Source organism: Natrix helvetica, assembly GCF_964273705.1.
Source record: "Natrix helvetica genome assembly, chromosome: 4".
Taxonomy (NCBI): Eukaryota; Metazoa; Chordata; class Lepidosauria; order Squamata; family Natricidae; genus Natrix; species Natrix helvetica.
This window is the reverse complement of record NC_138550.1, coordinates 6,702,690-6,774,778: the sequence shown is the minus strand read 5'-3', so window position 1 is coordinate 6,774,778 and position 72,089 is coordinate 6,702,690. Positions and strand designations below refer to the sequence as shown.

The 72,089-nt window shown below is 45.2% G+C and overlaps 1 protein-coding gene across 1 annotated transcript; it reads left to right on the top strand.

Annotated features, from left to right (window-relative positions):
- Positions 1-19,490: 19,490 nt before the first annotated feature.
- On the top strand, positions 19,491-47,419 carry FAM181B (family with sequence similarity 181 member B). The gene is made up of 2 exons (XM_081949978.1): positions 19,491-24,382; positions 47,340-47,419. The coding sequence occupies exon 1, from the start codon at positions 19,547-19,549 to the stop codon at positions 20,621-20,623; it is 1,077 nt and encodes a 358-aa protein (XP_081806104.1). The 5' UTR covers positions 19,491-19,546; the 3' UTR covers positions 20,624-24,382; positions 47,340-47,419.
- The last annotated feature ends 24,670 nt before the right edge of the window (positions 47,420-72,089 follow it).

Below are 72,089 nucleotides of genomic sequence, written 5' to 3'. Positions count from 1 at the left end.
TTTGCAGTATCCTTCCCCTGGAGTGGGGAGGGAATGGAGATTTTGCAGTGTCCTTCCCCTGGAGTGGGGAGGGAATGGAGATTTTGAAGTATCCTTCCCCTGGAATGAGGAGGGAATGGGGATTTTGCAGTATCCTTCCCCTGGAGTGGGAAGGGAATGGGGATTTTACAGTATCCTTCCCCTGGAGTGGGGAGGGAATGGAGATTTTGCAGTATCCTTCCCCTGGAGTGGGGAGGGAATGGGGATTTTTCAGTATACTTCCCCTGGAGTGGGGAGGGAATGGAGATTTTGCAGTATCCTTCCCCTGGAATGAGGAGGGAATGGGGATTTTGCAGTATCCTTCCCCTGGAGTGGGAAGGGAATGGGGATTTTGCAGTATCCTTCCCCTGGAGTGGGAAGGGAATGGGGATATTGCAGTATCCTTCCCCTGGAGTGGGGAGGGATTGGGGATTTTGCTGTATCCTTCCCCTGGAGTGGGGAGGGAATGGGGATTTCGCAGTATCCTTCCCCTGCCTTGGCCACCAAGCCACACCATGCCCACCAAGCCACGCCCACAGAACCGGTAGTAAAAAACCACTTGAATCCCACCACTGCTTCCGGTGTTGTGGGTACTCCATCACTGGAGGTCTTCAAGAAAAGATTGGACCACTCTTTGTCTAAGATGGAGTAAGGATTCCTGCAATGAGAAAAGGGCTGGACTCACTAGAAGACCAATCCTAATGGTTGGAAACTAACCAAGGAGAGAAGCAGCCTGGAACTAAGGAGAAATTTCCTAGCGACGAGAGCAACCAACCAAAGGAACAGCTTGTCTTCAGAGGTACTGAGTGCTCCATCACTGGAGGCTTTCAAAAAGAGATTGGACAACCATTTATCTGAAATGGTATAGGGTCTGCTTGAGCAGGGGGGTTGGAATAGAAGATCTTCCAGGTCTCTTCCAACTCTACTACATTCTATCTCCAAAGTCCCGTGCTTTTTAAAAAAAAATATTTCTATGTTCTCTGTTTGAATGGGAAATCACTTAAAGAAACATAGCTGCAAACATCTGGATTTATACAATACAATAAAATAGCAGAGTTGGAAGGGACCTTGGAGGTCTTCTAATCCAACCCCCTGCCTAGGCAGGAAACCTTATACCGTTTCAGACAAATGGCTATCCAACATCTTCTTCCAGTGTTGGGGCATTCACAACTTCTGGAGGCAAGCTGTTCCACTGATTAATTGTTCTGACTGTCAGAAAGTTTCTCCTCAGTTCTAAGTTGCTTCTCTCCTTGATTAGTTTCCACCCATTGCTTCTTGTTCTACCCTCAGGTGCCTTAGAGAATAGTTTGACTCCCTCTTCTTTGTGGCAACCCCTGAGATATTGGAACACTGCTATCATGTCTCCCCTAGTCCTTCTTTCTCTTAAGCTAAACATACCCAGTTCCTGCAACCGTTCTTCATATGTTTTGGCCTCCAGTCCCCTAATCATCTTTGTTGCTCTTCTCTGCACTCTTTCTAGAGTCTCCACATCTTTTCTACATCGTGGCGACCAAAACTGAAAGCAGGATTCCAAGTGTGGCCTTACCAAGGCATTATAAAGTGGTATTAGCACTTCACGATTTGCGTTGGATCTATCCCTGCTTTTGAATCCTGCTACTTCTCAGCAGGATCTCCTTCTGTGCTGAGGCATTTTGGGCAAAGGATGGGATTTAAATGTTCCTCCAAACAGCAGTGGGTCAAGGAGGGAGGGGGGGAGTAAGTTGCCATCTTTTCTATGGTTGCTTAGTTACTTCCCTCCCCTTCTCCACCAGACTTTTTGGCATGAACCGAGCAACTGGAACTTGGCAACCTGATTCTATCGGTTGCCAACCCTCCAAATTATTTCTTCCTCAGCTCTCCCGGTCCTGCGGGTGCCATGTTTTCGATGCCACCCGAAACAAACTTCTTGCAGCCACATTTCCCAAGGAACGGGCTCTGCTCTTGGGTCTTTTCCTGGTTTCCTTGCCATTTGACGGAAAAAAACGGCAAGAAGGTGGCTTTGGTTTTACAGGAAACCTGTTGCCATGCCTGTGATTTTGGCTGGCTTTCTCCAAACTTCGTCCAAGAGGGAGGCGGTGGCTCAGTGGCTAAGACGCTGAGCTTGTCGATCGGAAAGGTCTGCAGTTTGGCAGTTCGAATCCCCAGCGCTGCGTAACGGAGTGAGCTCCCGTGACTTGTCCCAGTTTCTGCCAACCTAAAAGTTCGAAAGCACATTAAAAATGCAAGTAGAAAAGTAGGAACCACCTTTGTTGGGAAGAGAACAGCGTTCTATGCGCCTTCAGCATTGAGTCATGCCGGCCACATGATCACAGAAATGTCTTTGGACAGTGCTGGCTCTTCGGCTTTGAAATGGAGATGAGCAGCGCCCCCTAGAGCTGGGAAGGACTAAGCACATATGTGCGAAGGGAATCTTTACCTTTACCTCCAAACTAAGAGCTGCAGGCACCAAATATATTAACCCCAAAAGTTGAAGCCCTTGTTTAAAGGTTTATTTGTTTATATTCTGCCTTCATCACTTTTTTTTTTTTACAAATAACTCAAGGTGGGGAACCTATCCAACAGACCTTCCTCCCTTTATTTTCCTCATAACAACAACCCTGTGAGGTGGGTTGAGCTGAAAGAGGGTGACTGGCCAAAAATCACCCGATCCGCTTTCATGGCTAAGGTGGCAATACTACTCTCTGTCGTTTGTTGATTGGCCAAAGTCACCCAGCTGGCTTTCATGGCTAAGGCGGGATTAGAACTCACTGTCTCCTGGTGATTAGCCAAAAGTCACCCAGCCAGCTTTCATTCCTAAGGCAAGACTTGAACTCACAGACTCCTGGTGATTGGTCCCAAGTCACCCAGCCAGCTTTCATGTCTAAGGCAGGACTAGAACTCACCGTCTCCTGGTGATTGGTCCAAAGTCACCCAGCCATCTTTCAGACCTAAGACATGATAGAACTTGCGTTTTTCGGTTTGAAGCCTGGTGCCTTAACCACTAGGCCATACTGTGCTTCACAAAGCACACCGCTTACCCATTGCCTTTGGGGTGCAATTCAAGGTGCTAGATATCACCTTTAAAATCCTGTTTATTTGATGTTGCTGCCTATTCTTTCTGTCTGTACGGTCTAATCAAGCAAAGTGAATGATTGGACTGCCATCTGTCAGAAATGGTGTAGTGTCTCCTGCTTTGGCGGGGTGGGTGGGTTGGACTAGATGACCTACAAGGTCCCTTCCAACTCTGATTGGTTCAAAATTGGAAAAGGAGTCCGGCAAGGCTGCATATTTAACTTATATGCAAAGCACATCATGAGAAAGGCAGGATTAGATGAATCTAAAGGCAGGATTAGATGAATCTAAAATTGGAATTAAGATTGCCGGGAGAAATATCAACAACCTCAGATATGCAGAGGATACCATTCTAATGGCAGAAAGTGAAGAGGAACTAAAGAGCCTCTTGATGTGGATGAAGATGGAGGGCAAAGGTTGGCTTGAAACTCAACATTAAGAAAACTAAGATCATGGCATGTGGCCCTCTCAATTCCTGGCGAATAGTTGGGGAAGAAATGGAGGTAGTGACGGATTTCTGTTTTCCTAGGCTCCAAGGTCACTGCAGATGGGGACTGCAGCCAAGAAATCAAAAGATGCTTGCTCCTGGGGTGGAAAGCTATGGCAAATCTAGACAGCATCCTAAAAAGCAGAGACATCACCCTGCCAACAAAAGTGCATATAGTCAAGGCTACGGTTTTCCCAGTTGCAATGGATGGCTGTGAAAGTTGGACCATAAGGAAGGCCGAGCGCCCATGAATGGAGGCCTTTAAACGATGGTGCTGGAGAAGACTTCGAATCTCTTGAACTGCAAGGCCATCCAACTGGTCAGTTCTAGAGCAGTGGTCCCCAACCCCTGGGTCTCGGACCGGTACTGGTCCGTGGATCAAATGGTACCGGGCCGCCTAAGGAACATTAAATTATTTCCATTTTATTTACTGTGGTGTATTTCTCTCGGGTTTGTTCGACTTTCCATGGACGAGAGGTTAACTGGGAGCTGAGAGACGTCACCTAAAGCGGCACCTATACCGTGCATACACAAAATATTACCCCCAGATGGAACCATCTCGTTGCAAACATACAAGCTCAGGGTTCTCATTGATTTAGCGTTCTAGTGAGTTAAAATGTTAAATCACTTTATATTCATTTTTTGGTGTAACTGTATTTTATTTTGAAGGCATGTTTAAATACAATTAAATTAAAATTATGAAATCAAAACAATCTAAAATATAAACAATCAACGTCCCCCCTCAGCGGGCCACGGTAAAATTATCAAACGTTGACGAGTCCGCGGCGATAAAAACGTTGGGGACCACTGCTAGAGGAGATCAACCCTGACTGCTCTTTAGAAGGCCAGATCCGGAAGGGGAAACTCAAATGCTTTGGCCACTTAATGAGAAGGAAGGCCTCACTGGAGAAGAGCCTCATGCTGGGAACGATGGAGGGCAAGAGAAGAAGGGGAGGACAGAGAATGAGGTGGCTGGATGGAGTCACTGAAGCAGAAGGCATGAGCTTGAATGGACTCCAGAGGATGGTAGAGGACAGGAAGGCCTGGAGGAACATTGTCCATGGGGTCGTGATGGATCAGACACGACTTTGCAACTAACAACAACTCCTGCTTTGGCAGAGAGGTTGGACCAGATAACCTACAAGGTCGCTTCCAACTTGGTTAATCTGTAATTCTGGATGGACTGCAGGTTCCTTCCATCAAACCTTGCCTTCTTATTTGATCCAGCAGACCTCAGTGTGCCTGCTCTTTGAAATGATATTTTCTCCCCCAAATTCCTGTGCCACCCACTTTTATAACCATCCAGAAATTTCTTTTTTAAAAACAACAACAACTGGTTATTCTATCAGGCTTTGGGACAGGATGGTTGAGAAGCCCCTGTTAATTTTGCTTAATTTTCTTCTTCTGGTTGACTGTGTTTCTCTTTCATCCCCCATTGCTTCTTTTCATTTTATCTGGAAACCTCCCAAGCGGTTGGGCGGTTTTGAGATGGGAATAAGTAAATAAATAATTTACTCACAGTTGGATTAGCCCAAGGACTGCGTGGCTTTCATTCCCGGATGGGGTAACTTTTTTCTTTTTTTAAAGGAGAACAACAGAACGTTTGATTTGGGGGGAACTCTAGACGCAGGAGAGGTGGAGAAAGCTAATAAACGAAATAGAAAGATTGGCCCCATTTGCCTCTTTGGATGATTTCTCTCACTCAGCGTAACAACAGAAACAATTTCCAAAGCAACAATGGGTGTGCCTCCTAGTACAATTGCATGCAAATCATTTAAGCAGATCAAAGAAGGTAATTAACCACATGCAAAATAGAGACTTGGGTCTTGTTCTCATTGAACTTTGCCCAACTAATACTAAAAGTTGAAAAATTCTTCTTGCAGGAAATGAATTCTTTGCAGGAGACACAGAAAAAATGAGCAAGGACCACAGTGTTTGCTAGTGTCCTAGGTGCAAAGAAAGATGGGTTATTTCTTTATTTCTAGATTTTTATCCTAACTTTATTACTTGATAAATAACTGAAGGTGGCAAACATACCTAATAAGCCTTCTGTTTTCTCTGTAACAACCCTGGGAGATGAGTTAGGCTGAGTGAGAGTGACTGGCTCAAAGTCATCCGGCCAGCTTTCATGCCTAGCACAGGACTAGAACTCACTGTCTCCTGGCGATTGGCGCAGTCACTCAGTCAGATTTCATGCATAACCCAGGACTAGAACTCACCGTCTCCTGGCGATTGGTGCAATGTTACCCAGCCAGCTTTCATGCCTAACGCAACACCAGAATTCACTGCCTCCTGGCGATTGGCCCAAAGTCTGTAGATGGCTTTTGTGCCAAAGGTGGGACTAGAACTCACAGTCTCATGGTTTTTACCTAGCTTTCCAGTTATTTCCAGCTAAATTAAAATTCAGCCTCAAAAAAATGAGGGAAGGGGAAAAACTATGCATTTGGCGCAAAACATAATACAATTATTGACTGTTGGGATGAAAACAACCACTCCCCAGGCACATATTCTAAGGCACTTGATAAAACATAAAATGAATATAATGGCAGTGTGTGTATGCGTGTGTGTGTGTTCCTGCATAACTCTGGAACGCCTCGAGCAAGTTCAACCAAACTTGGTATACACAGATGACTTACTCTCTGGAAACAAATACTGTGGTGGGTAAGACACTCCTAACACCTCTTGTGGGTGTGTGTTCTGTTAAGATACAGCCTGTTGTGCCTTCAAATGGCTTCTACTGTACTGCCATAAAATGGCTTCTACTGTAGAGCATGTAGTTGCCATGGTAACGGCTTCACAGTACTCCACAAGGGGGCTCCCTCTGGTAAGAGGGAAAATACAACATTAGAAATTACATTTGGTCTTTGGTGATTAATAAGTAGGATTTTGTGGATGCTTTTGGAATGTTTTTTTTAAAATGTTTATTCGTTAACAAATAATATGACAATAGAAATTACATTTGGTCCGGACATTTCCCCCCTATAAATAAAATACCTGGGCAACTCCGGGTTATCAGCTAGTATATATATATATATATATATATATATATATATATAAAACAAAAGTGGCATTTTAATTTAAGCAACCATGAGAAGTGAGGGAGTGGGGCGAAGAGAGGAACATTTTAGGCATTTCCCCAGATCTGTCTCTTAGAAATCATTTCTTGGCAGTCGGGATTTGGCTCCACGGCCTTCCAGAAGCTGCTTCTATTGTTGGTTGAATCCAGAGATAAATAGAGTGAAAAAGGACCGTCTCTCTCTTGCATACAATTCTGCCTTTATCGCTGGAAAAAGCCTCAGCACTGAAATGTCACAATCACACTTATTTTCCCTTTTGTGCTTGGGCACAGATGTTGTGCCAGATACTCTCCGGATTTTTATTTATTTATTTTTTAAAATAAAGCTGGTGTTATCAGTGTTTTCCACTGTATGCCATAGACATGCAAATGTGCTTGGGGCAACTAATGGCCAATCTTGCTGCGTTATTGTTATTATTTTTTATTCGCTCTCACTTCCTTTGAGCGTGGCTGGATGTGAAATTCTCTTCCATCTTCTTTCAATGCCTGCATTGTTTTTTTGTTCTTCATCTTCTTTCTCTCCTTCCTTCTCCTTTTTCCTCCGGTCAGGGTATTTGATTGTGGATTTTAGGAGAAAACCTCCTATACTATCACCTCTTACAATACTAGACAACACAGTATCAGCAGTAGCAGGGAAGTGCGGTCAGGGGAGGCAGAGCCGCACCGCTCTCATCATGAAAATAAAAAAAAAGGGAAAAGGCGCTGAGGAGCCTTCTGCACACGTGGTCGGGAATGGGAGCGCTCCGTGGTCCCCTTCATGTTGACTCAGGAGTCAGGAAGGAGGGGAATGGGACCATGTGTGCAGGAGGCTCCTCTAGCCTCAGCCTCCCTCCTGCGCACGTCCCATTCCCCGCCTTCCTAAGTCAACATGAAGGGGACTGCGGAGCGTGAGCCGCGGTCCCGCAGAGCACGCTCCGTGGTCCCCTTCATGTTGACTTAGGAAGGCGGGGAATGGGACATGCGCAGGAGAGAGGCTGGAGGGATCGGGGAGGAGGGATCGCGCAGCGTGAGCTGAGGTCCCGCGGAGCACGGTCCGTGGTCCCCTTCATGTTGACTTAGGAAGGTGGGGAATGGGACGTGAGCAGGAGGGAGGCTGGAGGGATCGCGGAGAAGGGATCGCGCAGCATGAGCTGAGGTCCTGCGGAGCACGCTCCGTGGTCCCCTTCATGTTGACTTAGGAAGGTGGGGAATGGGACGTGCGCAGGAGGAAGGCTGGAGGGATCGCGGAGGAGGGATCGCGCAGCGTGAGCCGCGGTCCCCTTCATGTTGACTCAGGAGTCAGGAAGGAGGGGAATTCCCCTCCTTCCTGACTCCTGAGTCAACATGAAGGGGACCGCGGCTCACGCTGATGACGTCACCAGCCTCACCAGCCGTAAAGCTCACCGCACGTCACTGAGCAATAGAGTCCTTCAAGTTTCTAGGTTCTATCATATCTCAAGACGTAAAATGGACACCTAACATCAAAAAAAGCACAACAAAGAATGGTCTTTCTGCACCAACTCAGGAAGCTCAAACTGCCCCAAGAGCTGCTGATTCTGTTCTACAGAGGAATTATTGAGTCTCTCATCTGCACCTCCATAACTGTCTGGTTTGGTTCTGCAACCCAACAAGACAGACACAGACTTCAGAGGAGAATTAGAACTGCAGAAAAAACAATGGCTACCAACCTGCCTTCCATTGAGGACCTGTATACTGCACGAGTCGAAAAGAGGGCTGAGAAAATATTTACAGACCCCTCGCATCCTGGACATAAATTGTTTCAACTCCTACCATCAAAACAACACTATAAGGCACTGTACCCCAAGACAACTAGACACAAGAACAGTTTTCCCCCCAAATGCCATCACTCTGCCTAACAACTAATTCCCACAACACTGTCAATAATTTACTAAGACTGTATTATTATTATTATTATTATTATTATTATTATTATTATTATTATTATTATTATTATTATTATTCTCATCTTCCTAGTATCTATCTCTTCCCACTTATGACTATAACCATGTTGCTTATATCTTTCAATTTACATTGTTTTATTTGTTTACTAGTACGATTTAACAGCTTATTAGTAACCTTGACTTTCACTAAGTGTTGTTATCTTTTTATTCTTGATGAATGTATTTTATTCTCCTTATGTACACTGTGAGCATATGCACCAAAGACGAATTCCTTGTGTGTACAATCAGACTTGGCCAATAAAGAATTCTTTTTTTTTTTAATTAACCTTTCCAAAGGCCATACATTTTTCTAAATCAGGAGTGGAAAAAGGAGGCTGCAATGATTGGTAACAGAAGATCAAACACTAAGCCTAATTTAATGCCAAAGAAAATTGAATTCAGTTCAAGAAGCCAAATGAACGGAATATGGAAAGATCCTTTTTGGGCTGCATGTGACACCACTCAAATGTATGTATTTATTTGTTTGCTTGTTTATTAAATTTGTTTGCCACCCATCTCGCCGCAAGACGGCACACCCTTGTTTTCAGAACGATTACAGGTGATCCTCGACTTACGGCCACAGGAAGGTAAGTGAGTCGCGTCCAATTTTACGATCTTGTTTTTGCCATGGTTATTAAACGAATCATGGCAGTTAAGGGAATCATGAGGTCATTAAGCGAATCTGGCTTCCCCCATTAAAATTGCTTGTCAGAAGCTGGCTGGAAAAATGATGATCATTGCAAACCATGATCCCATCACCTGGAATGCTGGTTGCCCAGTTGATCCTCTGACCACGGGGATTGAAATTCCTGAAATTTTTCTTCTTGGATGATTGCAAATCATCAAAGGAGGCTAAAACAAATGAAGAACGGTTGCAGGAACTGGGTATGTCTAGTTTGATGAAAAGAAGGACGAGGGGAGACATGATAGCAGTCTTCCAATATCTCAGGGGTTGCCACAAAGAAGAGGGAGTCAAACTATTCTACAAAGCACCTGAGGGTAGAACAAGAAGCAATGGGTGGAAACTAATCAAGGAGAGAAGCAACTTAGGAGAAATTTCCTGACAGTGAGAACAATTAATCAGTGGAACAGCTTGCCTCCAGAAGTTGTGAATGCTTCAAAACTGGAAGTTTTTAAGAAGAGATTGGACAACCATTTGTCTCAAAGTTGGCTAGGTGGCTTTGGGCCAATCCCCAGGGGACAGTGAGTTCTAGTCCCACGTTAGGCATTAAAGCTAACTGGGTGACTTTGGGCCAATCCCCAGGGGACAGTGAGTTCTAGTCCCACCTAAGGCATGAAATCTGGTTGGGTGACTTTCGGCCAATCACCAGGAGACAGTGAGTTCTAGTCCCGCCTAAGGCATGAAAACTGGCTGGGTAACTTTGAGCCAATCACCAGGAGACTGTGAGTTCTAGTCCCACCTAAGGCCTGAAAACTGGCTGGGTGACTTTCGGCCAATCACCAGGAGACAGTGAGTTCTAGTCCCACCTAAGGCCTGAAAACTGGCTGGGTGACTTTCGGCCAATCACCAGGAGACAGTGAGTTCTAGTCCCACCTAAGGCATGAAAACTGGCTGGGTGACTTTCGGCCAATCACCAGGAGACAGTGAGTTCTAGTCCCACCTAAGGCCTGAAAACTGGCTGGGTGACTTTCGGCCAATCACCAGGAGACAGTGAGTTCTAGTCCCACCTAAGGCCTGAAAACTGGCTGGGTGACTTTTGGCCAATCACCAGGAGACAGTGAGTTCTAGTCCCACCTAAGGCATGAAAACTGGCTGGGTGACTTTCGGCCAATCACCAGGAGACTGTGAGTTCTGCCTGGATCAGCATCTTCTTGGTGTTTCCCACCGCCCCCCTCCCTAAATACGGGATATGACATCAGCCCATCGGGCCCAACCTTTGCTGCATGACTTTGTTCCCTAAAGAAACCCGGGATCTAAAGCAGCTCATTGTCTCCTCCTGAAGAGGCCATTTTTCTGAAGCAACCCCTGATTCCCATTGAACAGCATATCCTTTTCTTTTCCTGCTTGGAGTCCGGCCCGACTGCCCTTTGAAACAAAGGTGGGAAAAGAATCAATGAAGCCGTCCGGGGTCTCTTTTTTAAAACCAAGCCATGTCTGCCTTTCAACCCCGTCTGTTATGTTTGGAAAACTTTGGATTACGGGGGATGCTACCCTTTCTTTAAATGGAGAAAAGGAAAAGGGGGGGGGGCGAGGGGGGAAAGCACAAGATTTAAAGGAAGTGGGACTCTCTAAAAAGAGCCAAAGGCATTAATTAAATATCCCAGTCGTATTTCTCAGGCTATAAGACGCAGCGGGGTATAAGGCGCACCAAGATTTTGAAGAGAAAAACAAGAAAAAAAAATAGGTTTTGGCCTCTGCGCCTCCCACTTTTGCTCTCTCCAGTTCCCCAGGAGCACTCTGAAGGCCATCCAAACCCTCTGCGTGCCCCGTTTTTGCCGAAAATGGACGGGCGGGGCCGCATTTCGGGAGGCCAAAAATGGCCACGTTCAATGTATAAGACGCACCAACATTTTCACCCTCTTTTGGGAGGGGAGAAAGTGCCTCAAATTTTGTTACCACCGGTTCGTCGCATGCGCGCCCACTCATTTTGCAGGCGCATGCGTCCCTTCCACACGTGCTTTGCTCGTGCACATGCCTTCTGGCATGTGCCCGGCCTCAAAAACATGCCTAAATAGGTCGGCATAGAGCTGGGGCGGGTGTGCAGGCCCACCCGCGGTTTTCGCTACTCGTTCGGGCAAACCGGTCCAAAACGACTGAATATCACCTCTGATTTAGGAATCCAAAATGTGGAAACATGACTTCAGGGGTGGCTGGGCAGCCATTTGAGCTTTGGTCATAAGTACCTGGGAGGCACATCAAATGGTTGCTAAGCAACCAGTCACAAATCGAGGCCTACCCGTATATCTCTGGCTGCAACTCAAGGTTTGCTGGTTATCATCTATAAACAACGTGGCTGGATTTTTAGCGTGGCTGTCTACTTCTACTCATCCTGTCATCCTGTGACCTCCAGATCCCACCATCTGATGAGCGTCCTATGGTGGGACCCAGGAAGTGGGTCCTTTTTTTAATTGCAAGGTTGCTCTTTACAACCCCATCATCCCCAAGTTTAGACCTTGCTGCCTTTCTGAAAACCTTTAAAAAAAAAACTTGAGCGTTTCCCCAGCCACGGAGGTCTGGAGGCTAGTTTTGCTGATGATGTGTTGTTGCTTTATTATTGGGTAGTCTGCCCTTACTTGCCATCATAGTTTTTAATATTGTTTATTTTCTTTTTTTTTTTTGAACTTTTAAAAATACCATGTTAGTAGCCCAGTTTTGTTATTGTGATGTGAATAGACATTAACAGTCTATGTCCATCATAGCTCCCTCTCTCTCTCTCTCATTTATCTATCTATCTATCATTCATCTATCTATCTATCTATCTATCTATCTATCTATCTATCTATCTATCATCTATCTATCTATCTATCTATCTATCTACCTACCTACCTACCTACCTACCTACCGAGTCCCTTTCGGGAGAGGGGGCGGTATATAAACGCTAATAATAAATAAATAAATAAATACCTTCCTACTACCTACCTACTTATCATCTCTACCTACCTACCCACCATATCTATCTATCATCTATCTATCTATCTATCTATCTATCTATCTATCTATCTATCTATCTATCTATCTATCTATCATCTATCTATCTATCTATCTATCTATCTATCTATCTATCTATCATCTATCTATCTATCATTTATCCATCCATCCATTCATCCATCCATCATCTATCTATCTATCTATCTATCTATCTATCTATCTATCTATCACCTACCTACATATATCTCTCTCTCTCATCTGTCTATCTATCTGTCGATCTATATATCTATATCTATCATCTACCTACTTATCTACCTATCATCATCTCTACCTACCTACCCATTCTATCTATCTATCTATCTATCTATCTATCTATCTATCTATCTATCTACCTACCTACCTACCTACCTACCTACCACCTACCAACTTATCATCTCTACCTACCTACCCACCATATCTATCTATCTATCTATCTATCTATCTATCTATCTATCTATCTATCTATCTATCTATCATCTATCTATCTATCTATCATCTATCATCACCAACCTACCTACATCTCTCTCTCTCATCTCTCTATCTATCTATCATTTACCTACTATCTACCTATCATCATCTCTACCTACCTACCCATCCTACCTACCTACCTACCTATCTATCTATCTATCTATCTATCTATCTATCTATCATCTATCATTTCTCTCATCTGTCTGTCTGTCTGTCTATCATCTATCTCTCATCTGTCTATCATCTATCTATCTATCTATCTACCTATCATCCCTACCTACCTATCATCTCTACCTATCTACCCACCATATCTATCTATCATCTATCTATCTATCTATCTATCTATCTATCTATCTATCTATCTATCTATCTATCATCTATCTATCATCTATCTATCTATCTATCTATCTATCTATCTATCTATCTATCATCTATCTATCATTATCTATCTACCTATTTATCTATATCTATCATCTACCTACTTATCTACCTATCATCATCTCTACCTACCTACCCATCCTATCTACCTACCTACCCATCCTATCTATGTCTCTATCACCTATCCTATCTATCTTTCACCATCTCTATCTGCCTTCCTACCTACCTACCTACCCACCCATCCATCCTCTATCTGAATAGCTATTAAAACTCTCTTATCATAGTCCTCTTTATCTCCCTCCCTTCCTCTCTCACACATACATCTCATCTCTTTATCTGTCTCTGTCATATCTCTCTCTCTCTCTCTCTCTGCCTGTCAGTCTTTGCCTTAAAGTTTTGCAAACCTTTATCCCTAGAAGACAGCAAGTGGGAAAATTCACAGCCACTCAATTCAAGGTTTGGATGAGTCTCAAAAACTGGGAAACTGATTCATAGAGGAAGCTCTTGGGGTTTTTCCACCTCTCTCTCCCCTTTTCTTTCTCCAGCACTCAAAAGCCTGGAAAAAAATGCTCATAAAATTGTCCTTTGTGCCCATAAAGGAGGTGTGTGCGTGCGGGTGTGTTTTAAACTGTTGCTATGTTGCCTTTTGTTTCCAGCTTGTGTTTTGTGGTTGGGGGCAACCTTCCTTTCCAGGCCTCTTTCAATGAACATTCTCTATTTGGGGCTGCAGATAATTAGATCATTGCTATCATTTTCACTATCCTCTCTTTCTCCCTTACTCCCCAAATCTGGCTGAATTTGCATCAGAATGTGTGGTCTCCCTGTTCCCTTTCACCACCAAAATGCCTGGATTCAAATAAGAGAGAATGAAGTACGTTGCCTTTGTTTTAGGAAAACAAGAGTTGTTCATCTGTGTTGAAACCCTTGCAAATTTCCCGAAATCTCTTTTCTTCCATAACAACAGGATTAAAGGAATTAGCCAGCACGATTGGATCAGGAGCTTAGTACCAAAACAAAGATATTTCTCATTCCCTATGTTATCAAGAACTAGTGTGATTCTATGCCAGTTTGGGGATTTGGTTTTCCAACAGGCCTGTGGAAGGTAAAAGATGTTGGGACTCTGGAAAGAGAGTAGAGAGTAGAGCTAAAGCATACGAAGAACGGTTGCAAGAGTTGGGTTTGTTTAGTCTAGTTGGACTCGGTGTCTAGTTTAGTATGTCTAGTCTAGTGGGATCTAGCTAAGGGACACAGTGGCTCAGGGGCTAAGACGCTGAGCTCGTTGATCAGAAAGGTTGGCAGTTTGGTGGTTTGAATCCCTAGCGCTGCGTAACGGAGTGAGCTCCCGTTACTTGTCCCAGCTTCTGCCGATCTAGCAGTCCGAAAGCACATAAAAATGCAAGTAGAAAAATAGGAACTCCCTTTGGTGGGAAGGGAACAGCGTTCCGTGCGCCTTCGGCGTTGAGTCATGCCGGCCACATGATCATGGAGATGTCTTGGGACAGCATTGGCTCTTCGGCTTTGAAATGGAGATGAGCAGCGCCCCCTAGAGCTGGGAATGACTAAGCACATAGGTGAGAAGGGAACCTTTACCTTTACCTAGTGAAAAGAAGGACTAGGGGTGACACGATAGAAATCTTCCAATATCCAAGGGGCTGCCACAGAGTAGTAATAGAACTTTGACTTATATACCACTTCACAGGGCCTCTTTAAGCAGTTTACAGAGTCAGCCTATTGCCCCCAGCAATCTGGGTCCTCATTTTACCAACCTCGGAAGGATGGAGGGCTGAGTCAACTACCTTGAGCCAGTCAGGATTGAACTCCTGGCAGTGGGCAGAGTTAGCTTGTAATACTGAATTCTAACTACTATGCCACCAAGGCTCCCTTCCTTCCTTCCCTTCCTTCCTTCCCATATGTTTATTTTTATTTTATTTATGTCAAACATTTACAAGACGACAAGTAAAAGTATGAACATGGACATGAATGAAGAAAATGAGTACAAATAAATGGGGGCAGTAGGACAGGTATGGTAGGCATGCTGGTGCGTTTATGCACACCCCCTTTACAGACCTTTTAGGAAAGGGGTGAGGTCCACGGTAGACAGTTTGAGGTTGAAGCTTTGGGGGTTTGAGGATGTAACAACGGAGTCGAGTAGAGCATTCCAGGCATTGACCACTCTGTTGCTGAAGTCATATTTTCTGCAATCGAGTTTGGAGCGGTTTACTTTGAGTTTGCATCAATTGTTTGCCTGTGTATTATTGCGGTTGAAGCTGAAGTAGTTGTTGAGAGGTAAGACATTGTAGCAGACAATTTTGTGTACTATGCTTAGGTCAGACTGTAGGCGGTGCAGTTCCAGGTTGTCCAAGCCCAACATTTTGAGCCTGGTGGCATAAGGGATTCTATTGTGAGCAGAGGAGTGGAGGACTCTTCTCGTGAAATACCTCTGGACTCATTCAATTGTATTAATGTCCAATATACAGTGCGGATTCCAGGCAGACGAACTGTATTCGAGAATTGGTCTGGCAAAGGTTTTGTATGCCCTGGTTAGCAGTGCAATGTTACCGGAGAAACTTCGGAAAAATAAGGTTAACAACTCTTAATGCCTTTTTGGCGAGGCTGTTACAGTGAGCTCTGGCACTTAGATCATTAGAGATGAGTACTCCAAGGTCCTCGACAGAGTGAGGTTTGTCTACAAGATTGTATCCGCCCAGTTTGTATTTGGTCTTCTGATTTTTGTTGCCAATGTGTAAGACAGAGAGCATTTGTTGGTTGAGATTTGCAGTTGCCAATTGTTTGACCATTCTGACACAGTCAAGGTCACTTGGTAGGGCAACAGCGTTGCTGGTGGTGTTGAATAGTTTTACATCATCAGCGAAGAGGACGCAGATGCTTGTAATATGATCGCAAAGGTCGTTTATGTAAAATGTAAAGAGTTTGGGGCCTAAAACGCTGCCTTGGGGGACACTGCTGTTAACTGGTGCAGGGTTTGATAAGGCATTCCCTATTTTGACTACCTGTTGTCTCTTTGACAAGAACGCAGCTATCCACTTATGCCGGCATCCGGAAATGCCGTAAGAGTTTAGTTTGAACGGTAGTTTGTCGTGAACCACTGAATCGAAGGCTTGGCAGAAGTCAATGTAAATTGCGTCTATTGCTTTACCCCGGTCGAGTTATGCAGTCCATATTATTTTTGCAGTGTAGGAGTCACAGATTAAAGGACAATTTTTTTTTTCTTGAAACCAAACTCCTTGTTAGAGACTTAACAAGCAGTTTGTGAAGCCATCTTCTTCTTCCTGGACCATTTTTCCATGACTGACCAAATGATCTGAACTCTCTCAGTCTTCCCTCTTCAGCTGCGTCCGGCCAAAAAGTTACAAGGAAAAAGGGGGACGCAGAGAGTCCCCCCCCCCGAACGCCTCATATTGATGTTGCAAACTTTTGCAGGCGGAGGCCTCCTTTCGGTTTTGTAAAAAACCCTATGCACTACACACACACACACACAAACACACACACACACTCAAACACACACAGAACAACCAAGATCTCCCCCCCTTCCCCTTTTAGGTCACTCAGCCCAAAGTGCCCTTGATTTCCCTTTAATTTAACAGTTCTGTCTCCCTTTTGCAGTTAAATGGTGTGTTCATTATTGAAGGGTCCTCCCTCCTTCCCCCCCCCCACATTGCCCTTTCTTATCCTCCTCTTCCTCCGCCCCCTCCCCCCTGGCTTTCTGAAGGTCTGTGTGGTGCAGTTTAATGAATATTTGGCACAAAGCAGTCTTTCACGCCAGGCGAAGAATAGGCTGGCCTGTTTAGGTCCTGGAAGGCTCTATGTCAAACTCTTTCCATAATGCTTGTCAGGCAGGGAGAGAAATTCCCACTGCTGACTTACTCGAATTGAGGAGCAGATTAAGACGCAAGCAGGAAATGAGATTGTATGTGGGGGTGGGGTGGGGGTGGGGACACCTGTTTGGCCGCTCTCATTTTCCCATTGCTGGAGGGAGAAAGGAAGAAAAGCAACTGGGTCCACTTTGATCAAATTAAAGAGAGAGAGAGAGAGAGAAGAAGGGGGGAGGGATAGAGTGGGGGAAAAAAAAGAAGCGAATACTCTCACTTTGGCCATGCTCCATCCACTGGTCTCTTTCTGTCCATCTTGTTAACTGGGAGGTGGGGATGGGAGTGGGGATGGGGGTGGGGAAACTTTGCAATTCAAGATGGTTCAGATACAGCCAGAATCAACAAGGCAGCCCAGGCAAAGTGGGATATATAGGTACCATAGGTAAATTTCCATAATTGAGAGAGTTGAATAGGTAGGTACGTAGGCAGGCAGAGATAGCAAGCAGATAGACAGACAGACATAGATAGAGGTAGATAGATTTCCATACTTGTAGATAAAGAGATAGGTAGGTAGGTAGGTAGGTAGGTAGGTAGACATAAATATAGATATATAGATACATCTGCATAGTTGGATGGAAGGATGGATGGATGGATAGATATTTCATTATTTGTAGCAATAGATATACCATAGATAGATTTCTGTATTTAGATATAGATAGATAGATAGTAGATAGATAAGATAGATAGATAGTGGATGGACAGACAGATATAGATAGTGACAGATATTTTTTCATATTGTCTGTCTGTCCGTCCATCCATCCATCCATCCATCCATCCATCCATCCATCCATCCATCCATCCAGATATCAATATATGCAATAGATACATCTGCATATTTGGATGGAAGGATGGATAGAGATAGATTTCATTATTTGTAGAGATAAATACGTAGATATAGAGACCAGTAGATCTCTGTGTTTGGATAGATGGAAGATAGACAGACAGACTGACCAATTGATCCCCTATAGTAAACTAAACCACATTTTTGTTCTCTCTTTTGCTTTTTGTACTCTTTCACTTATTCCTGGTCGACCCCCCCCCCCACCTCATGAGGCACCACCAGGAGACCCCAGAGCCCAGAAAAGTGTAAAATCTGTAAAAATTCCTAGAAAATGGCCCTGGGAAAACTTCCTTTCTGAACCCAAACCCACTCAGCCCAAATAAAAACCCTGTCCCGAAGTTCTCAGAAAGTATCAAAAATTGGAAGAAAGTACCATCTCCCTTCTCTACAGACTTCAAATCTCCCCCCCCCTTTCTCTCTCTCTTACACACACACACACAGTCTTACACATATACTCACACACTCTCTTTCACATACTCTCTCTCAAACACACATTCACATTCTCTCTTTCACACACTCTCTCACACACCCACTTTTGTCTCTCACACACACACTCTCCCTCTTACACTCATGTATTCTCTCTCACACACTTTCTCTTACACACAAACTCTCACACACTCTTCTCCCTCTCTCTTTCTCTCTCTGACACACACACAGACTTACACATACACTCACCCACTCTCTTTCACACACTCTCATACTCTTTCTCACACTCACACTCTCTCTCACACACACTCCTCTCCCTTTCTCCCCTTATCTCTCTTTCTCTCTCTCTTACACACAGTCTTACACATACACTCACACACACTCTCTCACATACTCAGGCTCTCTCTCTGACACACACACACACACACACACACTCACACATTCTCTCTCCCTCTTTCTCTCACACACTTTTCTCTCACACACACACTCTCTCACACTTACACATTCTCTCTCACTCTCACACACACACTTCTCTCTCACACACACACTCTCTCACTCACACATTCTCTCTCACTCTCTCACACACACACTTTTCTCTCTCTCACACACACTCTCTCACATTCGCACTCTCTCACACATTCCTCTCTCCCTCCCTCTTTCTCTCTTACACACACAGAGACTTACACATACACTCACACTCTCTCTCTCACACACTCTTTCTCACACCCTCACACCCTCACACACATTCCTCTCTCTTTCTCCCCTTCTCTCTCTCTCTCTCTCTCTCTCTCTCTCTTACACACAGTCTTATACATACTTTCTCACACACATTCTCTCTCACTCTCTCGCACACACTTTTCTCTCTCCACACTCTCTCACAGTCACACATTCTATCACACTCTCTCTCACACACATTTTCTCACTCTCTCACACGCGCACTTTTCTCTCTCTCACACACTCACACATTCTCTCCCTCTCTCTCACACACACTTTGGTGCTCCAGGCCATTCAAGAGTTAACCGCCCCCTCCCCTCTCCGCCCCAGACAAGCCCCTTCCCCTCCCTCGCCTCCTCCTCCTCCTCCTCCCGCCAAGTGAAAGCCGAGGGGTGGGGAGAAAAAAAACCCAGCCGCGCCACCAGCGCTCGCGGCTTCCCCGAGTTCGCGGCGGCGGCGGCAAGAGGCAGGCCCCGGCTCCCAAACTCTCTCCTCCCCGGAGGCCTCGTTGGGAAGAAGATGCTGGGTCCACCCGGCCAGCCGCCTCCTCTCCTCCTCCCTCCTTTTGCCGCCCGAAGCCCGCAGTAAAAGCAAAGAAAAACCCCGCGATGGCCGTGCAGGCGGCGCCTCCCCCGCCTCCCCATCACCCCTTCGTCCCTTTCGGCTTCCCGACGGCGGACTTCGGGGCTCTGGAGAAGAGCTGCTACGGCGACGGGGCGGCGCTGCTGCTGCTGGAAGGCGGCGTCGGGGCGAGCGGCGGAGACGGCGGAGGCGGCATCGTCGGTTGCCCCGAAGCGGCCGATTTCCGCGAAGCCACCCGGGAGCTGTTGAGCTTCATCGATTCGGCGTCGAGCAACATCAAGCTGGCTCTGGACAAGCCGGGCAAATCCAAGCGGAAAGTCAACCATCGGAAGTACCTGCAGAAGCAGATCAAGCGCTGCACCGGCCTCCTCGGGGGCAACGCGGAGGCAGTGGCCGGTTCGGTTCCAGGTTCGATTCCCGGTCCGGCCGCCGCCGCCCCTACGAACAAGCAAGCCTCGGCCTCGACGGCGCCCTCTAGCGGCGGCGGCGGCGCTCCCTCCTGCAAGCCGCCCAAGCGGGAGAGCAAAAGCTTAGCGGCGCTTTTCGACTCCCTTCGCGGAGCCCCGACGGCCGTGGCCACCGCGGCTTCTCCCGCCGGGCCGGCCGGCTGTGCAAGCGGGAAAGAGGCGGGCTCCGCTCCGCCGACGGCTGCGATCGCTTGCAAGAAGGTCCCTTTGCGGAACCGTAACCTGCCCCGCTCCTTCTTCACCGAGCCGGCTCCCAACCGGCCGCCCAACCCCGCCGGCTTGGAAGGAGGAGGTGGAGCGGGGCCCGTCCCGTCGGTGGCCGAAGAGCTCTTCGATCTGCTGGCGGCTCCCGATTACCGAGCCTTGCTGCAGGAATCATCCGAGCCGCCTCCTCCGCCTCCGCCGCCCGTTTTCCCGGCGGAGCTTCCTCTGGAGCCGCCGCTGTACGAGCCGCTGCCGTCGTTGGGGCCCCTGCTCTACGCCGAGACCCCCTTGCGGCCCCTGCCGGCCCTCTACGCCGCCGTCGCTGTTTCGGATCCGACGGCGCCCTTCTTTGCGGATTGCCCGCTGCCTCCTCCGCCGTCGATGCCTTACGATTACGGCTACAGTCGCGGGGCGCCGTACCCCAGCCTTTAGTCCTTGAGGGGCGGGGGAGGAAGAGAGGAGGAAGTGGGGTTTGGGGGGGTATGGGCTGGGACCCCCGATTGTAGGTGTGATGTGGAGGGCGCAAGGACCCTTTTGAAGTGGGCACCCACTCATTGGTAAGACTCCTTGGGGAAGACTGTGGGCAGCCCTTGCCCTGCCTGATGCCCTCTGGAGGTCCCAGCCTCGTCTTCCAGCCTCGCCTCCAGGAATTTGGGGGACCCCCCTGGATATAAGGGGCAAAGTGGGCAAGGCGTGGACTTGGAGGGCGAAAGGACCCCTTGGGAAAAGACTATGGGCAGCCCTTGCCCTGCCTGATGCCCTCTGGAGGTCCCAGCCTCGTCTTCCAGCCTCGCCTCCAGGAATTTGGGGGACCCCCCTGGATATAAGGGGCAAAGTGGGCAAGGTGTGGACTTGGAGGGCGCAAGGACCCCTTGGGAAAAGACTATGGGCAGCCCTTGCCCTGCCTGATGCCCTCTGGAGGTCCCATCCCTGTCTTCCAGGCTCACCACCTCCGATTAAGCAGGTTGAGCTTCTGAGGATCCTGTAAAGTTTTTGACGTCAAAAGAAAGTCAGATGGTGGCATAGGGTTCCCTGCCCAAGCATTGGGCTGGACTAGAAGACCTCCAAGGTCCCTTCCAACTCTATCTATTCTATGGGAGATTGACGGTTGAAGAGTGAGTGGCAGGAGAAGCATTAGTCTCTTTAACAGAAGATCCCAGGAATTTTTATTTGGGGGGGGGGACCCCCGATATAAGAGGCAAAGCAGGCGAGGTGTGGAGGGTGGGTGGAGGGTGAAAGGACCCCCTGGAAGTGGGCAGCACCCACTCATTGGTAGGAAAAGGAAGATTTACTTCGGAAAGACTTTGGGCAGCCTTACCCTGCCCCTGCCTTTGGAGGTCCTGGACTACATCTCCCATCCTCCTCTTCCTCATCTCTGATGACGCCGGCTTGGGTTGAACTTCAGAGGGTCCTGAAAAGTTTTGACATCAAAGGAAAGTTGGATGTTGATGGTTGAAGAGCGACTGGCAGGAGAATCCTTAGTCTGTTAAATTTTTTTTTTGGGGGGGGGCTACCCCCCACCGGGACAGTGTAAAATCTTAAACCGAGACAACTCTGAATTGTAACTTTTTCAAACTCTTATGGGCCAGTTTTGTCCAAGTTGAATAATTATTATTATTTGGGCGGAGAATTGATGTTGGAGAAGGGATTGGGGGATTTGCATACCTAGGTTAGTTTCCAGAACAAAATCATAAAAGAGAAAAGGTGGCCTAGTGGTTAGAATGCAGTATTGCAGGCGAACTATGCCAACTGCCAACAGTTCGATCCTGACCGGCTCAAGGGTTGACTCTGCCTTCCATCCTTCCAAAGATGGAGGACTCAGATAGTAGGGGCAATATACCGGTTATCTTTGACTTACGGCCGCCATTGAGCCCCAAATTTTTGTTGCTAAGTGAAACGATTGTGAAGTGAATTTTACGAACTTTTGTGCCGGAGTTGTGAAGTTAGTAACATGGTTATTAAGTGAATCTAGCTTCCCCATTGACTTCGCTTGTCAGAGGTTCACAAAAGGGGGGGGGGGGTCACATGACCCCGGGACATTGCAACCGTCGTAAAGGTGAATCAGTTGTCCCGAATGTAAATCACACGGGGAATGCCGCAACGGTCATAAGTGTGAGTTGTTTTTTTTCAGGGCTGTTGCAACTTTGAACAGTCGCTAAATGAACTGCCGTAAGTCTAGGACTACTGGTACATAGGGAGTTGGCTTGCTATGAAACAAAATCTAGTTTATAAACAGATTCTTTGTGTTGTGTAAGCAGACCAGGCGACCCGCAATGACAATCTGCAAACTTTAGTTCTCTTTTCAAAGTTGCAAGCAAGAGAATGGGGGGGGGGGGAAATCTGCTTTAAAGGAAGTCCTTGACTTATGACAGTAATCGAGCACGGAAATGGTTGTAAGTTGTACGTTGTGATGATTGCCACACAGCCAACACAACCCCATGACTGGAACTGACTCTATGATCTTTTTCTGTGGAAGGAAATGTCGGTTTTGGGCGAAAACATAAATCATGATTACAGTATATGACTCTGCAAACAGTTGTCAATGGGGGAATGTGGGGACTTCCCAACCAGGTCATAAGTCCCGTTGGCAAACAACTGCTAAGTGGCTGGCCGTAAGTCGAGGACTGTAGGTAGTGCTGGAATTACAACTATTCGCTTAGTGACTCTTCAGAGTCACCACGGCACTGAAAAAGGTGACTTGTGACTGTGTTTCATGTCTACGACCGTTTCGGCATCCCCCCCCAAGTCCAAACGCTTGGCAGCTGGTTCCAATTTATGACGGGTTTGCAGTCGCGCGATCCCCTTTTGCGACCTTCTGACAAGCGAAGTCAACGCCGTGTCACTAACTCAACAGGGAAGTCATAAAATGGGGCAGAACGGTCTTGCTTAGCAATGGAAATGTTGGGCTCCAATTGGGTCATACGTCGAGGACTTCCTGTCCCTTTGTTTCATAAGGTTACATACAACCTACCGTTGCTTAAGCTGTCAGAGAGTGTTACATAGATGTTATGTCATATTATGCCCCTGCCCACAACATTTTACATGACTGTTTACATTGGACTTACTTTTTTTCCCCAATTAATGTTCTGTTTGGTGATAATTCAGTTATATTAACCTCCTGGAAGGCGTACATGATTCTTCTGTATTTTTTCGGGACTCTAAATGTACAAGAAATATTTTTGGGGGGCTTCAAACCCTCTTAATGTATCAGGAATTGAATTCAAAGGCTGTTGCGCTTTATATGACCGCATAGAGGTAGTCCTTGAGAGTGATGCTCTGGCCTCCCAAGCTGTGAGTTCAATCCTAGGTAGAGGCAAATATTTCTCTCTCTGAGCACAATGAGAATACATCTGCTGAATGTAACTCCGCATTGGCAACAGGAAGGGCATCTGGCCAGGAAACACTCAGCTCCATTCGGATGCCCAGATTCCATCCCGATGCAAGGGATTAGGGGGTTATTAAAAGAGGATGATGATACAGGTAGTCCTTGACTTACAGCCATTTGCTGTAGAGACCTTTCAAATTTACAATGGCGCTGAAAAAAGTGACTTACGACTGGTCCTTGCCCTTACGACCATTGACCATTGTGATCATGGAATCTAAATTCCGGAGCTTGGCCACCAGTATCTATTTTTATAATGGTTGCAGTACCCGAGGGTCATCTGATCACTGCCTTCCAACAAGCAAAATCAAAATCAACCAAACTGTGGTTCACTTAACAGCTGCAGTGATTTGCTTAATAACTGTGGCGCAAAAGGTTGCAAAACGGGGCACGACTCCCTTTAGACTTCATTTGCTTAGAGATGAAACTTCCGGTCCTAACTGTGATTGTAAGTCGAAGAATGCCTGTACAGCATGTTAGTTTGCTGCTGGCTTGTGTTTGGCTATGCGCACCTGACGATTCCCAATCAGGATGAAACTGGTCATGTCCTGCTTGCTAATGCTTTATTCATTCATGTACAGCACAGAATTGTGTGCATAACCATGTGTGGATTTTTTCTCATAACCACATTCATAATTTTAGTTTAGTGCGTGCATGCAGAACATAAAATAACAGAGTTGGAAGGGACCTTGAGGGTGTTCTAGTCCAACCCTCTGCTCAAGCAGGAGACCCTATGTCATTTCAGACAAATGGATATCCAACATCTTCTTAAAGAGTGTTGGAGCATTCACAACTTCTGGAGGCAAGCTGTTCCACTGATTAATTGTTCTCACTGTCAGGAAATTTCTCCTCAGTTCTAAGTTGCTTCTCTCCTTGATTAGTTTCCACCCATTGCTCCTTGTTCTGCCCTCTGGTGCTTTGGAGAATAGTTTGACTCCCTCTTCTTTGTGGCAACCCCTGAGATATTGGAACACTGCTATCATGTCACCCTAGTCCTTCTTTTCATTAAACTAGACCAATTCCTGCAACCGTTCTTCGTATGTTTTAGCCTCCAGCTTCCTTAATCATCCTTGTGGCTCTTCTCTGCACTCTTTCCAGAGATCGCATTTTACACAGGTATTACTTAGCACTTCATTGGACGTTATCAATCACTCAAAAGGTGACTCGTGCTTGACATGTTGGCTGGGGAATTCTGGGAGTTGGAAGTCCACGAGGTCTGAAAAGTCGCCAAGGTTAAGCATTCCCTGATCCAACCTGTACTTGAAATGGATGTGGCAGAATTCTGATCTAAGCTACATCTGATCTAAGGAGATCGGAAAATCTGTTGCACATTCAGAGTCCCTCATCTCATTCTTGAGATGCTCATTCTGTAACCAATTTGGAGTTTAGTGCACGAGGTATCAATACAGTCCAAGTTGGTAGTGCAGGATCCCACCTCATTTTGCAAAAAAATAAAATAAAATGTAACTCAGCAGGTTTTTTTTTTGCAAAGTTGGGCTTGGTTATGTCTATGGAGATTCTCAGTCCTCCAGCTCATGGTTGTCCCCAAAGTGCTTTTTAAAAATGTCTTTGTTTTTCTTTGAAGGCGTTTTGCTTCTCATCCCAGAAGCTTCTTCAGCTCTGACTGGATGGTGGGGAACGGAAGTGTTAGAAATGTAAGCTAACAGTTGGGTTAGCAATATATAAACCAGGATGGTACTACTGTAGCTTTAAGTACTGCTGTAATGTGATTGATTGCTGTTACCTCAAGCAACCATAAGAGGGAGCCTCTTGATTGATTGATATTCCTTGCAGACAGCTGGTCATTTGCATCCTTTTTAGAGAATCCTTGAGGCCACTTGGAAGTTTGTCTGCATCCTCGGGGTCACCGGAGTGGTGCAAATGGATGTGGGGCCTTCTTTTGCTGCAGGATGTTTTTTTTCCTGCCATGTCCCTTCACCGTTGAAGAGAGGCGCACCTGTTGAGGATGGCACTGTGTTGTCTGCATTTCAAACCGAAGGACAAATGGTTTGCATATAGTCTGCAAATATTCTGGAAACGCTTTCCTAGTCCCTCACCATTCCAAGGGTGTTGATCCCAAATTCTATAGCTAAAAGTCTGTAGAGATTCTCAGCCATATCCAGGTCACGGTTGTCCCAAAGGTGCTTTTTTCAGGAGGCAACTGGACTTTCTTCTTTTTCTTTGAAGATGTTTCGCTTCTTAGCCAAGAAGCTTCTTCAGCTCTGACTGGATGGTGGGGAACGGAAGGATTTAGACTCCTTGCAGACAGCTGGTCATTTGCATCCTTTTAGAGAATCCTTGAGGCCACTTGGAGGTTTCTCTCTGTCCTTAGGGTCCCCTGAGTGGTGCAAGTGGTTCCTGTAGTCTACAATTTCTTTCCTCTGGATTGGATTGGATTTATTAGATTTATATGCCGCCCTTCTCCCAAGGACTCAGAGCGGCGTACAGCATTATAAAACACATAGTACAAAAGTTAAAAGGAAATTAGAAACAGTCCAAAAAACAAACCCAATTTATATAACACTCACATTTTAAAAATAAGATAAAATTAACAGGCCAGGCCGGCTTGCTGGAAAAGCCAACTTTTTAGGGCGCGTCGGAAGGACCCGTGTCAGGGATTATGCGAAGCTCTGGGGGCAGCTCATTCTGGAAATCCATTCCTACTCCCACCCCATTCCAAGGGTCTTCATCCCAAATTGTATAGCTAAACATCTGTAGAGATTCTCCGTCATCCAGGTCACGGTTGTCCCAAAGGCGCTTTTTTCAGGAAGCAACTGGACTTTCTTGTTTTTCTTTGAAGATGTTTCGCTTCTCAGCCAAGAAGCTTCTTCAGCTCTGACTGGATGGTGGGGAACGGAAGGATTGATACTCCTTGCAGACAGCTGGTCATTTGCATCCTTTTTAGAGAATCCTTGAGGCCACTTGGAGGTTTATCTCTGTCCTCAGGGTCCCCTGAGTAGTGCAAATAGTTCCTGTAGTCTACAATTTCTTTCCTCTGGAAATCCATTCCTACTCCCACCCCATTCCAAGGGTCTTCATCCCAAATTGTATAGCTAAACATCTGTAGAGATTCTCCGTCATCCAGGTTGCCCCAAAGGTACTTTTTTTCAGGATGCAACTGGACTTCCTTGCTTTTTCTTTGAAGATGTTTCGCTTCTCATCCAAGAACTTTCTTCAGTTCCGAAGAAGCTTCTTGGAGGAGAAGTGAAACATCTTCAAGGAAAAAACCCAAAGCAAGTCCAGCGGCCTTTTGAAAAAAAACACTTTGGGGATTGGTTATGATCTAGTTATCTGTCCCAGTTTCCACGCTAGAGGGATTCTTATTGCACCCTACCCGCTGAAGTTATGGGGAGGCATCTTAAAAGAAAATCTGCTAAGTTAGAGCCCACTCAGAAATGAAATGGGTTTTAAAACAGCGGTCTCCAACTGGTGGACCGGAGGCCACTGGTGGTCCTTGAGAAAACTTTGGTGGTCCGCAGAAAAATTATTTGCATTTTTTATATTGCACTAAATCAGGAGTTCCTCAAACTACGCCCACTGGGCCGGATACGTGCAATGAACACTTGTGTTGCTGCAGAACCGGTAGTAAAAAAAAATAGAATTGCACCACTGCCTTGGTACCAAATTCAGAGTACGCCAGGAACCCACAAGTGAGCATAGTTCAACTCTGCATTGCAGATATTGTAGTATATGTCTCTGTGCCATAGATGGGTTTCACATAATTTCACACTGAAAATGTGAGCCAGCTTTCATGCCTTAGGTGGAACTAGAATTCGCCGTCTCCCGGTGATTGGCCCAAAGTCACCAGCCAGTTTTTCTGCCTGGGTGGGACTAGAATTCCCTGTCTCCTAATGACTGGCCCAAAGTCACCCAGCTGGCTTTCATGCCTTAGGTGGAACTAGAATTCACCGTCTCCCAGTGATTGGCCCACAGTCACCAGCCAGTTTTCCTGCCTGGGTGGGACTAGAATTCCCTGTCTCCTAATGACTGGAGCAAAGTCACACAGCTGGCTTTCATGCCTAAGGTGGAACTAGAATTCACCCTCTCCCGGTAATTGGCCCAAAGTCACCAGCCAGTTGTGAAAGCCTAAACGAAGATTAGAACTCTCCATCTCTTGCGGCTTGGTCCCAAGTAACTCAACTTGCTTTCATGGCTAAGGCGGGACTAAGGCCACTGTCCCTTTGCTGATTGGCCCAAAGTCACCTAGTGGCTTTCATGCCTAAGGCGGGACTAGAACTCGCGTTCTTCTGGTGTCTAGTCTGGTAGTTTAACCAAACTGGAATCAATGAGAGTTAGTGGGATTATTACAATGCTCACCTACAACTCTTAGTGCCAAATTTTAATACCGTTTCTCCCAGCATGGGGGAAATTATTATGATGGACATCCGCAGCCTGAACGATAAATTCGCAGTGGTTGGAGACACCCATCAAATTGTGGCATGAAAACTATGGAGATAATTTCTCATGGACAGTACTGTAAAATAGGTATCTGGTGTTTTAAGGGCAGGGAAATATTTAATAGACAAAGTCCTTTATCGCCATCTAGTGGATTTCTTTGGATACTGCACCCTCTCTGTTTATTTTCATAATTTGAACCCGGTTAGAATCCTAATAAATGGACAGAGCTGTAAATTAGACTTGCAAGTAGTCAGGAATTTTTTTAAAAAATTCATGAAAATTTTATTTGAAATTGCCAAATTTCATTGGCCAGAGATTTTATAAAGCGCAATCATTCAGTTACGGCGGCACTGAAAAAATGTGACTTATGACCATGTCTCACACTTGCAACTGTGACAGCATCCCCGTGAACATCTGATCAAAATTCAGGTGCTTGGCAACGGGTGTGTTTTTACGACAGTTGCGGTATTCTCGGGTCACTTGATCCCCCTTTAAGACCTGCTGACAAGCAAAGTGTCGGCATTCCAAATATCATGCAGAATTAAATCAGAGCCCGAGGCAGGGCTATCCTTAAAGTTCCAATTTAATAAGACAGACATGTTGGCAACAAACTGTGGAATCCCAAATCTGAAAGCTTCCTGGGATTCCACCCAGTTGAAAGTTCATGATCTTATCCCCACACCCATCAATCCATCACATGGTCCAATCTTCTTCGCCCACGTTGGCATCTCCACCCAGCCGGTTCCGGTCAGGTGCAGAGGTGCGGAGACAAAAGATGACCTTGGGCTTCTAGAAAGGAATGACAACAACACATTCCACAATTCTACTCCTTTCTATACCCCCTCCCAATTACTACACTAATGAAACAGCATAATGAAATAATAGAGAGTGTGGCAGGCCAAAGATCCTAAAAAGGAATATAACTGCAGGCCTGACACAAAACAGTGGTGGGATGCCAAATCTTTTCCTGCGTGAGTGCAGCACTCAAACCCCCACGCTCGGTGTCAGTACTGGTGAGCTGAGCTGGTTTTTTTCCCGCTCAGCTGAAGCGTGGCCGTCCGCTCTGCTCAAATCAACTGAGCTAAAAAACAAGGGAATATAGGACAGGAAACAGGGGGGCAACAGAGGTAAGTATTTGCCGGTTCTCCGAGCTACTCAAAATTTCTGCTACCGGTTCATTGAAACCAATCCAAACCGACTGAATACCACAACTGTAACAAAGTCAATGGGGAAGCCAGATTCACTTAGCAACTGTGTTCACAACTGCAAGTGATTCACTTAGCAAACGTGGCAAGGAAGGTTATAAAATGGGGCGAAACTCACTTAACAAACCTCTTGCTTCACGACGGAAATATTGGACTCCACTGTGGTCGTACGTCGAGGGCTACTTGTATTCGTAGTCCTCCTTCGCGTCCGAAGCGGTTACTCCAGGTATGCATTAGGAAAATGCAAAAGAAAGGAATATATTCCCACAAGGAGGTTCTGCTAATAAATTCCAAGCAAAAGCCAATTAACTGATTCATACCACTTGAGGAGGCCAAACACCAATGGTTGATAATGAATTCCCCTCATTTTTCCTAACAGTGGCTTGTCTCTTTCTCTTAGCAGATTGTATTTGGTGGTAATTATCTTATTCCTAACACTTCAAAGGACTGACATTTCCCAATTCTTTCAGGAGTGAGTGTGAGCAAGTGTGTAACACAGACTGCTTTAGTACCGCTTTATAAAGCCTTCGTAAGGCCACACCTGGAATATTCTGCATCCAGTTTTGGTCACCACATTACAAAAAAGAGGTTGAGACTTTGGAAAAAGCGCAGAGAAGAGCAACGAAGAAGGTTAAAGGCCTGGAGATTAAAACATACGGCAAACAGTTGCAGGAATTGGGGATGGCCAATCTACAGAAAAGAAAGCTTAGCAGGGACATGATAACATTCTTCCAGTATTGGAGGGGCTGCCATAAAGAGAACGAGAGTCCATTTATTTTCCAAAGCACCAAAAGGCAAGACGAGAAGCAATGGATGGGAACTAAGCAAGGAGAGAAGAAACCTGGAGTTAAGGAGAAATTTCCTAACAGAACAATTAACCGGTGGAACAACCTGCCTCCAGAAGTGGTAGGCGCTCTCCATCACTGGAGGTTTTTAAGAAGAGACCGGACAGTCACTTATCTGGAATGGTATAGGGCAGTGATGGCGAACCTATGGCACGCGTGCCACCTGAGTCTTTATAGGAGCCTGGGGAGGGCGAAAAGAGCCTCCCCCCCGGAGGCCCTCCGGAGGCTTCATGAGCTTCCCTGAAGCCTCCGGAGCGTAAAAAACCGGCCGTATGGGCAAACCGGGCGTTTGGTAATGAACTTCCTGTTTGCTTGGAGGGTCGTTTTGACAGCCTCTTGAAGGTCCCTGAAGCCTTCGGAGCGCTTAAAACGACCCTCTGAGCAAACCGGAAGTCACTGCTCAGAGGGTCATTTTGAGCGCTCCGGAGGCTTCAGGGAAGCCTCTTAAAGTGACTTCCGGTTTCCTCAGAGGGTTGTTTTGACTGCTTCGGAGGCTTCAGGGAAGCCTCCTGAAGGTCCTTGACGCCTTCAGCAAACTTGGAGGGTCATTTTGACTGCTCCGGAGGCTTCAGGGAAGCCTCCTGAGGGCTTCCCGGGGGCGGGGGATGCTGTTTTCGCCCACCCCAGGCTCCTATAAAGCCTCTGGAGCCCGGGAAGGGCGAAAAAAGAATGCAAAAAATGGGGGTTTGCATCTGTAGTGTGCGCATGCGCACTGGGGGGGTCACGCATTGCATTATGCGTGCAGCACACCCGCACACGACCCCCTGCGCTCCCCCCACTTATGGCACGCGAGCCAAAAAAGGTTCGCCATCGCTGGTATAGGGCTAATCTTTCCTGGACTGAGTGCCTGAATGCACACCAGCATGCCCAAACCCCCCAAATGCAATCTGCCTGTGCCCCCCCCACATGCACATGTTCCTCCATGCCCCCTTCCTTGTGCATGCACTCCCTGCACATGACCCTCCCCCCGCATGCATGCGTGGGCTTCCCGCACATGACCCTGCCCATGTGCACGTTCCCTTCCCTCCTACATGTATGCACGCCCCCCTGCACGCCCCCCGGTGCATGCGCGGCAGAGACCCGAAGACCAGCTGACCAGCGGGAGGTGCGCGCACGCATGCGTGGCAGAGCTAAACTGGGGCAACGGCTTATGTGCCCACAGAGAGGGTGCTGCATGCCACCTCTGGCATGCGTGCCATAGGTTTTCTATCACAGGTATAGGGTCTCTCTATAACTGTATAAAGATCCATCCACTCGTTCAGCCCATTGGTCTGCTCATCGATCAACTTTCTTTCTTAAGCTGCCTCCATTTTACTTCCGTTCAAACTCAGCCCCTTTAAGGTGAGTGGGCTTCAGCTTCCAAGAATTACACAGCCAGCATTTTCCGACACCATCATTGCAAGACAACGTTTGTTAACAGATGCTCACTTTGGTGGTACTTTGGTACAGGTGGGGTGATGCAATTGCCAACGGAAAGCAACAATTGTGAGAACGACCCCTTTAAGTTTTGCTTCTCGGTTTCTTTCTCTGCATGCTGCCTGGGGAATTCTGGGAGTTGAAGTCCACCCACCTTAAAGTGTCTTGAGTGTCATGGCCTGATGGCCACTGGCCCCACCAGAAGTCGAATCAGAGGAGGGAGTCAGCAACAAGGCAATCAGAGTGTCAGGCCTGAAGTCATGTTCCTTTTAGGATCTTTGGCCTGCCACACTCTCTATTATTTTACTACGCTGTTTCATTAGCGGGGAATTGCGAGGGGGAATAATAAGAAGTAGAATTGTAGAATGTGTTGTTGTCAAAAAAACACATTCCTTTCTAGAAGCCCAAGGTCATTCTTTGTCTCTGCATCTCTGCACCTGACCGGAACTAGATGGGTGGAAATGCCAGCGTGGCAGTGGAAGATTGGACCGTGCGATGGACTTGTGGGTGTGGGGACAAGTTCATGAACTTTCAACTGGGTGGGAAACCCAGGAAGCTTTCAGATTTGGGTTTTCCACAGATGGGCCAACATGTCTCTCTTAATAAATTGGAAGTTTGAGGAAAGTTCTGCCTTGGACTCTGATTTAATTCTGGATGATATTTGGAATGCTGACACAGAGAGCTGCGAGGGGGAAGAGGGAATGGAGCTGGCAGAGAGAGAGAGAGGGAGGGAGAGAGAGAGAGACAGTAGGTGGAGCCTGGGCTGTCCGTCAGCCTTCAGATGGAGAGTCAATAATATCCAGGTCTGGAGGTGGCTGATGAGGAAGAGGAGGAACAGCTGGGTCCAGTGCCTGATGCATGGATGCACAGAAGGCAGAGGAGAGGAGAGCAGTGGAAATCTATAGGCCGGTCCTTGGGACGGAAGAGCCGCTGCTGCTAGCGAAGCCCCACCCTAGCTCTGGGGATAAAAGGCAGGGGTGGAGATGAATAGATGTGGCAGGCAACTATTCATCTAACTACCGGATGGACTTATTAACCTGCTGTTAGAGAGAAACATTTTTCCGGGGCTGCTGATGCATCTAATAAAGGAATCTTTTGAGTTCACTTCAAAGGTTTTGTCATGTTTGGGGAGCTGGGTGAGAACACGGAGATTGCAAAACATTGCTGTAGATAAACTTGGGGGCTATTTGGTACTTCAGTTATCAGTTGCCCAGCTCTTCAAACTTTCCTTCAGTTTTATTTACCTGGCGTCAAACCAGGCACCAGACAAACAAGTTCAATTTTATTATGAGACATTTTTATTGGAAAGACATTTTATTGATGACGGTAGCCTTCTGCTTCATCTCCACTAGATGGCGCTAAAACACCAATGTTCCGATTGTCAGAAAAAGTTGGATCTGACCATTTTTGGGTGGAATATGAGGACATATTCCTTCTCTTTCTCCTTTTTCTCTTCCTTTGAACTTACGGTGGTGTTTAGATATAGACTAAGAGGGCAATCAGGAAAACATGGGCCTCTTCCCTCTGACGCTTTGGATTGCCAAGAATTTTGGAATGATGAAATATGGGTCTGTAGTATTTATTTCACTTCATTTTTCATATACGGATGGACGCACGTTTCCTGGGGAAGACCAACATTTTATAGATATCCCCTTTCCCTGCCAATTTGTCTTAATCAACAGGGAAAGAAAGCTTCATGGTGGTAACGGGTTTGCCGAAAATTGGAAGAAAATGCTGGCAAAACTAGTTAAATAAAATAGTTAGGACTAGTTGGAAAACTAGTTGCGTAGGTCAGAAAGAGAGCTGGGAAAGTACCCATATTTTCCTAAAATTAAAACCCTGTCTTGTATTATTTTTGCCACCCCAAAAGACACCATGTCTCATTTACCCCATCTAGTGGCCGGGGAGACAAACATGCTCCAATATATGATCTTTATATACTGTTGTGGCTCTCTAGCCCCATCCAGTGGCCAAAGAGACAAATACCAAGTACATTGTTTGAAGCTCTTTCCCCATCAGGCCTCACTCTCAAAACAGGTGCATGCTGGGAACTACATTTTCTTTAGCATTTGGAGAAGGCAGAATCACAAAGAAGAATCCATCTTAATGTGTGGCACCTGGTCATCCAAGGACAAACCCCCATCCCACACACGGGAGCATCGCTGGTGACATTTAGATTGCTTGTATTGATTAATTGATACGTTCAGCACTCCAGGGAGGGAATACTACAAAATCCCCATTCCCTCCCCACTCCAGGGGAAGGATACTGCAAAATCTCCATTCCCTCTACACTCCAGGGGAAGGATTCTGCAAAATTCCCATTTCCTCCCCACTCGAAGGTAAGGATACTGCAAAATCCCCATTTCCTCCCCACTCCAGGGGAAGGAATACTGCAAAATCTCCATTCCCTCCCCACTCCAGGGGAAGGATACTGCAAAATCTCCATTCCCTCTACACTCCAGGGGAAGGATTCTGCAAAATTCCCATTTCCTCCCCACTCGAAGGTAAGGATATTGCAAAATCCCCATTTCCTCCCCACTCCAGGGGAAGGAATACTGCAAAATCTCCATTCCCTCCCCACTCCAGGTGAAGGATACTGCAAAATCTCCATTCCCTCCCCACTCCAGGGGAAGGATACTGCAAAATCTCCATCCCCTCCCCACTCCAGGGGAAGGATACTGCAAAATCTCCATTCCCTCTACACTCCAGGGGAAGGATACTGCAAAATCTCCATTCCCTCCCCACTCCAGGGGAAGGATACTGCAAAATCTCCATCCCCTCCCCACTCCAGGGGAAGGATACTGCAAAATCTCCATTCCCTCTACACTCCAGGGGAAGGATTCTGCAAAATTCCCATTTCCTCCCCACTTGAAGGTAAGGATACTGCAAAATCCCCATTTCCTCCCCACTCCAGGGGAAGGAATACTGCAAAATCTCCATTCCCTCCCCACTCCAGGTGAAGGATACTGCAAAATCTCCATTCCCTCCCCACTCCAGGGGAAGGATACTGCAAAATCTCCATCCCCTCCCCACTCCAGGGGAAGGATACTGCAAAATCCCCATTCTCTCCCCACTCCAGGGGAAGGATACTGCAAAATCCCCATTCTCTCCCCACTCCAGGGGAAGGATACTGCAAAATACCCATTTCCTCCCCACTCCAGGGGAAGGATACTGCAAAATCCTCATTCCCACCTCACTCCAGGGGAAGGATACTGCAAAAATACCTATTCCCTCCCCTCCACACTAACCTGCTTTCCAGCTCTCTTCTCCCAGGGCAACAAAAGAAGACCCAGCTGAATAGCTGGGACTTGGGAGGCAGTGACTAGATGGGGGCAGAGCCAGCCAGAGGTGGTATTTGCCGGTTCTCTGAACGATTCAAAATTTCCGCTACCGGTTCTCCAGAACCAGTCAGAACTGGCTGAATGCTACCTCTGACTTACATACACCCATACAAATATCTACACACAAGATTAGCATGGGGACAAGGTTGTAAAGACGAATGAAAGTTCCTTTTAAGTGATGGATGTGGCCCATGTTCTCCTAACCAAGAAAGAAAGAAACATAACAGAAAGGCCATTTTTGGGGAATCCCGATATTGGAAGGATGGTGAAAAGTGTCTTCAGCTATACAGAAAAAAAATAACCCATGTTGAAAGATCCTTAACATGCAATGGGGGGGGGTAGAGGGGGATGAAGCTCATCCATTTTGCCTACAACTTTTTCAGGATTTAATTTAAAAGACGGGGCTGGCCATCTCTGAAGCCCCATGGAGGGAGAAAGTCCAAGATGTTTCATTGGGTAAAGAAATCCAAGTGGCAACTCAACTTGGATTTCATTACGATGAAAAAAAAAATTACGGATATGACTAAAGGACAGAAAATCTAATTTCAGAGGTTAATCAAGGTCCTCGCGGCGGAGATTCAGCCCAGTCCAAAATAATTGGAAATCTGAATAGGAAATATTGCAGGGTAGAATAACAGAATAATAGAGTTGGAAGGGGCCTTGGAGCAGTGGTGAAATTCAATTTTTGTTTACTACCAGTTCTGTGGGCGTGATTTGGTGGGCAGGGTGTGGCTTGGTGGGCATGGCTGGGGAAGGATACTGCAAAATCTCCATTCTCACCCCACTCTGGGGCCAGCCAGAGGTGGCATTTGCAGGTTCTCTAAACTATTCAAAATTTCTGCTACTGGTTCTCCACAACCTGTCAGAACTTGCTGCATTTTACCCCTCCCTTGGAGGTCTTCTAGTCTAACCCCCTTGCTTGGGCAGGAATCCCAACTCCATTTGCAATGGTTACTCAAAATTTCTGCTACCAGTTCTCCAAACTACTCAAAATTTCTGCTACCAGTTCTCCGAACTACTCAAAATTTCTGCTACCAGTTCTCCGAACTACTCAAAATTTCTGCTACCAGTTCTCTGAACTACTCAAAATTTCTGCTACCAGTTCTCCGAACTACTCAAAATTTCAGCTACCAGTTCTCCGAACTACTCAAAATTTCCGCTACCGGTTCTCCAGAACCTGTCAGAACCTGCTGTATTTTACCCCTGCCTTGGAGGTCTTTTAGTCTAACCCCCTTGCTCGGTTAGGAAACCCAATTCCATTTGCAACGGTTATAAATGTGAAAAACGGTCATAATGTCACTTTTTCCAGTGCGGTTGTAACTTCCAACGGTCACTAAATGAACTGTTGTAAGGACTGTTTGAACACAGTAGCTTGTCCTGTGGGTTTCGGTGTGCGTGTGTGTGATTTTTGTCTTTGATCATTCCTTGACGAGGATATTGTTTTAAGCTTGCTTGATTGTTATCTCCTGGGTAGTTCCTTGATTAAAGTATTGGTTTCTGCTTGATTGTTTGTCTGGTGTTAATACATTCTTTTCTATTGGTTAAAAAAAAAAACACCCAGCAGGAAAAGGAAGATGCAAACCACTTCTGTAGCAATGTCGGTAAAGCTAAATGGACAAATAGTCGCTGGGAGTCCAGTCGGATGTGGAGAGTTTGTCTTATTAGTCAATAAAGGAGAGATTTGATTTTCTTTTGGCTGATAGGTTAGTGCCACCTGCAGACTCTTCATTGGAGAGCTGCGGTTTTTTAACGCATTTATTTTCCTGGCGAAGAAGACATTTCTTACAGGTTTTGTTTTTCAGTCTTAACAGTAGAAAATAGTGTCTACAATATGATCACAGTTTTAAATATACTTAGAGGAGAATATACTGTAGTTCGGGGTTAAAATGCTACCGGTTCGGGCCAGTTTACTACCAAACCGGTAGTAAAAAATGCTACTGGTTCGTAGAACCGGTAGTACAGAAAAAAACTAAAAAACTTTTCTTGTTAACTTTTAAGCATTTTTTTTAACTACAGGTTCTCTGGAAATGGGGGTGGGTGGGGGGGTGAAGCCCGCTAGGCCAAAAACGGGTGGTGGTGGTGGGTGCTGAGAAAGAAAGAAAGAAAGAAAGAAGGAAGGAAGGAAGGAAGAAAGAAGGAAGGAAGGAAGGAAGAAGAAAGAAAGAAAGAGAAAGAAATGGAGGGAGGGAGGGAAAAAGGAGAGGGGGGGAAGGACTACAAACCTGGCACTAGACGCAACTTCAGAGGATAATCCAGGGCTGGAGGTCATCTAGTCCAACCCTGCTCCAGCAGGACATTGTTAAAGTGAGTTTCTGTGTTTTGATCCCCCCAGTTACATGACTACATAGCCACGCCCACCCAGTCACATGACCCCACCAAGCCACGCCCACAGAACCGGTAGTAAAAAAAAAAAAGATTTCACCGCTGCTGTAGTTAGAGGTTTTTTATTCAACACAGACGAAGAGGGAGAAGGCTTTGGAGCTTATGGGGTTTGTTAGCATACACAAAGAGGAAAAATACTTTAGGGATCTTTTTCCTGCAGATTAATAAAGACAGACTGGAGATTTGGACAGTGACTGTCATTTTGGAGGGAGGACCATGGAGGGGACCAAGAGACCAAGAGAAAAAATAGAGCTGGACTCATGACAGCAAGTCTTAGAATCATAGAATCACAGGGTTGGAAAGGACCATGGAGGTCTTCTAGTCCAACCCCCTGCCCAAGACTTTATTCCAATGTGGTCAAACGATTGTCCAATCTTTTCTTGAAGACCTCCAGTGATGTAACGTTCCCAGTTCTGAGGGGAAATCAATTCCATTGCTTAATTGTTCTCACTGGGGTGTGTATTCTGTTAAGATACAGCCTGTTGTGCCTTAAAATGGCTTCTACTGTACTGCCATAAAATGGCTTCTACTATGCAGCGCAGTGGAGTTGCCATAGTAACAGCTTCACAGTACTCCACAAGGGGGCTCCCCTCTGGTAAGGAGGAAAATCCAACATTAGAAATTACATTTGGTCCGGACATTCCCCCCCCTATAAATAAATAAATACCTGGGAAACACAGGGTTATCGGCTAGTAAATAAATATAAACCAATAAACATAGATTACATTCTCCCCGAACACTGAATTGTTTTAGCGGGAACTTCCAAAATCCACTTCAGCCTTAGGGGGCAATTCCAAATTAATTTTGGTCTAGAATAGAAGGAGAAAATAGCTGAACATGCTGCCCCCATCCTTTCAATGGCAATCTACAAAAATGAACCTTGAAATTTCCTTCCTCCCTTAAAGAAAAAAGAAATAACACCCCCCCTCCCCACCTTAAAACATTTCTTGGCTGTATTTCATGCATCCTTTTCAAGGGCACCATGCATTAATTTTGGAGCGCCGTTGACTTGGTTGCCGATCTCCAATAAATTATTGCAGGTAATTAAGCTGTTCTTTTCCCCTTCAGCTCTGGTGTCCTTGTAATATCTCATGGTTTGGATTGATTTGCAGCTGAAATTAGGGGATGGCCCAGCTTCTTGATCCGTCGCTGTTGATAAGGCAGGCTAAGTTGGGGTGGGGGTTGAGAGTGAAAAATTTTAACATCTTGAAACCTTCACAAAGGCTTTAACATGTCATTAAAGGTAAAGATTTCCCTTACACGTATGTGCTAATCGTTCCCAACTCTAGGGGGCAGTGCTCATTTCTGTTTCAAAGCCGAAGAGCCAGCGCTGTCCGAAGATGTCTCTGTGGTCATGTGGCCGGCATGACTAAATGCCAAAGGCGCACGGAACGCTGTTACCTTCCCACCAAAGGTGGTTCCTATTTTTCTATTTGCATTTTTTACGTGCTTTCAAACTGCTAGGTTGGCAGAAGCTGGGACAAGTCACGGGAGCTCACTCCATTATGTGGAGCTAGGGATTCGAACTGCTGAACTGCCGATCTTTCTGATTGACAAGCTCGGCGTCTTAGCTACTGAGCCACCGCATCCCTTTAACACATCATTAAAAGAGGACAATTGCACAGATGGTCTTTGCTTCCCCTCTTCTTGGTGGTGCTTGATTCTTAGTCAGCGTAGGTAATATATTCAGATATAAACAATTAAGTATAAATAAATATGGAATAGTGTTCTGACCCCCCTCTCCACGCCTGTGAATAAACCAGAACACAGGCTTGGCTGTTTGCCACTGTTTAATTACTGAGATAACGAATCCTTTGGCTGAGGACCCAGACAACTCACGTTCAATAGAGTAGCTCTGCAGCAATTCAGATAATTCAAATGAAGCAACGCAGATAGTCCAAATGAACAGACGCGGCTAGAATACAGAGATAGATTTTCTTAACTACTAATTCGAACGGTTGTTTCCTGAAAATGTCCCTTCCCAACGCTTCACCTATAATCTCTCTTGGGAGGGGCCAATCCACAGCCATGTGTGCTTAATTATCTTCTGTGAGTCTGCCTACGGAGTTGCTGCTTCCGTTTCTCAGCCCTTCTCAATCTAGCATCAGGGACAAACTGCCTTTGATCCTCCCCACTGCTCCATGCCTCAGGCACCACCTGGTGGCCAACCAGCCTCTCTGGTCCCTGCTCTGAGTCTGAACCCTGCACAGGGTCCTCCACATCGTCCAGGGAAGACTCAAATGATCCCTCACTATCCGAGTCCATCAGCAGCTCAACTGGATCCTGCTGGGCCACAACAGAATAGTATATATAAATAAGTAAAGAATAAGGGGATCACGAATGTAAGATAGGAACGTATAGGAGGCGAACGATCAATTGTATATACACACCGATATGGGACTGCTGTACGATGGCACTTTGGGGTCTTTTCTTGTTTTAATCTACCAATATGTTTCTGTTTTGTTTATGTGTATATGTGTTTAAAATAAAATTTATTAAAAAAAAAGAAATGAAGTCGCTGGAAATAATTACAACAGTGAATGAAAGCCAACACAAATATATAGATGATTCGTTGTGTGTGGTTGTTTAAATCTGAAGTGCTTCCCTGCTTGCTTCATCTGAGCGATATCCATCAAGGAGAAACTGTTCAGAATCTTGATTTACCTCAGAAGTAAGATCAAGGGAGAGAACAGTTAGATGTTTATTTATTCAATATATACCCTGCCTCTCTTCTCAGTGAGGGAGATTAGCAAAATTCAGAAACATTCCCCCCCCCCCAAAAGATCAGACAGGTGTGTAATGGGAGAGATGCGTGTCAGATTGTTAGATCCAAAACTGTTTCATGCTTCAACACCCAACAGTTTAAACTGTGCCTGGAAAGAAACGGACAACTAGATCTTTTCAAGCAAATATCTTGGGAATAACTTACTGCCTATATTTTCTCACTGGCTGAAACTTTTGGATAGTCTTCAAGTGCAGTCCCATGTACAATGCATTATAGTAGTCAAGATGGGGTAGAACCAGTGGTGGGATTGTTAGAATATTCATGGCTGGGAAAGACATGGGAACAAGGTCAGCCAATGAATAGGCATAGCAACTAAGTCAGCCAATGGGAGCTGAAACAGAACTGAGTCTGTGCTGAGAATTGAAACTGAAACAAGACTGTCTGCTCTGAACTCTGAGGCGAAACCTGCTTGTGTTCTGCTTCTATCATGTTGAAATAATCTACTATTGGTACTGTACATTTATTCATCTGTTATTATGTATGTAAAGAAGCGAATGAATCCAGCTGACTCAGTTGTGCTTTCTGGATTTGATTTTTCTGCAACAAACTCTGACAGAGATGCATCCGGTTTAACAACCGGTTTGGTGAGCATGCGCTTGGCATGCGTGCATGCCTAATGCTTGATTTGCGTGTGTGCGCAATGCTCAAAAACCACCCCTTTTAAGCTTGTGAGTAAAACAGCTGATGCATGGCACTCCACGCTGCCGCGCAAGTCAGCTGAGCTAAAAAACATGGAAATATAGGACAGGAAATGGCAGGAGCCGGTAGGCGGGGCTTCCGGTTTCGCTAGACAACCAAGGTGTCAACCCTTCCAATCAGCTCAAGCAAATCCAAGCCAACCAAGTGAGAAACTGCTTCACTGATGGAACAAAGGAGCATAGAACATAAAATAACCTGACTGGAAGGGACCTTGGAGGTCTTCTAGTCCATCCCCCTGCTTGAGCAGGAGAACCTTCCAGAGAAATGGTTGTCCAATTTCTTCTTTTACAAGAAGAGTCATGGGGTCCTCGGATCAATTTTTGAGACCTCCTGACAAATTCAGTGGGGAAGCCAGATTCACTTAACAACTGCGTTACTAACTTAACAACTGCCGCTATCCTCTTAACTGTGGCAAGAAAGGCTGCAAAATAGGGCAAAACTGTCAAGCCCTGGGGAAATCAGGAAATTTAGTCTGTTCAAATAAATATAAAGATTAGTTGCAAGGTTAAGGTCTCTACAAGAATCTGAACTACTAACGGTCAAGAGAAATTAGCGGGAGTTAAGAAAGGAATTCAAACTGGCCTGGATTTCGATTTCTTGTGGGCACGCAGGGACTCATGACCGATGATGCATTTGACTCATCCCTCGGCCTGGTCCTCCCCTACAAAACTCACTTAACCACTGTCTCGCTTAGCAGAATGAATTTTAGGCTCAACTGTGGTCATAAGTAGAGAACTAGCTGTATCAATTCAGCCAATCTCACTCACATCCTTTAAGCTACACACGTCCGTTCCTTATGCGTGATCAATGTTCAGCATAAAAACAGAACCATGGACAGCTCCACCTGATTTCAGCAATATCTCCCACTTCTGTTTGCCTCCGTTGACTTCAATGGAAGTAGAGATATTCCTGACTTTGTTTCAGTCATGGAAGCAATTAATTTTCCATTGAGGTGGGAGGAAAAAGCTCTTGACTTGTATTTATTGATGAATAGATTTCACTGTAGTGTGATATTTGAAGACAACTGCCATAATTAAGGGCTCTTCGAGGAATCGGTAATCAAATTGCAAGGATAGAAAAGCCAGTGAATAGTAAGTTCACTTATATTGAATGGGATGAGCTAATCCCAACACCTACTTCTATTAAATTAATTCCATTAAATACATGAAGCTCCCTCATTCTATTCCCCATCAGGGCAGACAATACTATGTAAATGTACAGGTAAAGTTTCCCCTTGCACATATGTGCTAGTTGTTCCTGACTCTAGGGGTCGGTGCTCATCTCTGTTTCTAAGCTGAAGAGCCAGCGCTGTCCGAAGACGTCTCCGTGGTCATGTGGCCGGCATGACTGAACGCCGAAGGCGCACGGAACGCTGTTACTTTTCCATCAAAGATAGTTCCTATTTTTCTACTTGCATTTTTTACGTGCTTTCGAACTGCTAGGTTGGCAGAAGGTGGGACAAATAACAGGAGCTCACTCCGTTATGTGGGCGCTAGGGATTCAAACCGCCAAACTGCGGAGCTTTCTGAGCTACAAGCTCAGCATCTTAGCTATTGAGCCACCGCATTCCTATACAATACTATATATTAAAAAAAAACATTTTTATTAGTTTATAATATAAGCATACAAAGAAAATAGTAGGGAAGTTAGGGAAGGGAAAAAGGAAGGGGAAATTAGGGGAACCAAGGGGGAAAGTAGGAATTGACTTCCAACTCCTTTTGGTGCAGTAGAATAAGGCATTAACTTCAAACCTCAACTTTTTACTTTTATATAATAATAATATATACTAGCCATTTCTATGAGAACAAATCTATCTAATTGGTAAATCCCAAAATCCAAGTTTCATTTTTTCCCACCTCAAGCACAAAGTCCAGAAGTGGTTTCCAAGTAGAAATAAAAGTATTTGCATTTTTTTCTTTGATCAAAACAGTCAATGTAGCCACCTCTGCTAACTCCCTCAGTGTTTGCAACCATTCGTCCTGTAGAAAGTTAGCATCCACTACTCTCCTGCAAGAATGAAGTATTTTAGGAAATATTAAAAAGGCAGAATATTATATTTCCCCTAAAGGAGAAATAGAAATCTTAAGGGAGACAGAAACTCAGAGCTTCAGCTCCCTGCCCCCAACAGATATTTGGTGCATGTTGAGAAGGACTGGGCCAGTCTATCTACAAGACAAAGGACCTTCTGCTCCAGGGTGGTGGGATTAAGACATGACCCTCTAGATATAATAGGATTATCTAGCAGCAGGGCTCACTGCATTGCAAAATCTCCTAAGGACATTGCATCAGGCCAAGGTTCAACCAAACTTGACTCAGACAAACATGACTCCACATGGCCCCATGGGAGTCTGACTAAAGCCAATAGAATACATGCTCTTGTAACAGGAACAGGAAGCTCAAGGGCAAGGCCCAAGAGAGGATATAAATAACCCTCACTCTCCGCTCCATATGGTCAGCTACCCAGAATCACACGTGCTTGATGGTTCTGCTTCATTAAACTATCTGTCAACTCCTAGCATTCTCATGGTGAGAGAAGGGGGGGGGGGCACATTCCACCCATACTGTCGGCTTGAGTCGGATCTCAGATTACTACAGCAGGCTTGGGAGGGGTGCACCTCATAGGGGAATGTGATTTATGACACAGACAGAGGGGAGGGAAGGAATAGGAGTAAAGTTCAGCTATAAGTCAAACAAAGCATAGACTTGACTACGAACAGATCTTGCCTATGATGCTCCTAATAAATGCAAATCTTAACAGGTTCACTTAACAACCAGGTTACTAATTTAACAACTGCAGTGATTCGCTTAACAAGCATGGCAAGAAAAGTCATAAAATGGGGCAAACTCCACTTGACAAATGTCTCACTTAGCAGCATAAAATTGTGGCCCAAGAGAAAATGGTTAAAAGAGGAAGAAAGGGAAAAAGAGTTACATTAGTCAGCTAAAGAGAACAGTAGTAAGATTGTTATTGTTACGTAACTAATTAAGAAATAAAGAAATGATAGTATATTGTTAATGGTAGAAAAAAAATGGAAAGAAATGCTCTCTATGCTTGAATTGAATTAGAGGATGTATGCTGTTTATAACAAAATATAGCCATGGAGAAAATTTGGTGTAACTTTGAAGGGGCCATTGAAGATATTGTTTATGCGTTAAGAAAAAAAATAACGATAAAGATGGAAAAGAATGGAAGAGAATAATTTGGCTAAAAGTGAAAACAAAACTATGATGTAAGAAGGACGATGTAATTTAGAGGATGTAAAAGAAAAGACATGGACAATCCTATGTTCCTATAATATGTATAATTTGTATTAAAAAATAAAAAAACCTTGAATGGCAAAAAAACAACAACACAAACAAACAAAAAAAGCCCCCCAACCCAGCAGGCAAACACGAACAACGGAATTGCTCCCCCAAGTCGCACAAATGTTGTCATTCTCATATCTGAAGGCATAAGCTGTTTGGAACGCAGGACCTGATGGATTGACAGATTCACTGCCTTGCCACTTTGATTTATCATCTCCCCCCCCCCCCGCTTGTAGAGAAGGGTCATGTCTGTAGGTTTTACTGCAGATTGAAGTGATTTATTTTCATTTTACTTTGACGGTGGGGATTTAGCAAGATTAACTCCCTCCAGCGCATCAAAATGGTGTGGGTTTTTCCTCGGCTCCCTCTTCACATGCCTCTCCGGTGTAGCACCGATGGCTAACTCCAAAAGAAATGAGGAACGCTGGCAGGAACGGGGCAGGTCTAGTTTAATGAAAAGAAGGACTAAGGGTGACATGATAGAAGTCTTCCAATATCTCAGGCGTTGCCACAAAGAAGAGGGAGTCAAGCTATTCTCCAAAGCAGCAATCGCCAACTGGCAGTCCGTGGACCATTGGTGGCCGGCAAGAAAAGTTTGGTGGTCGGCAGAAAAATTATTTGCATTTTTTTTATATTGCACTAATTCAGGGGCTCTCAAACTGCGGCCCCTGGGCTGGATATGTGCAATGAATGCTTGTGTTGCTGCAGAATCTCCCCCTTCAGGGTCTTTTTATGGGGGTCGGAGGGGGGCAGAAATTCAAACTTGGGGTCTGCTTCAGCCTCCTGGTGCGGGGCTTTGGACGAAGGCTGGAGGGAAGCGCCGCTGCTGGTGAAGAGCCGGAGGGCCTCGTTCCAGTGGGACTGCATCATGGCCTGGAACTGGCTGACCATCTCAGCCTGCTGAGCCTCCAGGCGCTGGTACCTGGCCTTGCACTCCCGCAGGTCTTCCCTCTGCTTGGAAAGCCTATGCTCGTAGTCCTCATTGAGGTGTTTCTGCTGAATCTCCTTCTCGGTCAGAACCAATTTGAACTGAGCTGTTTTGCCAACTCTTTCTCCTGCTGGCTGCTTAGCTCTAACAACTGCTCCCTGTTGGGGCCACTAATGAGCCTGGGAGGGCAGGCGAGGAATGGCTGGGAGGGGAGGGGAGAGTAGAGGCTGGTGAGGTGCCCCTTGATGTGAGTGACATCCAGTTGGTCACGCCCATTCAGTCATATGATCACCTAGCCACGCCCACCCACCCGTCATTAGGCAGATAATATTAGTGGTCCATGGGATTTAAAATTATTAATTTAGTGGTCCCTGAGGTCCAGAATTTTGAAGAACCCTGCTTATATAATCAAGCAATTTCAACCAAACTTGGTACACAGATGACTTACTCTCTAGAGAAAAATACTTTGGGAGTATAAGACCCCCCCCTTACAAAACTCAGGGTATGTTCTGTTAAGATACAGCCTGTTGTGCCTTTAAATGGCTTCCACTGTACTGCCATAAAACAGCTTCTACTGTACAGCGCAGTGGAGTTGCCATGGTAAGGGGGAAAATCCAACATTAGAAATTACGTTTGGTCTGGACATTTCCCCCCTATAAATAAATACCTGGGCAATACCCGGTTTATCGGTTAGTAAATAATAATAAAATCAAACTTGTCTCCAGACTTAGGAGCCAACTTCTGCTGAGTTTCCAGGAACAGTTGAGTAGTTCAGTTTTCTTTTATGAGCTTCCTCTGCTGGCTAGGGAGATAAATCACACTGTTGAAGTTTTTATTCCTGTTATATGTCCCTGCAAGCTGTTTTGGGTGACACTGGAAGAAGGGAGGATGAAAAGGAGGAGGATTCAGGACAATAATTCAAGATTCTTTGCAAAGGGAAGAGCCGTAAACCTGCTCTTCGTAATGTTGGAAGAAATGCCCCTCTGGGTTCAGTTCCAAGGGGAAAGGAAGACTCTGGAAACATGGAGGCTGCTTGGGAAGATGGTTTTAATGGTGGACAGGATCACATGGGTTTGAGATCCTAGGCCCCTGATCGCAAACCTATGGCATGCACGCCATCGCCAGCTGGTCTATTGGATTCTGGCACGCCGGCCAGATGGTCTTCGCTGGCTCTGGAGCGCTGGAAAACTACCCCAAAAATGTCCTGAAAAACAGCCTGAAAATTGCCTGAAAAACAGCCAAAAAACAGGCAATTTTGGGGGCTGTTTTCAGGCTGTTTTTGGGCTCTTTTTAGGCCAGCTTCCAGGCTCTTTTTAAGGCCCAAAATGGCAGAAAAAAAGCCTGAAAAGAGCCCAAAAAACAGCCAAAAAACAGGCATGCGCACACCACATAGCTTGTGTTCGAGTTTCCAGCACTCCAGCATGCGCCCATGCATCTTCATGCACGCACACTCCGATTTGGACACTCGGTGCCGAAAAGATTCGCCATCACTGTCCTGTGCAAAAGGAAAAGCACCTGGAATGGAGAGAGGGATATATTTATACACTCTCTTGCCTTAGAGCAGTGCTTCTCAACCTTGGCCCACCTGAAGATGCGTGGACTTCAACTCCCAGAATTCCCCAGCCAGTAGGCCGGGGAATTCTGGGAATTGAAGTCCACGCATCTTCAGGTGACCAAGGTTGAGAAGCACTGCCTTAGAGTTTCCTGTTCCTGTACGAGAAATGTTTCCCATTGGCTGTCAGACTCCCAGGGGGCAGGGGTCTTAGCTAACTCTGTAGACTGTCCTAAGTCCCAGGCTTGGTTGAGCCTTGCTGGGTGATGTAGTCTTCCCAGGTGCCATGTGGTGAGATGGGTTGAGGGCTAATCCTATTGAAGGGGAATAGTAATAAGGATACAAACTTGTTGGTTTTAGTAGAAACATTTGTTTTCTGTATCACACATATATTATGCCTTGTATTTCCAACGTATATGCTTGCATGCATGTTCCCTGCAACTGACTTCCTGTGGCACTGATATTAGGGTCTGTAGAATATCTGGCAAATGTCAAAATGTGTGATCCTTGCCATTTGAACTCTTATCGATCTGCAATCTATGGGCATAGAACCTATTCCAGAATGGAGCTGTAAAGAGCTGTAAAACTGACATCTTGGATCTGTCCCCCTCCTGCATAAGAACGTATCTCACCTTTGATCTGTCGTGAGAACGGAGATAAGGCTGATAAGGCTAATGAGGAGTATCGGAAAGCCAGGATGTTATTTTATGATGTTTCTGACTGTATAAAAAAGAGTTACACCTTTTCCGAAAAACAATAATACAATACCAGAGTTGGAAGGGACCTTGGAGGTCTTCTAGTCCAACCCCCTGCCTAGGCAGGAAGCCCTATACCATTCCAGACAAATGGCTATCCAACATCCTCTTAAAGATTTCCAGTGTTGGGGCATTCACAACTTCTGGAGGCAAGCTGTTCCACTGATTAATTGTTCTCACTGTCAGGAAATTTCTCCTCAGTTCTAGGTTGCTTCTCTTCTTGATTAGTTTCCACCCATTGTTTCTTGTCCTGCCCTCAGGTGCCTTGGAGAATAGCTTGACTCCCTCTTCTTTGTGGCAACCTCTGAGATATTGGAACAATGCTATCATGTCTCCCCTAGTCCTTCTTTCTATTAAACTAGACATACCCAGTTCCTGCAACCGTTCTTCATATGTTTTAGCCTCCAGTCCCCTAATCATCCATGTTGCTCTTCTCTGCACTCTTTCTAAATATAGTTCTTCCCCGCATATCCTTGGGGTATGTTGGGAACAACTGACCATCCTGTCTTTAAGCTTTGATCAAAGATTAAATGCTGATTATAACAAGCCTCCATTTAAGACTGATGTTTGGCTCATTGTGACTCGGATGTATTCTCAAACCTTACCCTATCATGTCCTGAGGGCCATGTCTTAATCCCATCACCCTTGAGCTGAAGGTTTGTGTGTGTGTGTGTGTGTGTGTGTGTGTGTGTGTGTGTGTGTGCAGGGAGCTGCAGGAAGCTGCTCTGTCTTTAAAAACAAGCTTCTCCCTTTCTCATCCAGGGAAATATAATATTCTGCCTTTTGAATAGTTCCTAGAATGTTTCATTCCTCTAGGAGGGGAGGTGGGTGCTAACTTTTCTAAAATAGAGCTGGACTCATGACAGCAAGTCTTAGAATCATAGAATCACAGGGTTGGAAGGGACCATGGAGGTCTTCTAGTCCAACCCCCTGCCCAAGACTTTATTCCAACATGGTCAAATGGTTGTCCAATCTTTTCTTGAAGACCTCCAATGATGTAACATTCCCAGTTCTGAGGGGCAATCAATTCCATTGCTTAATTGTTCTCACCGGGGTGTGTCTTTTGTTAAGATACAGCCTGTTGTGCCTTAAAATGGCTTCTACTGTACTGCCATAAAATGGTTTCTACTGTACTGCCATAAAATGGCTTCTACTATGCAGCGCAGTGGAGTTGCCATGGTAACAGCTTCACAGTACTCCACAAGGGGGGCTCCCCTCTGGTAAGGGGGAAAATCCAACATTAGAAATTACATTTGGTCCGGACATTTCCCCCCCTATAAATAAATAAATACCTGGGGAACACAGGGTTATCGGCTAGTAAATAAATATAAGTTTCTGTCTTTTGACCCACCCCCGGTCACATGACCAGATAGCCACGCCCACCTACCGTAATCACATGACCCCCACCAAGGAATGCTCACAGAACGGAATTTTTTTTTAGATTTCACCACTGGACAAACTTAATCATCCGATAACCGCGAAGTCTCTTAAGCTAAGGAAGTTGTTGGTGACTTCCCAGATGTGTCCTGTGCTGCTTCCTTGCCAACTATATATATATATATACATATATATATATATATATATATATATATATATATATATTAGCCAATTATTCATTTAGTCCTTGTGTATATGCTGTTTCGTTTCCCTAGAACTGTGATGGCAAACTTATGGCACGCGTGCCATAGGTGGCATGCAGAGCCCTCTCTGCGGGCACACGAGCCATCGCCCAACTCAGTTTCACTGTGCATACGAGCACAAGCCTCCTGCCAGCCAGCTGTTTTATGTACACAGGAGACCTTTGCGCATCAGTGGTGGGTTGCAGGTGATAGGGCCCGGTACGGGCGTACCAGAGCCTGCCTGGAGCACCGGATACCGTTCTGGTACAGTACTCCGGTGGGCCCATCCGCCCGAGCTCCTTACTGGTCTTTAAAGTCTTTGATGCTTCCGCGCATGGCGCATACAGTGCCTGTGCAATGCTCTGCTGAGTAGCTGGAGCGTTGCGGATGCTTGTGGAGGCGCTAGGGGTGTGGCCACATGCACACACACACGTTGTTGTGCAGGTGCATGCATTCTTAGCAGGCGAGAAGAAAAAAGTTAGCCATCACTGCCTTAGAAGAATGTAGCGTAGCTGCATCCTTCACCTGGGACAACCTCCCAGTCTAATTCGTCATGTATTCTGAAATGAAATAAAACCTAGAAGCCCAACTTTGTGTCATCTCAGGTGTTAACAAGGGAGTGAGAACGCAAGGAAGAAGTGATTAACATCTCTGCCCACCTAAGAAGGGCCTTTTCAAAGCTCACACCGTACATCTACCAAAGATGCTCGGAGCAGCCCAATGTTCTCGCGTAGCCACATCTGTATTAAATTAGGCTCCCTTCATTCCCGACGTCTTCGTTTCACTGTAATCTCTGGCCGACTCTAAACAATATTTAATAAAACATGTTTTCTCCGGTGGCCGACAAGGAGCCACGACGAGATCATAATTACATAGAAATCCTGCAGGGCTGTTTATTTATTCCTCGCTTTGTTTCCTCCTTAGAAGGAGGCAATTGCTCCGAGGGAGGATGGCGTCGCCTTCAGTACTGTGATGGCGCGATAAAAAATTCATATTTCCCCACTGTTAGTTTACAGATTGTGAAAATGCATGTAAGACACCAACGAGTTCTCCAGTGAAGATGATGGACGGCTTAATGAATTAGCTGGTTGGCAATTTCTCTTGAAGGACAAAGTCTGAAGTCAGTTATTTAAGGTGTCCTTATATTTCAGTTCTCCCTCCTTCCCTCCCGCCCTCTCCCATTTTCTGGAACCAAATGGGCCTTCTGTAATTCTCTCTCTCTTCTCTCTCTGTCTCTGTGTTTCTGTCTCTCTCTGTTCTGACCTAGGCTTCCCCAGCCGCACGAAGCTGAGTCCTCGTCCTGATAAACCCATTTTATTTAATTTACAGTGAATTCCTCTCTAGCAAAGTCTTTCCTCTCCCACAGCCTTTCAAGATAGTTCACAATTGCCGACCTTTATCAGGCTTGGAGAATGGCCAGGCCGATATCTTTCAGACGCTGCAATACTTGGCAAGAATGCAAGGAATGAACGAATTGTCTCCTGCAAACTCCACTCCCCTTTCGCTCCGCTTTTTATTCCCTATGGGAGGGGTCATTCATTGTCCAACTGTGGCCTTACTCCCAAGTCGACCCCTGTTCTTTAGCTGTTCCCTTCGTCTGGCAACTCTGCACATGCACACATTGGGAACAGCCTCCAGCTGTTCTTCTGCCTCACTGATGTCTGACTCCGAAGGCAGCTGATAATTGGCATACAGCCCTGGCCCCCTCTCTGCCTCTGACACAGAGCCCTCGTCTGAGCCTTCCCCAGACTCCAGGACTGGCCCATGTTCCTCCCCAACCTCCTCACTGTCCGAATCTGCTGCCAGCTCTGCTGGTGGCTGGCAACAGATTCTCTCTCTCTCTCTCATCTATCTTTATCTATCTATCTATCTATCTATCTATCTATCTATCTATCTATCTATCTATCTATCTATCTATCTATCTATCTATCATCTATCATCTATCATCTATTTACCCATCCATCCATCCATCCATCCATGGACTAGCCCATAGATTTCCACTCATCTCCTCTCCTCTGCCTTCTGCACATGTCCGTGTCAGGCACTGGGCCCAGTTGTTCCTCCTCTTCGTCATCAGACACCTCCAGACCTGGGGGCTGTTGACTCTCCATCTGATGGAGAGCCTAGGCTCTGCCCGATGGATGGCCTAGGCTCTGCCTCTGTCTCTATCTCTGCCAGCTCCATTCCCCTTTCCCCCGCAGAGCTCTCAGGTTGCCTTGATGCCGACCCTGATCTGATTTGGCTGCCAGAGTGGCTGGTGGCAAACAGGCCACAACAGTTCTTTTCCTAGCTGCAAAAATGTCTCTCTTTCTTTTTTAAAAAAATTAATGACCACTTTGGAAAATGAATTGTTGGTCTTGTGAATTATGTCTTTGAGCTGCTTCCTAAAACTGGTAAGGCCTCATCTGGCTTTGGAGCTGTTGATGTCTCCATAAATTACGCCACTCGGAATGCTGTGATAGGGATCAAGCATCTCACTAACTTTTGTCAATGTTCATAACCCATCAAATGATTGATATTTACATTGCGGCTCATCTAAAATGTTAATGCAAATCATTAATTCCAGTCTAGAGATTTCTTCCAGCTTGTTAAGTGAAACTGGAGGAAAGGAAGAAAATGAGCTGCCTTTTAATGAGGCTGCCTTGCGCATGGATTGAAGCCCGCACAGTTTAATCTTGGCCTGTAGCATGATTGATCTCAACTGTAATTGGAGGAGGGAGAACCCAGGCTCATCAAATAATAAATCCCCCACCCCACCCACCCCCTCCCTCCAGGCCTTGTGCCAAAGGGTTTGAGCTGATTGGGTAGAACTTGGAGAGTTAGGGAGATCTCTGAAAGTTACTTTAGGAGTCAGACCTGAAATGTATGGGGCCTTGAAGAGGGTACTTTCTGGAGGCAAAACCTCTCCATTATTCCCCACTACAACTGAATTCTGCATTGTATCTATCATCTACTTGTCTGTCTGTCTGTCTGTCTGTCTGTCTGTCTGTCTGTCTGTCTGTCTGTCTGTCTGTCTGTCTGTCTGTCTGTCTGTCTATCTATCTATCTATCTATCTATCTATCTATCTATCTGTCTGACTCTCTCTCTCTCTCTCTCTCTCTCTGTCAGTCAGTCAGCCAGCCAGCCTGTCTGTCTGTCTGTCTGTCTGTCTGTCTGTCTGTCTGTCTGTCTATCATCTATCTATCTATCTATCTATCTATCTATCTATCTATCTATCTATCTATCATCTATCTATCTATCTATCATCTATAATTTTCCTTCCTTCCTTCCTTCCTTCCTTCCTTCCTTCCTTCCTTCCTTCCTTCCTTCCTTCCTTCCTTCCCTCCTCCCTCCCTATCTATCTATCTATCTATCTATCTATCTATCTATCTATCTATCTATCTATCTATCTATCTATCTATCTATCTATCTAATCTTCCTTCTGTTGGATCTGGGCAACGAGAGACAGACTGCAGACACGAAGTGACTTAACAGCTCTTTATTAGTAGAAGTAGTGATCCAGCTTGCTCTGTGGTCGGAGGGTTCCCCTTTTATAGGGATCGGGTACGCCCCTCGACCAATCAGAACGATACCTGTTTCCCGCTATAGCAGCGGACCAGAGGGGAGACTTACTATGATATATGCTAATATCTAACACCCCTCCCCTCCTAGATGGAACGTTGCGGTAGGTAACATAGTCTTTTAGGTATGTGGGTGTTTGTCTTGCTCGGGAGGAGCGTCGTAGTTCGGGTTGGTTAGAAGTGGTTGCAGGATCGGGTGCTTTTCCTGTTTCACGTTCGGGAGGTTTTGTGCCTTCGTTGCTAAGGCGTTCTGGAGTCTGCTCGGTTGCGTTGTCTGGGGTTTGTTCTGCTTCGTGCGTGTTTTCATGTTCCAAGCTTGGTTCGCAGGTGTCGTAGTTTTCTATGATGGGGCTCTCGCGTGGCTGGCTTTCTGTAGGCAGGGAAATCTCGTCTTCGTTTCGAAGGTCTGAGTGTGCTAGGCGACCCCGAAGTTGATCGATGTGCCTTTTCCAGTTCCGCCCATCTTCTAGTTCCAGCAAATACGATCGTGGACCAGTGATGCCAATGACCTTTGCCGGCATCCACAATGTTCCCCCTGCATAGTTGTGGGCGTATACTGAATCCCCTATGCTGAAAGACCGAATTTTGCTTGTGGAGTCTGGAGGAGCTGTGGCAGAGTAATTTGGGTGAAGACGGTCCAGGTGAGACCGTAGACGGCGGCCCATGAGTAGTTCAGCGGGACTCCTACCCGTCGTTGCGCTTGGGGTAATATGCTGAATTAGGAGGTAATGGTCAATGCGTGTTTGCCAATCACCTGGACCCATCCTAGCGAGGGCCTCTTTTGCGAATCGCACCATTCTCTCCGCCTGTCCGTTTGATGCCGGATGGAATGGCGCGACGAGGGCATGCCGAATTCCCTGACCTGCTAAAAACGTTTCGAACTGCATGGCCGTGAATTGGGGCCCGTTATCGGAGACTAGGAGGTCGGGCAGGCCATGAGTGGCGAAAAGTCGCTGTAGAACCTTAATGACTGCCTCTGCCGTGGTTGAAGTCATTAGGACTACATCTAGCCATTTTGAGTATGCATCCACAACTATAAGGAAAGTCTGACCTTGGAATGGCCCTGCGAAGTCGATGTGTATTCGCGACCAGGGTGCTTTAGGCTTCTCCCATTCTGTGGCGGGCGCTTCCGGGGGTGCTGGTCTCGATTCCTGGCATGGGTCGCAAGTGGCCACCCACTCCTCTATTTCTTTGTCCATGTTTGGCCACCAAACGTAACTTCTTGCTAATGCCTTCATTCTAACAATCCCCGGATGACCCACATGTAAAGCATCTAATACATTCCTACGTAAAACATACGGAATAACAACTCGATCCCCCCACAATAAACAACCTTGTAACACTGAGAGTTCGTCCCGTTTTGCCCAAAACATTTTGAATTCCGGGCCCACGTTTCCTTTCGGCCACCCCCTCCAAACCCAAGTTTGAACTTGCTTTATTACATTGTCTTTAGAGGAGAACCTTGCAACGTCGTATGAAGAAACCGGTCCAGAGTCCAAACAGTCAATGAGCAATACCGGTACTTCTGGAGTAGGGTCTGGCAGAATGTCAGGTAATGGGCAACGGCTGAGTGCGTCTGCGTGTCCGAGAGTGGAGCCCGGTCGATGAATCAATTTGTATGAATACGCAGCCAGGAAAACAGTCCACCTGGTCATGCGTGGAGAAAGGGAGACCGGGGTGGGGCGGTTTCCCGCCAAAAGTCCCAACAACGGTTTGTGATCTGTAATTAGTTCAAAATCGCGGCCGTAGAGGTATTCGTGGAAACGCTTTACTCCAGCTACAGCAGCCAGCGCTTCCTTGTCCATTTGGCTGTAATTCCTTTCGGCCGATGAAAGAGTTCTGGAGTAGAAGGCGATGGGTGCTTCTTTTCCGTCGGGCATCCTGTGGCTGAGGACTGCTCCAACTCCGAAGGGTGATGCGTCGCAGGTCAATACCAGCGGTAGGGTCTGGCTGTATTGAACAAGCAGTGAGTCAGTGGTGAGCAGGCGCTTTACCCCGGCGAAAGCTGCAGCTTCGGATCGTCCCCATTTCCATGGTGCGTTCCTCTGGAGTAGACGGTGTAGTGGCTCAGCAACGGTCGCCTTCTGCCTCAGAAAAATGCTGTAGAAGTTAAGTAATCCGAGGAAGGCCTGCAACTCGGTCTGATTTCATGGTGTGGGGGCGTCCTGGATCGCCTTAATTTTCTTTGAAGTGGGGTGTATTCCCTGACCATCGATTCTATAACCCAGGAACTCTACGCTAGGCACGTTAATTTGGCATTTTTCCTTTTTAAGGCGGAGACCCTTTTCTCTGATTCTGGCCAAAACAGTCCTGACTCTTTTATTTAATTGCTCCTCGTTTGCAGCGGACACCAAGATGTCGTCAAAATAGGGGACGACTCCCGGTATCCCTTGCAAAAGTCATTCCATGACGCTCTGGAACAATCCTGGGGCAATGCTCACGCCGAATTGTAGCCGGTTGCATTTGAATGCTCCTCTATGCGTCACTATAGTTTGGGCCTCCGCTGTGGCGCTATCAACTGGCAGTTGCTGGTAAGCTTGTGCCATGTCTAACTTAGCAAATACCTTTCCTGGCCCCAACGAGTGCAATAAGTGCTGTACTACAGGCACAGGATATGCGCTCTGTTGTAGCGCGACATTAATTGTGCATTTATAGTCCGCGCAGATGCGGACTGATCCGTCTGGTTTGACTGGGATCACGATGGGTGTTTCCCAGCGCGCGTGATCTACCGGCTCAAGGATTCCTTGCTCCACTAACTTATCTATTTCCTTATCTATTTTTGGGCGGAGTGCAAAAGGCACTCGTCTCGGTTTAATTCGGATTGGCGCCACTTTAGGGTCTAAATTGAATGATATTGGTTTACCCACATACTTACCAAGACCGGGGCTGAACACATCCTCGAACTCCTTAAAAATCTGTTCAGCGCTGCTGTTTCTCACGGCGTTAATTCCGGTGACTTCTAACCCCAGGGCTTCAAACCAATCAAGCCCCAGAAGGTTCTGTAATGGTGCGCTGGCGATGGTCACGGGCAGCTGGGCTTCGATGTCCTTGAAATGGATGTGGAATGTGCCTTGGCCCATGATGGGGACTTGGTTCCCCTGGTAGTCTCGCAGCAGGACATCTGGAGTGCGTAGTTGGCTCTTTCTGAGGCTAGGGATAGCCTGTTTCATGGATGCCCATGAAATAATCGTCAGGGTCGATCCTGTGTCAACTTCTAGCTCGCAGGGTGAGCCCTCCAAGAGGACTGTGACTCTCAGCCTTTTTGGCCGCTTAGGGCGGACCTGATGTATTGTGGTGAGATACGTTCGCAACTCCTCTCTCTGGGTCAACTCTATCTCATCGTCTACATCCTGAAAATACTCTCGTTGAGCGTCTTGATAGAACGCTCTTTCAGCTCTTTGTGTTTATTCTCTCTGGGGATACGCTCGCTCAGCTCCTTGTGAGTAATCTCTCTGGGGATACGCTCGCTCAGCTCTTTGGGAATTTTCTCTCTGGGTATACACTTGTGGATTTCTCTCTGGGCGCCCTTTCTGATTCCGCCAAGCCCCTGGGTTGGGCTTCTGTTGGCGGTACATGGGTGGCTGCCATGAGGCAGGGACTCCGCTCCGGCACCCTCGTGCGATGTGCCCAAGTTTGTTGCAGTGCGAACAAACAACGTTCCTGAACCTACAAGTAGACCTGGGGTGATTCCCTCCGCAACTTGCGCAGGGCGGCAAACGGGATCCGGGTCTCCCCCCAGGCCTCAAGTGACTGCTCTGCATCATGTGACTGTCCTCGAACTCGGGATTCTCGTAGTCGGGGCTTGTGTCCTCGTAGTGTACTCTGGTTTGCCTTGGTGCTGGCTGGTTTACGTTGGCCCCTCGTTGTATGGTCACCGATGATTTCTCTGCTGACTCTGACGCTCTTGCTTCGTTTAACACTATCTGTAGGGTTAAATTTGGGTTTGCCAACAGCTTCTTTTGTAGAGAAATGTCTCTTAACCCACAGATGAGCTGCGCTAAGATGTGCTCGTCCAGATCCCTGAACTCGCAGTGAGTTGCTGCTTTTCGTAGGGCTGCAACATATTGATTGATGGATTCTCCCGCCTTCTGGTTCCTCGTGTTGAATTCCTTGCGGCAGACATGGCGGGAAGGTTTTGACGCGTAATGAGTTTGCAGAGCCTGTTGCAACGCCGTCCACGATACTGCCTGTATTGGAGTAGGCGCGGTGAGGTCTCTGGCCGTATTGAAGACTTCCTTTCCACAGTAGCCGAGGAAGATGTTTTTCTTCCTCGCGTCGGTGATCCCCGTGTATTCGTTCGCTTCGAGGAAACACTCGAAACGAATCATGAAGGCTTCCCATTCGTCGTTTGCTGGGTCGAAAGGAGCGGGGGGAGCATGCATCGCCATCTTCTCTGTTTGAATTTGCCGCGCTTCGGTGATCTGAGATGGCTGCCGGAATTTCTGCCGAATTCCTGGGCTGGATCAAATCCGGAGATTCTGGAGGTAGCGTTCTTCGTCCTATCTGCCTCTCGATCCCACCCTCGTCGCCAATGTTAGATCTGGGCAACGAGAGACAGACTGCGGACACGAAGTGACTTAACAGCTCTTTATTAGTAGAAGTAGTGATCCAGCTTGCTCTGTGGTCGGAGGGTTCCCCTTTTATAGGGATCGGGTACGCCCCTCGACCAATCAGAACGATACCTGTTTCCCGCTGTAGCAGCGGACCAGAGGGGAGACTTACTACGATATATGCTAATATCTAACACCTTCCTTCCTTCCTTCCTTCCTTCCTTCCTTCCTTCCTTCCTTCCTTCCTATCCATCCTATCCATCCTATCCAATCTATCATCTATCTATCTATCTATCTATCTATCTATCTATCATCTATCTATCTATCATCCATCTATCTATCTATCTATCTATCTATCTATCTATCTATCTATCTATCTATCTATCATCTATCTTGTTGCCCAAACATGCAACGAACGGTTGCAGGAATGTATGTCTACTCTAAGGAAAAGAAGGACTAGGTATGACATGATAGCAGTCGTCCCATATCTTGATGTCATTTTTGGTTTTGGGGTAGTTCAACTACCACTTTTTCCTCTGAAAAATGCTCTGAATCAAAAGATCTAAAGCAGCTAGCTATCCAGCTAACCAGCTGCTCAAGACAATAACAAAAGTTTTAGAGCTAAACACAACAAAATAAAAAGCAACAAAAAAATCGGGATGTCTGGTGAACCACAGAGATCTCTTACCACCTTTCCAAAGATGATGATGATGATGATAATAATAATAATAACAACACTGGTTGAGAAAAATAAGGTTACAATCATAGACATTGCAATACCAGGTGATAGCAGGGTCGCCGAGAAGGAATATGAAAAAATCACGAAATACCAGGACTTAAAAATCGAAATTCAACGATTATGGCACAAACCAGCAGTGGTAATTCCAGTGGTAATCGGCACACTGGGTGCAATTCAAAAAGCACTGGAATTACATTTAAAACAGTTAAAAATTGACAAAATCACCATCAGTCAAATGCAAAAGGCCGCACTGCTTGGATCTGCACACATATTACGAAAATACGTTACAACGTCCTAGGCCCCTGGGTGGGGCCCGACTAGTAATCAATGCCAAATCCGGCGAAACAACTGGCCGCTGTGATACAATTCTGTTGATGCAATAATAATAATAATAATAATAATAATAAAATAAATAAAAAAACAGTGATACTCATTGTCATCGGGGCACTTGGTAGCATGTCCAAGAATTTTAGCGAACACATCAAGAAATTGCAGCTTCCTGCAATAACACCAGCGGAACTGCAAAAAGCTGCGCTACTTGAAACATCGTACATCTTAAGAAGGTCCTTGGTTGATACCTAGGATGCTGCAGCAACCCGTATCAACCATTAGCACCAATCAATGGTATTTGTGACACATCTTTAAATCTTCAGTTGACTGAATTTCATGTTTAATGACTAAAGTATATAATAATAAATAATGCATAATAAACAAGTATTCTTAGTAACTTGGCAAAAATCCTAATGGGAAGAACCCAAAAGTGCTTTTTCAAGAGGCAACTGGACTTCCTTTGTTGTTTCCTTGAAGATGTTTAGCTTCTCATCCAAGAAGCTTCTTCAGAACTGAGAAGGACTGCCATGATCTGGGTGACTGAGAATCTCCACAGATATTTAACTAACAGGGGAAAAAATATATCACAAGCCTGTGATTTATACAGGAGGTTGGAAATGGGCTTTTCAGCCAACCACGAATTTTGTTGTTCAAAATCAGAGATTTGGGGAATTAGCCCAAAATAAAGAGAGAAACAATGGGAGATGAAAAAGGAAAATTTGGGGGAGAGCCATTCAAACCATCTATCGAAAAGTGATAGAAAAAATTCAGAGGAAAAGATACAAGACCTATAAAAAGAAGAAAAAGAGAAAAGAAAATCGAGGAATTCGAGATTAGTAGAATGAAATGAAATTAGTAGAATGAAATGAAATATTTGAAACATGGCAATAGTATGTATCTAATTAGGATGTGAGTGAGCTATGTTAATACTTTTAAGTGTGCAAAGTAATTATGTTAAATGCTTACTATATAAAAAACTGAACTTGAAGGCACATGTCACTTGTAGAAAACAGATGGAAAGGGAATGATGAATTTGGTTTATCTCTAAAGGAAAGAAAAAAAATGATATTGTTTATGCATGTAATAAAAATTAAAAGTTGGAAAATGTGAGAAGAAAAGTAATATGGCAAAAATTGGAAATGGAAATATGTTGTAAAATGAATTATGTATATGTAAAAATGTTAAAGGGGAAATCCAGAGAACACTTTGTTCATAAAAGAATTTTTAATTACCGTATTTTCTGGAGTATAAGAGGCACCAAGATTTTGAAGAGGCAAATTAAAAAAAAGTTTTGCACTCTGCAGACTTCCCAAAAATAGCCCATTTTTAGTGAAAACGGGCTTATATTTTTTTTCAAAAAATGGGCATGCATTTTTTGAAAAAAAAACCAGCCTATTTTTCACTCATTTCTGCCCTCCCCAGCCCCCAGGAGCACTCTGGAAGCCTCCTAAAGGCTCTGCGTGGCCATTTTGGTAAAGGGGGCGGGGTTTTGGGAGGCAAAAAATGCTGTATTCAGTGTATAAGACGCACCCAGATTTTCAGCCTCTTTTTTGAGGGAAAAAGGTGCATCTTATACTCTGAAAAATACGGCATGTAATAAAAAAAATAAAAACTTTGTTTTTTTAAAAAAGATCAGAGACTTGGGGGGAAAACAAAAGAGGGAAACGAGGGTGACCTTTGAGGTTTGACCCTACATAAATGCAAATCTGTATTAAAAATAATGATGGGGAACGTGTCTACATCCTACTGTGCAGAAAGTTGAGTTTGGTTCCTTGCTTTATAAGAAGAAAGTGACTTTACATCCCAGTCATGTCTTGCTATCAGTAATATCAGTTTTGCAGCCAAGGATCTTGCATTCTAATAAATTCTTTATCTGGAAAGTTTTATGTGGACTGCTGCAGCTTATTGGAAGTAAACTCAAAGCTACTTTTTTCTGGCTGGTCTTTAGAAAACCTAAAGCCATTTCAATCTGTGAGAGGTACCCAAGTGTGGAATTATAGGCTCCCCGCCACTGCCTTATTTGAAAAGAGACTCAATTATTTTTATTTATTCTGAGTGTTTAAGAAGGGATTTAAGCACCGCCTTGTAAAATGCAGCACCTTCGCCCAGCAGCATCTAGAATATAATAGCAGCTTTTTAAACAGACCATCAGGAAAAATACTTAACCGTAGGCAGTACAATTGTATCATATATTTCCCCCCCCCACTTTGTCGGTGAGATCTAAAAATGAAATCTCTAAAAGCAACGGAGAAATCACCTCTCCATTTTTAACTTAAAGGAAGTTGTGAAATGAATATGCTGCTAATGGACACTTAGAATGTGATGGAAGGGAAGTTAGCATCTCTTGCGGAACAGATGAATGATACAAAAAACTGCTTAATCATAGGTGAAGGTAAAGGTTCCCCTTGCACATATGTGCTAGTCGTTCCAGACTCTAGGGGGTGGTGCTCATCTCCGTTTCAAAGCCGAAGAGCCAGCACTGTCTGAAGATGTCTCCGTGGTCATGTGCCAAAATGCCAAAGGCGCACAGAACGCTGTTACCTTCCCACCAAAGTTGGCCCCTATTTTTCTACTTGTATTTTTACTTGCTTTCGAACTGCTAGGCTGGCAGAAGCTGGGACAAGTAACGGGAGCTCACTCTGTCATGCAGTGCTAGGGATTCAAACCGCTGACCTGCCAACTTTTCTGATCGACAAGCTCGGTGTCTTAGCCACTGAGTCATTGCATCCCTGAGCTTAATCATACAATGTGGGAATTATCCATGGAGCAGATTTTAATTCTCAAGGAGTTTTAAGAGATTTTGCAGAAGGAATTCGGGCCCCAAATAGTAAATTCAATATTAGCCTTTTGGAATTGGAAGCCAACGTGTTAGGGGTGCCTGACCTGGGTTATAAAAACCCATATAATATATGATAGCCATCTGGAGGGACTTCAACAAAGAAGTAAGGTCAACCTATTCTCCAAAGCACCTGAAGTCATGAGAGTTCATGAATTGGAATAGACATGGTAACAGGTCAGCCAATGGGGACTGTTTGGTGACTCAGATGGCTCGGAGCCTGGTTATGGCTTAGCTTGACTGATTTGTATATAAGAGTTGCTTTTTCCTTGCAATATAGCCTCTGCACTGTATCTTGCTTCAGTGATTATACTGATTCTGTACTTCTGGATTCTGAGTTCTGGTTCTGGCTATTGCTGCATGGGTATTGTATACATGCAACATGCTTTATATTACTTTATATCAGTGGTTCTCAATTATTTTCTGTCATGCCCCCCCTAGGAAGAAGAAAACATTTCGCGCCCCCCGCGCGACTGTGAATAGTATCATTTGTCTATAAAATTGTTATAAGTACACCTCTGCATAACACTGTACCCTTGTCAATCCATGATGGATCCCAATAAGGACGGTTACCCCTTGCAATGATGTCCAGCCACCAAACTCCCATATTTTGCGAAGTGGATAATGGACTACAAAGAGAAAATATGGTTTTAGGGCTTGAAAGCTACGCAGAAGAAAGGAAGGCCAACCCATCAAAAGGATGGAGAGCTGAAGAAGGATTATTACAATATCCCTGGAAATACTACCACCTTATTGGAGCTCATAGGCTGCTTGTAGTAGATTCTTGGCAGAGCTGAGATGGAGGTGGAACATCCACTTTTCTGGATGTTGATTTTTCAGTGGCTGTGAAATGGAGGGATCTTGTGCCCATGGCATCCACTCTGGGAAGCCACTCCCTCTCAACCTGACTCACCTCACAGGGTTGTTGTAGGGAAAATAAGCTGAACAAGGAGCACTAGATGTATTATGTTCCAGCAGGGGGCTGGACTAGAAGACCTCAAAGGTCCCTTTCTCTTACCTTTCTGTCTCCTTCCCCCACCCTACCCTATTCCAACAAAAACATTATAAAAATATTTATTTCCCATTTCTTGCCAGCCCTAGCAAAGAGGTTGGCCTTTCCTAATGGCCTCCTCTCCAAGCCCTCCTTGGCCCAGCTTCCCCGCAGCCCACAAAGCTTCCTGGTTTGGGTGTGGGGGGCAAGGGAAATCCCAATGCGGCAGCCGCGATGTTCCGGACGGAGCGATTCCTGGGTTTGTATTTCCGAGCTCCGAAGCGAGCGCTCCTCCGGGGCGGAGGCAGGCAGGCAAGCAGGCGGGGCATGCGCTGGGGCGGCTCGGCCACCGGGCGTGGCCAAAGCGGTCCCCGAGAGGCTTGTTTGCTCGGCCAGCAGGGCGGAGGCGGAGGGGCGGACCCCCGTTTCCCGGTGGCTTTCGTGCTCTCCCCCCGACCCGGCGAGGAAGAGGAGCCAATGGGACCCGCCGTTGCCGCCTTCGCCGCCAGTTAGCTCAGAGGAGACGCGAGCAAGGCCACAAAGACCTCTTTGTGCACCGGCGGCCGCGGCCCCCTCGTTTGCACCCAGATGGAAAGGGAGCCTTCGCGCCCCCCTTTACGGAGCCTCGCGCCCCCCCTGGGGGGCGCGCCCCACTATTTGAGAACCGCTGCTTTATATAAAGAAGTTTCTTTTATACATGAATCCTGCTGAATTATTTACTTGTGTGCTGGTTGGATTGCTGCAAACTCTAACAAGACAGGACCAGAAACAATGGATAGAAGCTAATCAAGGAGAGAAGCAACCTAGAACTAAGGAAAAATTTCCTGACAGTGAGAACAATTAAATCAGTGGAACAACTTGCCTGAAGAAGTTGTGAATGCTCCAGCACTGGAACTTTTTAAGAAGATGTTGGATAGCCATTTGGCATAGCTACCACAAAGGGTTAGAGTTAGGGTTAGTGGGTAGCCGGTTTATTTTATTTTATTGTAATTTGTCAAACAGAAACGAAAACAGGAATAATATAAAAATACAATGGCAGAGGCGATAGGCATGTTAGTGCGCTTATGCACGCCCCCTCTACAGACCTTTTAAGTATGAAGTGAGATCCACGTGTCATCGGAAAATTCCAATAGGAAACAAAGGCAACAACTCAAGCAATAATTCTTACTTTAAGATCAGAGGTTTATTGTTTCTAATAATTTGGAACATTAGAAATGAATAGATATAAAAGATATATTCATATTTTTCAGAGTATAAGATGCACCGAGGTTTTGAAGAGGCAAATTAAAAAAAAAAAAAGTTTTAGCGCTCTGCAGAACTCCCCAAAATGGCTCGTTTTTTTTTTTTTGCAAAATTGGGCCCTTTAAAAAAAAAAGTATGAATGGCCTTTAGGAGGCTTGTAGAGTGCTCCTAGGGGGTGGGGCAAAAACGAGCAAAAAAGGCCCATTTTTCTTCAAAAAAATTGCATGCATAGCCTTTAAGAGACATATAGAGTGCTCCTGGGGGCTGAGGGGTGGGGGGCAGAATTGAGCAAAATACAGCCTGTTTTTCACTCATTTCTGCCCTCCCCAACCCCCAGGAGCTCTCTGAAGCCTCCTAAAGGCTATGCACGGCCATTTTGGTGAAGGAGCAGGATTCAAGGGGCAAAAAATGCTGTATTCAGTGTATAAGATGCACCCAGATTTTCAGCCTCTTTTTTGAGGGAAAAAGGTGCATCTTACACTCCGAAAAATACGATAATAGCAGTAATACACTGAATTAACAAATCATTGCAGTGGGCCAATAAGAAATAGCAAGTCTTACAAGGACTGCTATAAATCAAAAATCTCCGAGCTGATCATGTCCCCTATCCTTTATACTGTTCCTCTAACTACATACATGCTTCACAACCTCACTAACTGTCACTATCCGTGAACACCCGTGTACATTATTTTCAATTCCTCATTTCCAACAATTTCATTCTTCCTGTTTTAAACGAATCCATACAAGTGCCTATTTTGCAAAAAAACATATTTCACAGTTAGCAACAGTTCAGCAGGATTACCAATATTTTTGGTAAATTTTGAAATCATCTTAGCTGAAAACTTTGGTTCGTATCTCTTTCCTCTGGGGTCTTCCATCATTGAATCTAATAGATCAATAGGCTATATTTCTTGATTCTCACCTACGAAAGTCAATTTGTGACTAAAACTGTGAAAATTTGTAGCTGAGACAACTGAAACAGTTAGGGCAGAGGTGTCCAAACTTGGGAACTTTAAGACCTGTGGACTTCAACTCCCAGAATTCCCCAACCAGCCATGCTGGGGAATTCTGGGAGTTGAAGTCCACAAGTCTTAAAGTTCCCAAGTTTGGACACCTCTGAGTTAGGACATTTCAGAGTTTGACAACTCAATTACAAAAATCGTATTTTTTACAGTCAAGTTTAGAATGATTTACATTGAGTTTAAAGTGGTTGCTCAAGCATGCATTATTGCAATTAAAACAGAAAAAAAAAACATTTACAGGTAAAACATAGCTACGTACAATTTTGTATGCAATATCTCAGTCTGATCGCAAGAGACACAGTTCCAAGTTATCCAAACCAAGAATTGCGAGCCTAGTAGAATAGCAAATTCTATTATGTACAGTTGTGTCCTGAAATATTGTATCTTACACAAAAGAACAGGGCGGAGAAGGAGAAACAGATTTGATTCCCTGATTACAACAACTTGCTTCAACTTTCAGTGTCTCAAGAACTGGAGATAACCATAACGGTTGAGTTTTACTGTTCATTCCACCTCTTTGTGTGTGTGTGTGTTTTTTTTTTGGGGGGGGTGTTGAATTCTGTCTTGCCTCCAGAAGTTGTGGGTGCTCTAACATTGGAGGTTTTTTAAAAAAGAGATTGGACAACCATTTGCCTGAAATGGTACAGGGTATCCTGCTTGAGCGGGGTGGCGGTGGTGGTGTGGTGGACTAGAAGGCCTCCAAGTTCCTTTCCAACTCTTGTTATTCTGTACTCTGTTCTGTATTCTGGTTTTGTCTGAACTGAATTAGTTATCTTATTGTATATAGAGCAACTGCTTTATATAAAAGGTCACTGAATTAATCCATTTTTATTTCTAGCTAGGCGCTTTTAAAATAGTTCTATTAAATTCTGGAAAGAACACCATCATTCACTTATAACCATCCTTTGCACACCCCCTCAAGCTATATGCTAAACTTTAGCTTGAATGCTTCCCTACTGGAAATATCATATTTTTAAAGTCAAAATATCCCAAATACCCACTAGGGTGGTACCTGTTGTGGCCCAGCAGGAGCCATTGGAGCTGCCACCAGACTCCGAGAGTGAGGGTCCCTATGAGTCGGCTCTGGAGAATGAGGAGGACCTTGGGCAGGGTTCTGACTCTGAGCAGGGATCGGAGAGTCTGGTCAGCCACCAGGAGGCGCCTGAGGCATGGAGCAGCGGTGAGAGCCAAAGGAGGGGGGCTCTGGATGCCATGCTTTGGAGCAGTGGGGAGGAGTCACGGGACAGTGAATCAGAGATCAGCACGGAGTTCTTGGATGCTTGTTACCGCCGTGCCCACAGACGCAGGGAGCAAGGGCGCAGTTATCAGCGGTAAGGGCTCTCAGCTGCTGATATGTAGACTCCCCTTCGGGCTATAAAAGGATTGACTGAGCATACGCCCTTTGCAGAAGCCAACAAAGGAATTATTCAAGAAGTTCTGTCTTGGAAACGTAGCATGCTGGATAGCTGCTATCGTGTCTCGTGTCTGTGAGCCTTGTCATGGTGGTTTACTGCCAAGGATCTGTCTGTCTGTCTGTGCAATAAATCCAGTTAAAGTAGTATTGTTCTGGAGCGTGTTCTGTGTGGGCGAGGGAAGAAGGGGGGTCAGAACAGGTACCAAAATAATATTTTTTAAAGGAGCATCATGAGGTCAGGGTGTGAAGCATCACAACAGTGTCACAATATTACATCCAAGTGTATGAGAAGTGGAATTTGTATCATGACCCCTGACATCCTGGACATAAATCGTTTCAACTTCTACCCTTAAAACGACACCATAGGGCACCGCACACCAGAACAACTAGACACAAGGACAGTTTTTTCCCTGAATGTCATCACTATGCTTAACAACTAATTCCCACAACACTGTCAAACTATTTAGTAAGCTGTATTACCATTATTCTTCTCATCCTTCTTAGTACCTATCTCTTCCCACTTATGGCTATAGCCATGTTGCTTGTATCTTTACAATTTATATTGCTTTATTTGTTTCCTAGTATGATTTGATTGCTTATTAGTAACCCATAACTATCACTAAATGTTGTATCTTATGATTCCTGATGAATGTATTCTATTTTTCTTTATGTACACTGAGAGCATATGCACCAAAGAGAAATCCCTTGTGTGTCCAGTCACAATTGGCCAATAAACTATTCTATTCTTTCCTTATTCTATTCTATTCTATTCTATTCTATTCTATTCTATTCTATTCTATTCTATTCTATTCTATTCTATTCTATTCTATTCTATTCCACTCCTATTCCTATTCCTATTCCTATTCCTATTCCTATTCCTATTCCTATTCCTATTCCTATTCCTATTCCTATTCCTATTCCTAATTCTATCCTGTCCTGTCCTGTCCTATCCTATCCTATCCTATCCTATCCTATCCTATCCTATCCTATCCTATTCCTACTCCTACTCCTACTCCTACTCCTATTCCTATTCCTAATTCTATTCTAGTTTGATTCCGATTCCGATTCCTAATTCTACCCTGTCCTGTCCTGTCCTGTCCTGTCCTGTCCTATCCTATCCTATCCTATCCTATCCTATCCTATCCTATCCTATCCTATCCCTATCCCTATCCCTATCCCTATCCCTATCCCTATCCCTATCCCTAATTCTATTCCTATTCCTATTCCTATTCCTAATTCTATTCTATTCTTTTCAATTCTTTCCTTATTCTATTCTATTCTATTCTATTCTATTCTATTCTATTCTATTCTATTCTATTCTATTCTATTCTATTCCATTCCATTCCATTCCATTCCATTCCATTCTAAATGTACATGTATTGTGTGATGCCCTATAGATTCTCTTCTCTTCTCTTCTCTTCTCTTCTCTTCTCTTCTCTTCTCTTCTCTTCTCTCCTCTCCTCTCCTCTCCTCTCCTCTCCTCTCCTCTCCTCTCCTCTCCTCTCCTGAGGCCACAAAAGTGTATGTCTTTTCTCCCTCCTACTGCCTATTCAATGTTCAAAGTCTCTGCAACGCACAATGTTGATACACTCATGACCTATTTCGCATTGATTTCACCCTCTTTCAATGAAAAATACCCTTATCACAAGCCTTTGCATTCTTCCCATGATAAGTTACGAGGGGGGGGCGGGGCGGGGCGGGGGGGAAGCTATTTTTCCGAATTGGATACCTGATTAAGTCAGATTTTCTGGTGCTTTGGATTCTGAAAAGTACCTCAAATAGGAAAGCTGCAGGGATGGGAATGGTAGTGATATTGTGCTCCAGGGTTCCTCAAAAAATGATTGCTAAACTGTAACGTAGAGATTGTTGATACAGGCTAGAATAACTTCATATCTAAATCATATTTTCTACTTGTGGCCATCTTTGATTTCTGCATTACTTGGACAATAGGAAGAGGTCATTAAACAAACTGTTGTATCCCAAGGACTAACTGTACTTGGAAGGCTAAAACCATGGGAAACTTTTAGCCTGGAACTGGACTTTCAGGTTTTTCTTTGAAGGCATTTCGCTTCTCACCCAAGAAGCTTCTTCAGCTCTGACTGGATGGTGGGAAGTAGAAGGATTTATTCTCCTTGCAGACAGCTGGTCATTTGCATCCTTTTAGAGAGTCGTTGAGGCCACTTGGACGTTTGCCTGCACCCTCAGGCTTTGCAACACAGTCCTTTCAGCAGTTCCAAGAAGGCTCCACATCCATTTGCACCACTCAGGTGACCCTGGGGACACAGACAAACCTCCAAGTGGCCTCAACAACTCTCTAAAAAGGATGCAAATGACCAGACATTGGCAAGGGTTATAAATCCTTCCATTCCTCACCCTCCAGTCAGAGCTGAAGAAGCTTCTTGGATGAGAAGGGAAACGCCTTCAAAGAAAGACCAAGAAAGTCCAGTTTCTCCCTTCGGGAGAGGGCGCGGCTTAGAAATAAATATTCTATTCTATTCTATTCTATTCTATTCTATTCTATTCTATTCTATTCTATTCTAGTTGTCTCTTGAAAAAAAGCACCGCTTCTTACCTAGGCTTCCCAAAAGCATGAAGCCGACTCCTCATCCTGATAAAACCCCTTTATTTAGTTTAAAGTGAATTCCTCTCCAGCAAAGTCCCAGCTAACCTTCTTTCATGAGATTTCACAACTACGGACCTTTATCAGCCTTTATCAGACTACAGACCTTTATCAGGCTTGGAGAGCTGCCAGGCCGATATCTTCCAAACGCCACTCTGTAGCAAAAAGTCAGGAACAGATCTTCACCCTAATGAATTGAACTAATTGTCTCCTGCAAACTCCCCTCCCCTTTCGCTCCTCTTTATTCCCTATGGGAGGGGCCATTCACCATCCACCTGTGTCTTTACTCCTGAGTCGGCCCTTGTTCCTTAGCTGTTCCCTTTATATGGCAACTCTGCTCATGCGCACACTGGAAACAAGCTCTTCTGTGTCACTGCATTAATGGTTTGCTAGCTGTGTTGAGATTTATTGCGCATGTCACAATCCTTATCTACAATGATTTAGTGCGCATGCACTTTCACATTCTTTCTTAACTTTCACTTCTTTTCTTTCATTCACCTGCCAAGGAGGTAGGAGGCACATAGCTCTTGCCAAGATGTAATTAATTCAGTTAGCAAGTTTGTATTTTTACTTTCTTTTATATTAAAATGTTTTTTGTTAGATCATGCTTCAGGCTTATTTTTGCTTATTCAGAAGTATACTGCCAGGAAAAGCCACGATCCATCATCATTCATTACAAAGGTTTAAATTATATCCTTAACATTCTGCCCCACTGATCTCCAACTCCGAAGGCAGCTGATAACTGTCAGACGGCTCTGGCCCCCTCTCTGCCTCTGACGCAGAGCCCTCATCAGAGCCTTCCCCAGACTCCAGGACTGGCCCATGTTTCTCCCAATCTCCTCACTGTCCAAATCTGCTGCCAGATCCACTGGCTGCTGGCGGGCACAACAGCATCTTTGGTATAACCGTGACCTGGATGACTGAAAATCTCCCTAGACATTTTGCTCTAGAAGGAGAAAATGGTTTCATCATGGTTAATGTTAAGATTGAAAAACGATCAAATACAATTGCATTTAGTCACATGGCAGAGCAAAACCAGGGATTTCTTGATGAATGGAAGAATCACTCATTAATTTCCTAGCAAACGGGCAAATTTTTTTTTAGCCATGTTGGGTGGTGGTGGTTGTATTTATACTTAGCAAACAATTAAATCAATGCTATATAAAACTATTATTGTTTGACTTGAGAGCAAAGCAAACACAATTACAATAGGCTTTACATTTATTTATATTTACCTATTTATTGCCCGTTGGCTAATATCTGCAGCGGTGGGTGGAATATTGACTTTTCCATATGACCTTAGCAGTTATTAAAAGTTCTCTCGGTTAATCCATCATCTCCAGATGAAACAAAAATGAAGATAGCAGAAAGTCTATAAATATCAGCAAGTCAATTTGGCTTGATGCTAAATTCTTATTCCCCATTTCCCAGTGGAAAACATTGCAAAGTAAATAAGCCCCTCTTTCTTATTGGGACTTACTTAATCTGAAGGAACACATTCTCAAGGTGTGTTAGGTCAATGTATAAACCTTTAGCCCTTGACTTACGACCACGATCGAGCCCAACATTTCTGTCGCTAAGGGAGACCGTTCTTGAGTTTTGCCCCATTTCACAACCTTTCTGGCCACAGTTGTTAAGTGAATCACTGCATGTTATTAAGTGAGTCACGTGGTAGTTAAGTGAATCCGGTTTCCCCATTGACTATGCTTGTTGGTCACAAAAGGCGACCACGTGACCCAAGACGCTGCAACCATCATAAATATGAGTCAAATGCCAAGCGTCTGAATTTGGATCACATGACTATGGGATGCTGCAATGTTCGTACGTGTGAAAAAAGGTCAGAAGTCACTTTCTCCAGGGCCAGGATAATTTCAAACGGTTATTAAAGAAACTGCTGTACCCAGGAGACTCAAAAAAAGTAAATGTAATGATCACCGCCCCCTTTTAAACTTGCATGTGACAGACACCAAAAAGGGGCAGGGCTTCGATCTTTTAGTCACGATGGTCAGCTTAAACTTTTAGTACTCGAGGTGCAGAATCAGAATCAGAATAGAGCTGGAAGGGACCTTGAAAGTCTTCTAGTCCAGCCCCTTGCTCAAGCAGTAGACTCACAATTTGAGACAGATGGCTGCCCAGTCTCTTCTTAAAAACCTCCAGTACTAATCAATCAATCAATCAATCAGAATAGAGATGGAAGGGACCTTGGAGGTCTTCTAGTCCAGCCTCTTGCTCAAGCAGTAGACTCACAATTTGAGACAGATGGCTGCCCAGTCTCTTCTTAAAAACCTCCAGTACTAATCAATCAATCAATCAATCAATCAGAATAGAGATGGAAGGGACCTTGGAGGTCTTCTAGTCCAGTCCCTTGCTCAAGCAGTAAAGCCTGCACATTTGAGACTGATGGCTGCCCAGTCTCTTCTTAAAAACCTCCAGTACTAATCAATCAATCAATTAATCAATCAATCAATCAGAATAGAGATGGAAGGGACCTTGGATGTCTTCTAGTCCAGCCCCTTGCTCAAGCAGTAGACCCTGCACAATTTGAGACAGATGGCTGCCCAGTGTCTTCTTAAAAACCTCCACTACTAATCAATCAATCAATTAATCAATCAATCAATCAGAATAGAGATGGAAGGGACCTTGGAAATCTTCTAGTCCAACCCTGTGCTCAAACAGGAGACCCCATACCATTTCAGATAGGTGGCTATCCAGTCTCTTCTTAAAAACTTCCAGCAATGAAGCACCCACAGCTTCTGAAGGCAGAAGGGTGGTAGGTCATGGTTTGTGTTTCTTGTTCTAAATCCAGAGGTGGGCTGCTCGGGGTTCGCACTGGTTTGGGAAATCTTCTAGCTATGATGCTGCCCAGTTGGCGGAACCCCCAAATGACACCCGTGGCTGGTCACGCCCACCCCACTCCTTCACTCCCAGGAGTCTCCACACAGCCTGTTCATTAAAATTGTTCTGCGCATGTGCGGAACTGAAAAACAAGATGGTGGCACCTACGGCGCTGCCCGGAGAACTGGTTCGAGGGCGTGGCAGGCCTGGGTTGCTGCAGGTTCCAGCGACCCAGGCCGCCAAACCACTACCGGTTGGCCCGAACCGGTAGGAACCCACCATTGTTCTCGAGCCTGGGGAGGGCGAAAAACGCCTCCTCCGCCATGGTGCAGGAGGCTGACTAGGCCATGCCCACCGTGGCCACGCCCACCGTGGCCACGCCCACCTAGCAATGGGGCAGCCAACCCGTTGCTGCAATTTTTTTTTAAATAATAATTTTTTACTGTTTTTGTCTTTTCATCACATATTACAATCTTTATATCAACAGTTTGTACAATGTTACATCGTCGTATCTGTATATGTTTTCCTCTCTTTACCATTTATGACATCCTTATGTCATCTTATCTATACATTTTTATGATCTTTTACATATTTACCTACTTATATATACAGTTCTATGTTCATTTATGTATATTGTTTTCGGCTTAATTATTTTTCTTATTTTCCAACCATTCATACCATTTATTCCAAATTTCTTAGTATTCTGATTCTTCTTTGTCCTTTAATTTTAGGGTTAGTTTGTCCATCTCTGCACAATCCAAGGTTTTTTTTAATCACTAATTTGTCCGGCGGTATATTATTTTGCTTCCAGCATTGGGCAAAAGCTATTCTAGCTGTGGTTAATATATGTGTTAGTATCTGCAATTTTTGAAGCCCACCCCTGTCTAAACCAGACACCCTAGTTCCCACAGAAAGCGTGGATATGCTTTTTAAAACTCTGGTAACCCATTTCGGTCCTTTTGCATGTGCGCTCCAATAAAAGGGAGTATCTGTAATTCTCTGGGCTTGGTTGTTTGCTTGCAGAGGCTTCATTACCTGATTGGTAAAGTAGTAACTCTTCAGAGTTAGAGGGTTTTGTATCTCAAATCTCTGCTACGTTCCTGCCTTACTTCTTTTCTTGACACATCCACACACTCGCTTGTTTC

Bases quoted from the DNA above. Each gene is read 5' to 3' on its own strand.
- FAM181B (XM_081949978.1), top strand. From the start codon at position 19,547: ATGGCCGTGCAGGCGGCGCCTCCCCCGCCTCCCCATCACCCCTTCGTC.